This window comes from Serinus canaria, chromosome 4 (genome assembly GCF_022539315.1).
Source record: "Serinus canaria isolate serCan28SL12 chromosome 4, serCan2020, whole genome shotgun sequence".
NCBI lineage: Eukaryota > Metazoa > Chordata > Aves > Passeriformes > Fringillidae > Serinus > Serinus canaria.
Genome location: NC_066317.1, coordinates 23,412,391 through 23,484,479, shown reverse-complemented (window position 1 = coordinate 23,484,479; position 72,089 = coordinate 23,412,391). Strand labels below are relative to the sequence as shown.

The following is a 72,089-nucleotide window of genomic DNA, read 5'->3' as shown; positions in this document are numbered from 1 at the left end:
AAAGCAGAAGTTGAGCCCCTCTCCAGCCTGAGCACAGTTGTGTTTGCACACTTATTGTCAATTGTGTGTTTCACAAGATCATTAGCAGGCTGTAGTATTCCCATACTCTTTGAACAGACAGAAACATAATTCTCTCTCCCAGGATTTTTCCTGGGGAAGGCAGTGAGAAAGCTAAGAGAGAGAAGAGAAAACAATTCTTATCTCTACTTGCTGCTCCTGTTGTGTGGCACATGTGGAATGTGTTATGGAGATTGTTTACCAAAGAGCGATTTTTTAATTGGACTCTGGTGCTCGTGGTTTGGACTGATTCACCAGTTAGGTCAAAGCTGTGTCCTGACTGTCTGGTAAGGGTCACAGGTTTTTCTTTAATAGTATAGTTTAGTATTAGTATATAATATAATATAGTATAGCTTACTAAAGCAATTGTTCAGCCTTCTGAATCATGGGTCAGAGCACATTATTCCCTGGCTGGGTATCATCCTTCATCAGATAATAGGCAAAGCACAGAAACAACTAATAAAGTTATTCTGAAATTCAGTTTTAGTAAAAAAGTTCATAACAAAAATTTTACTTTTGTTTAGGAATTAGACATATATTATTTCTGTTTGAATAGGATAAAGGCAAGGCTGGAACTGGACAATCTTTGAGGTCTCTTCCAACCCAAACCATTCTGTGACTATGAAATGTTTAAACAGCAGAAATATTTCACAGCATTTTCATTTTTTCCTTTTAGGAAATTAAAATGCTATAAACATTTGAAAATAATTCCCCTCATTTGATGCAGAATACAGGACATCATGCTGAAAGTTTTAAAACAAAAGTCACTTTTGAGTAGATTGTAGCACAACTGTGCTCATTTCATTCTTTATTGAACAGTGGTTCATATAATAGTATACGTAACTAAGAGATTACTTCTTTTTAGTATCCAGTTGATCTAGAGATACTACAAATGGATTAAGTTGTTTTAGATTTACACCAAAATAATAAAGTACCTTTCATGAATTCAGTATTATAAAAGCTCCAGCCAAATCTTCTGGTGTTAATTAGACACAATCAGTTAAGTACATCTTTGTAATTACATCTAAAATTAGCTCAGACCCTGCAGGGAGTCTTGTAAACTTGTCACTGTGTCAAGCAGAAAATATTTATAGCATTCAGAATTTCACTCAAGTCTCCTGTGATTATTTTAGGAATGTGAGATTTGAACACAAAAGCAGAATGGAATCAATCTGAACACCTGCCAAACTTCAGTTCTCAAGATGTTCATCGATAAAAAAATTATTTTAGAAAAATAGTTCAGAATATCAAGCAGACCAGATGTTTGCTCCTTCTAATAACTCTGCAGTGGACGCAATTTTAAACTGAGATACCTACTGGAGACCATTATACTGAAAAAATATTACAATTCAATTTATTTGTTATGTTTGGAAGGTATACAGGCATTGTTAGAAATCACTGCAAACTACTCCTGTAAGCTGGCAAGAAAAGAGAGCACAATTTTGATTAGACCGTGCAAAACCTTGTTCAAGTCACCCTTAAACTTTGATTTTTTGAAGTGCAGGTGCTAGAGACTGCCAGCACAGTAGGGAAAAACATTTAAAAGGAGTTCTCTTAGCAATAACTGCACAGTTATTCATACATGAGTTTACATGAGCAGGTAAAAAGACTGTATTTGCAACAGCAGCTTCAACCTTAAGAAACAAATAAAAGGTGTGTGCAGAAGAACTGCTAAGTGGTTTTATTACTACTTATTCATATTACAGTATGTTCTTCTTCATGCCTAGTACCAAGGCTAACTGTATTATTAAAATGTGTGCACCATTTTAATAACTGTTTACATCTGTAGGTCCAAGATAGCCAGAACATTCTCCTGGGACAGAATATAAATATGATTTTAGTTAGACAACTTTCTCTCCCTTTCTCTCCTAGAAAATTAAGAGAGCACTCTTTCATTTTTCTAATGGAAAATAATAGTGGTGAATAACTGAAATGTTCTTAACAACACTGTAGTATATTGAAGGAAAAAAAATTGAAATAATTGAATCTGAATTTTAATACTGATTTCTTGAGGAAATTACAAAATTTGTATTTACAATATAAATGAAAAAGAGAGGGGTTACATATATCTGAAAAATGTTTTCATGAAGTGCTCTGTACCTGCAAAGCACAAATGGCCTCTGGCATTAGTGGAAATCAAATGCAGAGATCTCAGTTTCTCTTCCCTTTTTCACTGTACCATCTACTTTTGTCACAAGCCAGCCCTGCAGATGGGTTCCATACTGCAGGCATGACTGCACAGAACTGTCAGACATGGACTGTGACATACATTTTACAGAAGGTAACAGAAAAGGAGAGGGGTAAGATAAGCTATTTAGAGATCATAGGCATGACCAAAATTTGTGTGACAAATGTTCATCTGAGTTCTCTAACTCATTCCACCATGCTGGTTCAAGAAGTGTATCTTTACTTGATATGAACATATGCAAGGCAGTTTGAAATCAAACAATTTCATGTGCCTTTGCATAGAAATGAAAACAGGAGGGAAAACTTCCTAATTCAAAGCTAGCAAGTGCTCTCAGCATTGCAACATAGCCAAGTTTAGAAGAAATGTAACACCTGCAGTATCAACAGAACTGCTAAGGCACAGGTGGTAAGCAATTTTTCTAATAGGAAGAAAAGTAGCAATCAATACAGCAGAAATTAAAATCAAATTTCTCCAATAATTAGCTGGAAAGCTGATAGGTGTCTGTATGTGGTTTATTACTTTGTAACATGGGACACTGCATGTCTAATAAATGTACTGAATTAAAAGTTCATCACAATATTTGTCTATCTTAAAACAGAACATGCCAGCCGTGGAGGCTTTAGACAGAAATTTTACTGGCAGCTTTCTAGAATCTTGACACAAGTGAATGAAATCAAACCAGAGGAAAAAGCAACAGCTGAGCTTTCTGTTTAAGCAGCAGCAAGCTTACTGACCTTGCAAAATGTCAGTAAGTGCAGAGATTACTTCATGCACTAGTAGTCCCATAATTTTGTTTTCACTCCCTCCCTGCTAAAGTTCACATCTCCTCTTCATGCCCCACCAAGATCCCATGGGTATGATCTGCAGTCACAGACGTGCCAGGACAGAACCACAGCTACAGCCATGTCAAAGATCACGGAAACCCCAGTGAAACCAATCTCATTGCCTTTGTTACTGTTTAGAGATCTGAGTTCACCATAAGAAATCTGTATCAGAGAAGGGCTTAGCTTGCACAGTGACAGCCCCATCCAACTGTTCTGACAGAAGGCAACAGCAAATGCCTGAGAAAGACTGTAAGAAAACAAAGGTGTTTATCCTTCCCCATACAGTCATCCTGTCACACAAATCACTTGTGGTGCAAGAAATTCATACAGTCACAGAAAGACCTGGGTTGGAAGGGACCTGAAAGATCATCTAGTGAATTTCATTCATAAATTCTGGGGTTTGAGGTAATATCTCTATCATTGATCAGCTCAACAGGTCAACAGCTCTTTTTCATCTATGAAGCTTTCTAGTTGCTTTTCTGCATCCATGCAAACACTGGTTGTCACAACACATTGCAGCAGAGCTCCCCAGTTTCACTATATAAGGCACAAAGACATTTCTCTACTTTTTAAAATCTATCGCTTTGTAGTTTCATTTCATAACCCTGATTTCTTGGAAAAAACCTAATACTTGAATGACAAATCCTGAAGGAATTAATCTTCTTCATCTTTTCCATGCATTCTTATCACCTTTTCCTTCCGTCTTCCCTTTTCCAGACAGAAAATTCCTGGCCTTTTGCTCTTCCTTTCATTCCCATGGTACTTAAATGGTCTTTGTATCCCAGACACATGGAGTGAGGAGGTCCTATCTGTATTGTAGCACAGGATTCTTAGTTAAGATGGTAAGTTCAGAGGAAATCAGGCACAATTTCACTAGCACCCCATGTCCTTTTGTTGGAAGTATCCCTAGGGCGTAACCATTGATGGTTTGCTCAAATAAAAGTTTTCTGATTAAGCAAACACTGGGCCTGCAGCACCTTCAGGGCTGGACAGTGTCTTTACCTGCTATGCAGAGTAAATTTTAACTTCTCAGCACAGACAGAACAAACATGAGCAGCAGGTGACCATCCAATAACAATGCTGCTTGTTAATTTTCCATGACTGTTCATTTCATGAAGCCATCACCCTGAGACCAGTGGTGAAGAAAATGCTTGGGATGATGCTTGTTCCTAAGCACAAAGGAACTAGGCAGTCTTCATTTTCCCTCTTACACATTCAGCTCTGTCCTTTGGCAAATCAGTGCACAGTTGACTCCACATGGAGGAACGCACTCCTCTGTGCTCAGCAGGACCTACCTCTGGGGTCACTCACAGCAGGCATCCATAAGCAGTTACCTTGGCAAGGCACAGAGGAAAGATTCTGACAACAAACAGAAAGAATCATTTCCTCTAACAGCTCAGCTTTTGACTGCCTGTGTTTTCTTATCACTATCAAATTTCCACTAAATATACAACTCACAGTGCATATTCTGTACTGACTGCAGCTACTGACTAGATTGAAAAGCTACAGACAGAATGTACCCACCACATTCAGGTGGATCTCTTGGTTGTCTGACTGGAGCACACTGTCCTTGAAAAATCAATTGGGTCTTTAGGGATTTTATTCCAATTTCCACGTGGATCTTTAATGGACACTTGAGATATCTTTAGGGATTCAGACTCCATTAGAGAAACATTTCTTCCCTCTTTCCCTACACCCAATCTTTGTTTGAAACACCTGACTGTAGAGACTTATTTTTGCAGTGTTTCAAAGGATTGGATTGTCACAAACCCTGCTCCATGTACACAGCAATAAGGAGGTGGGAGTGTGGAATGCCAGATCAGAATATTGATCCCTCTAAACCTCTGCCCTTTCTCTGATTAACATCAGATTTCTGTTTGTCTATGTGAAAACTTCCCTCCCTGGATTTCTACGGGTTTTTTAATCCACTAACCGGAAAGTGAGGTATATCCTAATCAATGGCTGCCTACAGCAAACAAAAAATATTTTCACCCTCAACTCTTTCAACCCTCTCATTACTGGACTGATTTTTAAATACATATTCTTTTATATTTGACACTAGTATTCATTAATTTTCTGAACACATACCTCATTCTAGATTTCATTTACATTTAATTGCAGAATATCATATAAAAGGAGAATACTATTTTTTCCTGATGATTCTGGAAGTAATCCTACCACTAAGCTATTAAAAATTAGTGAATCTCCTATTATAAATAAAAGATAAAAGTTAGCCTCATAACAGAAAATAGTAAAATTTGTCTCTTAAACCAGATGTATACTGAGGCAATCACTGTTTCAGCAACATATTTCTTTTCAGGAAATTCAATCTGATTATCAATGAAAATATAGGAGATCAGAGCCCTTTTTATCCACTCCCATAAAGCCTTTTCATTCTTTCTATTTTAGAAAGAAAAAGAAGTTTTGCAAATACACAACAGTTTAGACTAAGAAATTTGAGAAAACACACACACAAAAGGACATGAAAACTTAACACAGAATTTACACTATATCATTTGCACCACTGGTGTGCCATTTCTATCAGATGAGTCACCACTAAGTGTTCAGTTCAGTTCACTTTGGTATTGTTAATTTTTTGTAAATGAAGATCATATTATATTAATAAATCAGGAAGGCAGGTCACTGGTAAGATCATATACAATAATAATTCACATCATTTCAGGAAGGACTACCAGAGTTAACCCGAAGTTTACAAGCTTTTTTTTTTTTTTTTGAAAATCCTGGGGACATACTGCCACAAGCTTTTCTCACTGTAGCAATACAGATGGAATTAGTGAAAAATAAGCTTATGAACTGCAACAAAGTAAGTACTGTCTATGTAATAATTCTGCCAGAGATCAAAGGATACTTGTGCTGTACCACAGGACTAAAAAGAAATTAGTTTTCCTGGGAAATTGTCTACATCAGATGCTTTTAAATTCATCCAGAAAAGCAGAATATTCTTTGCATGACAAGAATTCATAGGCACTCATCACAGCTATGCTATTTTATTCAAAATAAAGCATACTATTCCTCAAGGAATATTAAGGGCCAATAAACCTGGAGCTTTTTTCTAAGTTTTATAATTCGTAGAATCGCAGAACACACAGAATCACAGAATCTCTAGGTTGGAAGAGACCTTCAAGATCATAGAGTCCAACCCATGCCCTAAAACCTCAACTAAACCCTGGCACTGAGTGCCACATCCAGTCTCTTGTTAAACACATCCAGGAATGGTGACTCCACCACTTCTCCAGGCAGACCATTCCAGAACTTTACCACTCTTTCTGTAAGAACTTTTTCCTAATATCCAACCTGTATTTCCCTTCATGCAGCTTAAGGCTGTGTCCTCTCATTCTGTCAGTGCTGCCTGGACAAAGAGACCAACCCCCACCTGACTACAGCCACCTCTCAGGGAGTTGCAGAGTGATAAGGTCACCTCTGAGTCTCCTTCTCTCCAGGCTAAACACCCCCAGCTCCCTCACAGGGTTTGTGCTCCAAGCCCTTCTCCAGTCTCGGTGCCTCCTCTGGACACGCTTCAGCATCTCAATGTCCTTCCCAAACTGAGGGGCCAGAACTGGACACAGCACTCAGGGTATGGCCTCACCAGTGCTGAGTGCAGGGGAAGAATGACCTCCCTGCTCCTGCTGGCCACACTATTCCTGACACAGGCCAGGATGCCATTGGCCTTCTTGGCCACCAGGACTCTCTGCTGGCCCATGTTCAGCTGGCTGTCAGCCAGCACCCCCAGGTCCCTTTCTGCCTGGGCACTGTCCAGCCACACCATCCCAAGCCTGTAATGCTGCAGGGGTTATTCTGGCCAAAATGCACGACTCGGCACTTGGACCTATTAAACTTCATCCTACTGGATTCCACCCATCCATCCAACCATTCCAGGTCTCTCTGCAGAGCCCTCCTACCTTCCAACAGATCGACACAGGATCCCAGCTCAGTGTCAGCCCCAAATTTACTAATGAAAGACTCAATCCCTCATCCATGTCATCAATGAAGATATGGAACAGAGCAGGTCCCAGCACAGACCCCTGAGGACACCACTGCTGACTGGCCCCAGCTGGATGCAGCACTGTTCACCACCACTCTCTGGGCCTGGCCACCAGCCAGCTCTGAACCCAGCAAAGTCACTTCTGTCCAAGCCAGAGGCTGCCAGCTTTTCCAGGAGTGTGCCGTGGGAGACAGTGCCAAAAGCCCTGCTGAAGTCCAAACAGACAACATCCACAGCCTTTCTGCATCCACCAGGAGGGTCACTTGGTCATAGAAGGAGACCAGGTTGGTCAAACAGAACCTGCCCCTCCTAAACCCCTGCTGGCTGGGTCTGACACCCTGGCCATCCTCTAAGTGCTCTGTGACAGCACTCAGTATAAACTGCTCCATCACCTTACCAGGTACTGAGGTCAGGCTGACTGGTCTGTGATTACCAGGATCCTCCTTCCCACCCTTTTTGTGAACAGGCATCACATTGGCCAGCTTCCAGTCCTCTGGAACCTCCCCAGTGAGCCAGGACTGCTGGTAAATTATGTGGAGCAGCTTTGCAAGCTCATCTGCCACTTCTCATCACCCTGGGATGGATCCCATCTGGTTGCATGGATTTATGAACATCCAAGTGACTCAGCAGTTCTCTGACTGCCTCCTCCTGGATAACGGGGGGACCATTCTGCTCCCTGACACCATCTGCCAGCCCAGGAGGACAGTTGTCCTGAGGACAAGCCATCTTGTCACTAAAGACTGAGGCAAAGAAGGTGTTAAGTATTTCAGCCTTCACCTCATCTGCAGTTCCCAGAGCTAGGTCCAGTACATCCCTTTATGTCAATTTTTAAAAGATAAGGAGCATAGGAAAACAGAAACTTGCAAGAAAGGGATGTGTGACATATAAGAATAATAATTTTTTTCCCAATTGTTGCCAAATAAAAAGCATATTAATTAAGGCTATTTTTTATTATTTACAGTCTCATTCTTCCTAGAAAATGTCTTCCTTTTAAATGAGACCATTTAGTGAAAAACTGGTGTCGCATTGTTTTATGGACCACATGGACTCAGTAACCCCTTCTATGAGCCCTGGGAGGTAAAATGCAATGGTGAGGACCATTACTGAGTTTAGATAAAGTACAGCTTTAGGTTTAAGAAGATTTTGTGAGAAAATGGAACCAACCACAAAATGTCAGATGAACAGTCTGTCTAGGTCAGTATATTGTATTCAGGAACACCAGTAGAGGATTCTTAAGAAAAAGTAGAAAGAAAATGAGAAATATATTTCCCAAGAATTGACACCTAGCTTTTAGGTTTTTATTCTAAAATTTCCTGACCACAGTTGACATCTTTCTTTCAATAGCCTAGATCATTTTTTCTGCTATTAATGTATCCAATCAGTCCTGAACACTAGAAAACTTTTAATATCTGCAATAGCCTGTAGCAAGGAATTACATAGCTTAACTCCGTGGATGGCTTTTTTTCTTTGTTTATTTTCAACCTGCCATAAGCAATTTTATCACATATACATCAGTATTAGAGTAGCTATGGGGGACAGTCCTGAAGAATTAATTTTTTTTTTGCTTTTTTTTGCCAAAATTCACCTCTATTTTATGCACTCTTGAATTTACCAGCACAGAATGGAGTAGCACAGGATGGTTTCCAGAGTCATTGAAATGCCTATTTTTTGTTATTTTGTCTGATAATAAATTGTTCTGAATTGTCACATCAGTGCCATACAAAGAGTTCCCTATCTTGGATGCTGTTGGTTGGCAAGTCAGCTTTGAGTGGTTTATCTTTGCAGCACCAGTACAAGCCATCATTTCCTACCATGCTTTTGTCACCTGAGATCTCCTTTGCTGAACTGCTTTTCATGTGAGTCTCTTCTGACTTGTGTATGTGAGTTTTTGTAAGGCATTGTTGAGATCCTCCTCAGCTATATAAATTACCTTCTCTTTTGTTTGTTTTTTTGCCAACATTCACCTTTTTTATTTTCTTATATTATAAATTTGTATTTTCCAAAAATTAACATTTTATTATCTGCTTCAACTACTGTGAGCACCTCTTCCATCACTTCAGTACTACCTTCAGATTTCATTAAACTATTATCAATGCCCTCTCTGAGTGCTTACCTAGAGACATTTAATAAAACTGTTTCTAATACTAATTTCCAGACAGACTGATGTTACTTGTTGCCTGTTATATTAACTGTTCTGGCTAGCTTATAACTGTAGCCCTATTCAAGCTAGTTCACACTCAGATTCAGCTAGAATTTTGTAGGAATTTCAATAAAATATGTAGCAGTGCTTTTCTTTTATCCCTACCTTCTCACCATCTTTTATATTTTTAATCAAGAAATAATAGAATTTCTATTGGCAAGGTACAATCCTATTTATGAAAAGATACAAAACAATGGTTATTTCTAGTTTACAGAAGAACTCTTGGATCAGACACAGACCAGCTGCCTGATGTCCATTCATCTGAATTCTCTTCTTTCCTGGCAGATTGATTTCCCTTCCTGTTTAGTGGAAGGGAACCCACTACCACTCATAAATCAATTAATTTTCTTGTCAGTTTTGATCCCATATACAAGATTCCACTGTCTTCCAATACCTGATTTCTCATTTGTACACAGTTATAGAAAACCTCTTTCTACCTTCAGAGTGGATGTTCACAAAAAGGAGAATTATCTACAGGGAAACTTGTGTAAAAAGTTCACTCACTGTTGATAGCTCAGAAGTTCTCAGGTCCCTTCAGAGCATCAAATTGGTGATTCAGTATATGAAAAAAAAAATCATGGGGATTTGAGTCATCAAGGCAGTAAAGTGAGATGGTGATTGTAGACCACTTCAGTTAGGTGTCAACCCGTATCTCTAACCCAACCCTCTACACTAGTCCCTCAATCCAATTCTTTTCACTAATCCCTGAAGCAAGCCCCCTACATCTTGGAACTCCTAAACCATATTGCCATGCACTAACCTCCTAGCTCTGACCCAGTAGCTCTAACTCCAGCCTGTTTGACCACTGGGAGGCAGAGGATGTACAGGGATTTCGAGGTCATGGGGAAATTCCTGCTGCCCAATTATTTTTACAGAAAGTGGCCTAATTCTCTTTGGATGTGTGATGCAGGGTTCAGGTCACTTTTCTTACAATGCAGAAGAAGTGGGATCCCAGCACATAATTTCTCAAACTGAAGTGAATGTTTCCAGATGCCTTAGCTTTCAGTCTGTCACACAGGACTATACTATCTCTGCTCACTCACTGTTGATGGAAAACAAGGAATGACTGAGCTCAGTGTTACAGAAAAAGCAATATGTTTGGGAAAGAGCTGCTAATCCCTCTATAATACACTCAGCTTGCAGTCAGTGATTAACACAGATGTGGATGAAGTGATCTCTAATGTTATCTATTAAATTCATACAGCTTATTTTTAATTTTTTTTATACCCATATATGGGTATATACACACACAGCTTCAAACAGCTTCTTTTAAAATTTTTTTATACTCATATATGGTCTGACTTGTGATGTGAAATTATTAGAAAGAAATACTTGTTCTTTCCACACCCCTGCATCTACTTCAATGCCAAAAAATATTCTTTTCCCCTTCTAAGGGATTTGAACTTCAAAGCATAATTTCAAAATATAACTAAGTTAATGGACAATGGTCTTAACATAGTGAGCTACCTAAGTCAAGAAATAGCTCAGTCATGGGAGATCTGTCAAGAGAGTAGGTCAAGGGTCCTCATAGAAAGTTGACATTCTTGTTATTAAAAGTAATAAGCAAACTTTTCTTTTCTTTTTTTTTTTTTTCAATCCACTGGATCATTAATCCAAACATAATTTCTAATACTGGTCCTGTAACTCTATGGTCTTTCAGTGGCTACAGCTTTAAAAGACAAGAAAAATCTGAAGGGGCATATAGGAGATATGGTGCTTAGGGACATGGTTTAGTGGTGAAACTGGAAGGTCTGGTTAAAGGGTTAGATTCAATGATCTTAAAGGATTTTCCAACCTAAACAATTCTATGTTCCCACCACCAAAGTTAGATTATTTTCACAGTAACTTTCACACTGATTTTTAGAGTTGCAGGGCTCGCAGGGGAAATTTTCAGATGCTCTGCAGAAGATGGCTTTGGAAAATATGTCATTTTGTCTAAGCTGTTTACTAAAAATCTCTAGCATGTCATGATGCAGAACAATGCTGTGAAATTCAGCAGCATTTGTGGCTTGCTCCTTCTCCTCAGGGTCACAGGTCCCACACGCTCCTTAAACACTTGACTGAATTTGACCACAAATGTATCCAAATACTGTCCCAGAACTTTTCAGGTGTTACTCCTGGCTGCATCAAATTCTTGAGAGTAATGATACAACAAATGAGAAGAAAGCTCTCCTTTCTCATAGAGGAAACAACATAATGCAAATGTAAATGAGCCATACACTTAGAAGAGGCAACCAGACAGATGGAAATCAGGCTACAAGTCAGAGAAGATCAAAGATTTCAGTCTCAAAGGACTAAAGTCACTAAAATGTTTGAAAAACTGTGCATAGGCTTTGAGAATGATAATGAAAGAGGGAACAGTTTGATCAGGCAGGGAACATACTAAGGACAAAATGAGGGTCATGAAGAGGGATCTTGTGGATTTAGCAATGTCACAGATGACTGTTGGTAGAGGATACTGCAAGTTGCAATCCTGAGTGGAAGAGAGGAACAGACTTTTTTGAGAGGGTATACCTAGGTAATGGGATCACCAAAAGGAGTGGTCAAGGAAACAAATATTTGTAATAGGTTACCTGAGAATGCAGTTGGACTTGTAGTTATTGGAGTGAAACTGAGTATTTTTCAAAAACATGTGGTCCTGTTTTGGAGGGAGCTCGTCTCCTTTCTTGAGTGAATTCATGGGTAGAACCCAGTCATTTGAGATATTCTGAAAAAAACAGACAAGTTAATCACAACTCTTCCATCTGACCTACTGTTATTAGGAAGAAAAAAAAAATGAGTGAGTAGTGCCAGTATGAATTTAAGCAACTTTTTCAAAGCATTACAAGGAACAGCAAAAGGCTGAAACATACTTAGAAAGCAAAAAAATCTTCTAAATGGCTCATTGGGAACACCACTTAACAGCATGCTTTGAACATGCTTTTGGCTTTATTCATAAAAGCACCACCAATTAGATTTTAATAGCCACATGGAGTACTACCAAAATATTACCATCTAATAAATACTGATCACAGCAGGAATTTTCTATTGCCATAATTACTCAAGTAAAGACTATTAGCACTGCTTCCTTTCAGCTAAAACATCAAACATCTTTTACTTAATTTCATTTGCTTCAGACAGTAGTAAGTGTCAGCATCTTAATTAATTTATCCTTTTCTTTGTCCAATTTCAAATTGTTCTTTCTTCCCACAAATTAATGCCGTATCATCCTAACTACACTTGTTGTGAAATCTCAGAACAGCAATGCATGCAGCTATGGAGTGCTAAAGACAGAAAGTGTGGGAGAACACTCAAAAAAGTACAAACACCAAAATTTCATTATTTCACAGTCTCTCTGGGCCACCTGTCAGCCACTGTCAATTTTCCCCCTTATATCAGGTCAGTTTTATATCCAAAGATTGTTTTGGTTCTTGAGGTCTTAAAGGCACAAATATGTAGTTAGTATCATGGACTGATGATGAAATTGAAATTGTAGTTTATCTGAATTCCAGGTGAGGCCAAAAATTATTTTGTTAAAAACATTTTTTTCACTCTGTTGAAGGTGGTGGTGTTATTTTACTTCAGGAACAACCATTTAAATGTGTTTGAGCTTTTCAGCAAGTGACATCTTTGGAGGAATTATTCTGTGTATGAAATGCTTCAGTCTTGACACTTGCAAGGGTTCAGTTGTATGCTTACTTAAAAGAAAGAAAAATCCCTAGTGCTGCTACAGACCAGGCCTGAAGCAGGGGGAAAAATGGATTACTGAGTAATGGCACTCATTTTTTCCTTCCTATTCTAACACAAACTCATTTCTTTAAAAAAAAAAAATGTTTAAAATCTGTTATCAAACCTAAATACCTGGAAATGCATGAAACATCAGAAATTGCTGCTAGTCTTTCAGTGATTGTCAAGGGTGGTAAAGACTTGCTCCTCTCAATGGTCACATACAAAGAATTACTGTCTGCAGTTGGGATTGCACAGAGTAAAACAAGACAACTAACTAAGCTAACTTTCTTGATTTGAAAGAAAGTTCTAACAACAAACTAGTTCTCATGTGTAAGCAGCATGGCAAATAGAAGGTGAGCAGTGTCATTTATGAATGGGAATATACAAATTCTTCAAAATCCTTTTTGTCTTCAAGGTAGTGATCATGCACAGTAATTTGTTGAGAACACACATAAGGCACAAGAACAAAAAGTGTCAAAAAAACGAGGTGCATCTTTCATAAATTTTGCATAGCTTTCTGTGCATCCACATCACTTTCTAGAACACCAGTCCTCAATTTTGCATAGAAGTATGTATGTAACTAGGTGTTTTATCAAATCTTATCACACGTTTTCCTTCCTGCTCAGGTATCACCGACATGTTCTATGAAAAATCCTTTCCTCATGATTTTTCCCTCCTGAGAAGCTGAGAGGCCTCAAGAACAAAATGCAAACAATTCTTATCTGCTGCTGTGGAATGTAACAGGTGGAATCTGTGATTGGTCTCATCTGGTTGTTTCTAATTAATAGCCAATAACAGTCCAGACGGTCTCAGGCAGAGACAAGCCTTTGTTATTCGTTCCTTTTCTATTCTTAGCTAAGCCTTCTGATGAAATCCTTTCTTCTATTCTTTTAGTATAGTTTTTAACATAATATATATCATAAAATAATAAACCAAGCCTTCTGAACTTAGAGTCAACTTTCTCTTCTCTTCCCATCCTAAGACCCCTGTGAACAGTGTCATCACTCAGTCACGTTCAAGTCCTAGGGAGCAAACACTTCCAAAGGTGTATTCCCCAACCCCAAAATATATTCTCGATACATCCAGGGCTGACCATTCTCTTCCATGACCTCAGTGTATACTGAGACACTAACCTGTTGCATTGCAATCTCTTCCATCCCCAGCAACACTTGTTTCTGAGATACATATTAAATTGAGCATTTAATGAAATACAGAGATGAACACTGAGGTGTCTGACACAGATCATTCAAACAAGTGCTCTTATCTCTGGGCCACAAGCCCACCCTGTTCCAGCTTGGCTTTTTCTTCAGTCCTTTACTGGACACTGGCCCAGTTTCAGCAGAAGAGTGGAAGTCCAGAGCAGCATCGTGATCCAGACCTTTAGGAAGCTGGAGACAGGCTCAATTCACTACAGCTCCCAGCAAGATACTGGATTTCACAGCAATTGCACACTGTGTAGATTAGGACTCAGCTGGCTGGCTAGTACCTGATCAGCATTAACAGCAATGAGAATGACTGAAAAGCATAAATTCTGTTACAGAATTAGCAATTAGAAACAGTTTATCATACACTAGCTCTTAGGATAGTATTTTAGGTTGCAAATCCAAGTAGAAAAGGTTATTTCTCTGATGCCTTAAAGCACTTGTATAATTCCTACAGAGACACAGTTCCACACACTCCCTACTTACAGCTCTTAGAATTACTTTTATGCCCTCCCTGCTCTTATTACCAATTTTCTAGACCTACTTGTATTTTTAACCACAAATCACATTTGCATTTGATGCAAATGATATTTGCATCATGTGGCTTCTTTCGTTGACCCTTGTAATAGTGTCATTGAAATGCACAAGAAATCTTTAAAATCACACTGGCAGTAATTTTGGATTAGTCACAGTAGGAGTCTCCTACTATGGATAAGGTGGTTATTTCTGCTACTTCTCAACTGGAGAAGTAGAAGAAATACCCACCTTATCCTTACTAGTATAAAGAGCATTACAAACACAGTACCTTTTGTTACTGAAACTACTTCTAAATCTAATCAATCCAATACTGAAGCATTGTAGAAATTACCAGAAACACTCACTTTAAAAAGCTCATCATCTATTGCCTTTGACCCTTCAAAAATGAGCAAATAAAACTGAGACACAGATGCAGATATAAATTAAGAGACCAATTAAATTTTTACAGCACCCAAAAGGTGAGAAGGGATAAATTGAATTCAGATACCCTCTGAATGGAAAATAAAAATGTTCCCATTCAGGGAATATCTACATTCAATATTTTTTAAGAATAAAACCCATAACTAATCATCATAAATAGAATAACAAGACATTATAAAGTAAACTGAACAGAAAGGTCTCAGCATCAGAAAGGTGACACTTCTGGTGCAATTTTTTCAGAAAAATCTGTAGAATAAGAAAGGATTCAGTTAATAAATTATATTTAAATTTCACTTCGTTTTTCCCTTTAAGAGATAAAAATGCAAGCACTATGTAGCCATTAGACAAAACCAGCTAGTGCAGGTGAGCATTCAGTTCATGCAGAGACTGACTTTTATCTGCAGCAGGCATGGCAGTACAGTGCACATCACACTCTATTCTAGGAACTGCTACAATAGAGCTCCACCCTCTCCCTCAAAAGGAAACCAAGACACAAAAAGAGATGGTGCTGATGCAACTCTTTTAACAGAACACATCAGGAATAGTGGATTTTTTGTTGGGTTTTGGTAGTCCAGCTTTGATACTGAGCATAGACAAAGAAAGTGTCAAAGAGAATAGTAAATGGAAGTTTTCAGTGCTACACGCAGCTCCCAGCTCTGCCTAGTCAACAAATTTGGGGCCACTCTATTTCTATTCTTACATACTTGCTTAATGTGGATTGTTCATACTCTTGCCCCTCTTCTCGAGCACTGAGTTGCTCAGCTGATGCTCATTTATTTCCCGGGCAGCTCTTACACTGCTCACCCTTTTCCGTGGGCGTCATTACTATTGCTTACCTCCAGAGCAGAGCTAAGGACCTATCGAGACTTCTGCTAACAAAAGCAGCAAAACTCATCCTGATCTTTGTGAGAATCAGAGCTGGATGCAAATTACAGACAGTTATTCTGCTGTAGCTCATTCCAAAGGAACTACATGAAAAAGGGTACTGAACAGAAAAGAAACTAGGTCCTATAATAATGGTGTACTCTCAAGAGCTTAGGGCACTCAGGAATCAGAAGACCACTGATTGCAGCTATTTTTCTTTTCACTTATCCTTCACAACCATCTTCTATCCATCCTTATAGCTGTTCAGAAGGCTGTGGTGTAGAGTGTGGATTGGTACCAAGGGTTAAGCAGGACACATAAAGTAGCACCTCTGAATTATCTCCAGGCTGTGATTCTTTAACTCCTTGGTAGCACTGACAGCTGTCTTGTGCTGTGCTTCAAGTTCCCCTGTTCCTTTTTCAAGTTCTTATTTACTGGGAACTTCTCAGCCAATCAAGGAATGAAAGCTGTGAAAAGCCCATCACTTCAGCCCACTGTGTTGTTTCCATTGTCCAACAATGAGAGGGATGGAAATCAATTTAAATTCTTAAATTATAAAGAGGTATTTTATTGTCAGTTCCACTTTCGTTCCAAGTTTCCAAATCCTGCCTTGGTATTTGTTGTTAGCTGTCTTACAAGAAGTAAGACAGTTCATGTCTTACAAGAATTTCTGCAAGTAGTTGTGTAAGCTGTGTTTGCAGAGATCCCCACCCAACAAACTAAACACAAGCAATCATCTTTGGTACTGCAATAAGGGCCAATGCTAACAATGCATTTGATAACTTATAACCATAGCATGGCAGAAGCGAGGTGAACAGCTACCATTATTTTATCCCCCTTGAAGAAAAAGAGCTTCATACATTATTCTTCAACTCCTATCTTCAAATCAGGAAATTTTATTAATAATTTATACAGCTATGTATGGTTGCCATAATTGGCAGTTCAGCATGACTTTATTTACATTATTTACCAAATATTAAATATTATTTTTTTCTGTCCAATAGTTTAATTCATTGCTTTTCTGCAGTGCCCTCTATTCCTCCATAATTGTGTATCTGTGGAGACAGAAATGCAGCTCCCATTTGATCCTGTGATATCCTGCATTTGGTCTGTAATAAGTGGCTCCAAATGCAAGACACAAGCTTTTGTTTTTAAATACAAATATATCTTCTGAAATTTTTTATCTTGAACATGAAAGGGAGCAAAACCACTGCCCAAGCAATCAATGACTGCTAAAAGACTACGGTCCTGTTATTTTGACTGGACACATACATGGATAGGTGCTATTCCAGAACAGATACTTCTTTCCAAAAATGTTGAAAGATTCTGTATTCTAAACAATTGTAAAAATTCTTTACATGCAAATATTTTTAGTCTATAAGAAAATATTATAACTTTAAAAAAATCCGCATTTAAAAGAGGTTTTACTTTAATTTCCTGCCATTTTCATTTAAGAAAATGTAAAGCCCTACATATTCAGTGTCAAGCTTTTTATGGTCCAGAAATTAAGGGGGTTTAGTGTTCTTCCATGATCTTTGTTTAGAGCAAACTAAAGTAAAAACTAGGCTACACAAACCATAGAAATAGAAGTAGATTCAGATACCGTACGGATCTAATAATTGGAATCTTATGCCTTTCATGTCATGCACAGAGATGTGAAGAGAGGCCTGAGGAGAGATAAATGAATTGTACAATAAAAATTAAAATAAAATTTCTATCACCGTTGCCACCAGCCTAGGTCTCAGTTTTCCAAGCCAATGTTTCTGTATGGTCTCCCCATTGTTTTCTAACATGGGACTGTTCCAGGCAACAATGGTACAAGAAATGTGAGGAAGGGACAGACTTCAACACTCTACATGACAGAACATGTCAGATAAGTAACTTCAGAGAAGCAAGGCAAATGTTCCCATGTGCACACAAAGATTCTCTGCTCAGCCCACAGCTCTCTGTGCCACACTCCCGAATCTCCTGTTCAGTCCCACAAGTTTCACAGAAAGGCTCCAGGTGCTCATTGATATTGCTGTGCTTGAGTAAAACAGGCAGCTGAATATTCTTAATACTTTTGTAAGGCAACACCATGAGGGCAAAAGACACCTCATGCTCTTGAAGCACATATCTAGGTCACAACCCTTTTGCATGGCTTTGACATCGGGCTGAATTAACGCTACTAAACTTTCCTGTAGATGAATAATAAAAATGCTGGAACTAAGAGACAGTTCACTGCTGGCATATCTGTACAGGAAAAATAATATCTGCCAAGAAAATTACAGAGGATACACAGCACATCACATAGCACAGTGATATCTAGCCTCAATAAAAAGCTGCTCCACATAACAGACTGGTAAAGTCAGAGAGGCACTCTGCTGGCTTTGGTAGAACAAACACAACGAATGTCAGTGCGGCCAGAATGCAACACCTCAAAAGGCTTGTTTAAAGCAGTGGTTTTTAAATCAAACCTCAAATATGGGATGATAAAAATTCTGAAACAAAGTGACTAAAATGAAATGGATTGGGATGAAATGAGGAGCAGTGGAATGGACTGAACCTTGCCAAATTGATCCTCATTGAAATCTTAAAATGCATCCTATCAAACCCAGCATGTGAGGGATTGGCTCCATGCCTGAGACAAGTCATTACTTTTGTTAATGCAATGATTCATGTGTAATAATAACAGTGAGCACTTGCACACTGTTTATATTCATATTTTCCAAAAAGCTTTATAACCATTAGTCATTTATGTTGCAAAACAAGCATCCAAAGGAAGTGATTATTAGATAAATGCCAGAAGAACACAACATAGAGGTATTTTCTTTAACCTTTCCTCATGCTTTGACTTCCACATATTTCTAACATAAATCTCTGCTGGAAAACCATTCAGATAATTACTGTGAATCACTGTTTACAAGTTTATTTTTCTACTTCAGCTGCAGAAGTGTACCATTTAAAAGACAGTCTGTCTTATCCCTGTTCAAAAAATCTTCCTATGAACCTGAGTCATTGCATTTAAACAGCGTCAAAGGACAAACAATGGGTGACTTTGTGAAAGGTGGCTTCATTCAGAATGCTGTTGCTGTCCTAAATGGCCTATATATGTTCAAGCACAGCCATTAGGACACCATGGTAAACTTCATTAACAACAAAACAGGATGTGTCTGCTCTATGTTTCTCACTGCTCTCAGGCAGCTATTTTCAAAATTCTTATATTTAGAGAAAAAAAAAACCTGCCAGTTTTACAAAAGAAAATAAGTAGCTTGACTAACATTTAATAAAAGTTTGACTAATATTAATAAGAGCTTGGTGGTGGAAAGTCCTTCTTTGAAATGATTTCTGCTACTTTTCTAGGGACAGCAGCTACACAGTGAGCTCTGTCCTTTGTGCTTCTACATATCCATCAGCTGCTTCTTCCTCAAGCCTAGCACCTTTGCATTTCCTCAGCTCTCCTTCTCTCTCATTAGCACCAATCTTAGAGGTGTCTGGCAGGAGCTGGAAGTGCTGCCTTCAGCAAGGAGGTGCCACACACAAGTCACTGAGAGCAATGGGGAACCCTCCCAGGCTGCACAATTTACTCACAGATGTCCATACCAGAGACTTGGAATGGAATTACTAGGGTGGGTTTTCCCAAGGTGTAAAAACACACTAACAAAACCATTTCATCAACTGCCAAAAATGCAGCACTCTCTTCCAAGAAGACCCTGTACCTCAATTTAGACGCTTTTGAGATTATCTGAATAACTGCTAATGATTTTGTTAATTCCAGGCTCATATACGAACAAGAACTCCTGAGCAGTTTCTTACAGAGTTTTGTTAGCTTCCACTGGACTAGCTGGACTGATAAAGAGATCACTTCAGCTGCTCTAAATCAAAATTCAGATGCAAAGGTCTGAAATGAATGCCATTACTGAACTGCAAATACTGTCACTCTCCTGAAAATATCACTAACTCTTATTAATGTTTGAAAATACATAATTTCTCCCTCTTCAGTGTTTTCCAGTGACTCCCCCAACATCTCTTGCCAAATGTCAGCATTCTTCTTCAATGACAGCATATATTTTTTACAGTGTTTGATGTCTTATTGCTGTATTACTTAATTGTTTTCTTAAAAAGAAACTGTATTGACCTTTAAGAATTAGGTATGACAGACATAAATGTAAACAGCCTCCTGCCCTTCTGAAGCAAATGCTATTTTTTCCCCTTGTCATTTAGTCTCTCTTCTATTTTTTCTTGTCAGTGTAATTCCTAGATTCTTATTCCAAGAGAATAACAGTTATGCAGTCAAGGTGTTTCTGGCACAGACTTTGTTTTTCAGATACAAGGCAGATTAAAAGACAAAATTAATCAACCAGCCTGATTATCATAGAATCATTAAGTTGGAAAATACCTCCAATATCAAGTCCAACTGTTAACTGAGCATCAATAAGGTGCTATATTTTCCTTATAGAGGAATTTAGCATTTTACTCATGATGATCGTTCTCCAGAAAGTTTAAACTACCAACAAAAGGCTGAGAGTTGGGATTGTTCATCCTGGAGAAGGCTCCAAGTGTTCAAGTACTTAAAAGGGGTTTACAGGAAAGCTCGAGAGAGACTTCTTACAAGAGCATGCAGCGATAGGATAAGAGAGAATGCCTTCAAACTAAGAGGGTAGGTTTAGATTGGCTATTAGGAAGAAACCTTTCAATGTGAGGGTGATGAACTGGAGCAGGTTGCCCAAAAGAGCTGCAGATTCCCCACCCCTGGCTGTGTTCAAGGCCAGGCTGGATGGGGCTTTGAGCAACCTGGTCAAGTAGAAGGTGTCTCTGCCCATGGTGGGAGGTTAGTACTGGATGACCTTTAAGATCCCTTCCAACCCAAGCCATTCTGTGATTATTCAGCAGTTTTCTTCTACATTCTGTGCTTTCTATAATTCTGAAAGGCACTGGTAAATTCACTAGCTAAAGCCTACTAAGAATTGAATTTAAAAATTTATCCCAACTAGAAAAATCTTACAGGATTTAGAATAAATCATCTTATTTTTACACATTGTAAAAAACTGGGAGCCCGTGTTAGGAAGTGATATTTTACAGGTTTTGGCAATCTATTGATGTTCCCTTTTTTTTAAGTCTTACAGGAATGCCTATATCTTCTCTTAATAATCCAAGAAAATACAGACAGGTGAAGTCATGTTACTGCCTCAGTTATAAATGACCAGCTCCTCATACAACAAAAACTTGCCCTTTCCTATCTCATTAGCTAATACTCAGGGTAATTCTAAAAGGAATTCATTGACAGGCGCCCCAGCCTTCTTCTACAATGGCACTTCCTGTCTCTCATTTATCCTAATCTATGAATTCTCCCAAGGAATGGCTGCTTCAAAGATTTCTACAGCCAGACTCCTGGGCTCTCTCTCTCCTTCTATGGCCACTCATCCTTTGCAATTCCCTAACACAAGAACAATCATACCAAGAATCCAGAAGTTAGGATTCTGATCTCGGAAGGCAAAGGCGGTCCAAAGAAAATCCTTCTTGGCTTCTGGTTTCTCAGGGTATGTTTGCAGTTCTTCAAACTGCCTTCTGCAAGACTTTTTTCAATATTATTTTAATGGAAGAAATTTTAAATCCTGTAAATAACAACACAGCATGTATGGAGCGAGCCTTTACTACCAAAAGAGTCAATAAAAACTTTCAGGGAATAAAGAGTTTTTCCCTGTGGCTACGGGCCCACCATGTAGGCTTTAAATGGCTGCTTGACTCTTAGAAAGCATTGGCTTGTAGCAGCCAAAATTCACACATTAACTCTTCATATTAACTACCAGGAAGGGTATAAAGAACAAAACACAATTATGCTGTTCTATTAATAAATAATGCAAATAAAAACATTCAGAAGAAAAGATACAGGTAGTGACAAGATTTGCAGAGAAAGACAACAATATTTAACAGGAATGAGACTTATGGTGTAGTTTACAATTGGGAAGGTTTAAAAACATTATAAATCCTCTGCTTGCAAGAGAAACACATCTAATACATCTTAACAGGGTTTGGAGAATATAAATAATGCTTATTTCTTGAGTTTTATAAACAACAGCATTAGAAAGAATCCAAAGAAATTATCAGGCCACACATTTAAGAGACAAGATGCAATATGTTTTTGGGACTGGATATTATTTACTTTTGGATCTACCAAAAGTATAAATAGACTTCTGCTAGATCTCATCGTGACTATTAAGAATGGTACCCCAAATCTGACTTCCTCAGTAAGTTCCCAGGACACCACAGAACAAAATCAGACTGGCACACTGGGGGAAAGACCATAATACACTTCTTCAGTTCTTTATACCTCTGACAGAGAAAGCTACAGCTGATCATTGTCATGTAGAGGGTTCAGCTTTATCCATCTTTGTACTGGAAAAGACCTGGTGGCCAGCTCTTCACCCAGAAGCCCACCTTTCAAGAGTCTTATCTGTACTTATGTGGAACTACTGAGGCCTCTTTTATTGGATAAAAAAACAGCAGCAGCATCACTCTATTTGAAACCCTCTGTGGCTATTGAATAGCATTTTCATTGCAGCAGAAATTCAGGAGAGTAATTTACTTCACTGAGCTTCCTTTCTTTTAAAAATTGAAGGTTTTTATCTCTAAATCTAGTATCATACATTCTGTGCCAAGCAGGAAATACTATGTATAGATTTTAGAATTATCTAAACATGTGCTTTTCAAGACTTAACATCATAGAATTGAAGGAGAGATTTCCACTGGACCAATTGCTTAGTGAAGCCAATGGTAAAGACAGAAAAGCTTATATACATACATACATACATATTATATATATATATATATATATATATATATATATATATATATATATATATATAAATGTACTTCATAAAAAACATATATATAGTAGCACCTTTGCATGGGATTTGGAGCCAGGGCTGGTAACAATTTATAATGATAAAATACATTGTAGATGTATCTAAGATTCCACCATAGACAAAAGATGCAGAATGTATACAGCAGAAAAGATGATGTCAGTTTTCCGTGCCAGGAGACGATTTCCTGGATTAGATGATTTATTGCATTAGCAAAGCATCTTGCAAAAAAAACCCCAAAGCCTGTGGGACAAAGAGCCATTGTGACAGGAAAGAGCTTGGCACAAAGGTGACAACACACATTGATTAGCATATCAATATGAATTTGTCAGTCATATAAACCTGCACTGCCAGGTTGCACTTTGCTTTACAAAAAGAACAGTTTGTTCTTTTCAAACAAGAGGTGACAGCAGTGAAAAACACAGTTGATTGCTGCACATCAATGGCAGTTGTGGTGAGGGAGTTGCAACTGGATAAAGAAAATCCTTTTTTAATGCCCATATTATCAAAACATAATTTCCTGACATTTTGACTTTGGGCTGCTGGTAAAGAGATGCCACAAATTGGATAGTATGCAAAAAAAACCAGCCTCCAGTGTACAGCCATGAGAAATTCCCATATGTACTTTGGCCTGAATCACAACAAAAATATCAACACAGAACTGGAGATTTTTTTTTTCCCCAAGTGGAAAGTCTCAAAATTTTAGATTTAAATAAAAAATAAAAACCAAACAATAAAAAACCCACCCCCACGCAGAATGCTTTGCAGTATTTCACAAAAGAAACAATTTCCACTGTCTGCAAGTCAAATGCTTTCATTTCAAGTCTGGAGACATGAGAAGCATCTGGACTCTGTGTTACTGGAGGATGAATAAAATTCTGCTGCTGAAAGACAGGGGCCTAAACAAGGCTGCTCTGTGTTTACAGATAAAACTGCATCCATTACTGTGGATGCCTGTCAAAATTCATGATTATACAAGCCTTAATATAACCACAGACTAAAGCAGTGTTTCAGTCTTTCCTCCTCTCCCTCATCCCCCAAACAATTTGGTTCAGTTTCCAATTATCTTCAATGCTTTCTTTGCAATCACCTATTCCAATCTGCTATTCAGTGATTTTTCTTTTACCCTTTGGTCCTTTTTTTGGATTCCCTCTCTCCAGTTTTCTCTCTTTTCGTGGTGAATGTAAATTGGTTTTAGTAGCTGTCATTGTCTGCTTCCACAGGTTCACACTCCAATTGCCCCTTGCTTTTTCTTCTTGGGTATCCCACACACTCACTCAGTAAGGAAAAAGAACATGCAGGGAAAACACTGCTTTGCAGCAGGGAACATTAGTTCATCTTTCTAAGACGGCAGTATTTCATTAGGGCAATGCTGGAATTTTTCTGTCAGCCCAAGATTTCCCTATCTTTATCATCCATAAACGAAAATGTGTGCTCTACAGCACGAGAGATGGAGGGCCCTTTCTCCACCAGATAAATCTGGAAATAAATCCATTAGATAAAACCCTGAATACATGAAGTCAGACACAAGAAATTTGTTTCTCCACCCTACAAATGCTACGTCTACACATAATTCCTACCACTACAAATTCTACCCGATAAAATTAGATTATATGAACAATTTAGGGAGACAACAAACATTTTATCAACCCCCACCATCTGGTTTTAAAAGAGCAAGATTTATAAAATAGCTTCAATCCCCAGAGCTTGCTACATGAGAACAAATTATTTTCAGACAATAGCCTGAAGGGAATATAAGGGATTTAATCAAAAGACTTTTTTTTTCTGTCTGCCTCAGGAAAGGTAAGGAAGACTTACATTTTAATTTTTACAATTCCAGTTCCCTGACCTCCTTCTATAGTCTTTTTATCAGCGATTCTCTTGTGAGAGCCATTGCATCAGGCAAGGGTAGTTGCATGGGTTTTTCTACAGTGAGGCTTAGTTTATAAGTTTATAATTACATAGAACTAATTTTCATTTGTCACTTGTTGGAGTCAAACATCTTATTCAACCATAAAACACAGAAATTATCTTCAAAACATCCTTGTCTGTATTTGTTTATGTGAACAGTGTGAAAAATTCAGGCTGTGAGCCGCCTCCTTTGCAGTTTACCTAGACAGGAAAGGCTGTCCATCTTTATTTTAAAAGAAATCCAGTAAAGCCAGAAAGCATTTTTAGCAAGATATTGCTACCTGTTGCCAACCCTAAAAGAATTTTTATAATTTCCACTTAAAAGTTGTGGTTTTGTTCTAAAACCAGGAATGAGGATCAGAAGTGGCCTGTTACTTGAAAATTAATTAAAATAATCTCAAAAAACATGATGACAAAAATCTGAGTACCTTTTATGATGTTCAAAAGTTATTAGTCACCAAATCTGAATGCTAATTCTTGGAGCCAAAATAATAAGATGCATTCTTTACAAATTGTATTTAGTTACTACATTTTGCTTTCATGCCTGTCCCTCCCTCTCTGCTGCTGCTTCTTCAAAACTCATCTAGTGATATATGTCATCCACAAAAAATAAATTAGCCCAAGTCATTTCACCTCAGAAAATTAATTGCCTTCCTTTCTGTTGCCTTACAATACCTCTGGAACTTGCTGAATTATTGAGAAAGGTTAGGTCACTTGAACTCTTGTTCTCACTTAAATAATCTCTTTCAACTTGAATACAGAAAATCAAATTAATAGGAACTCCTTTGTAAATATAGGTCATAGCAGAAATAAGATAGTGCAGTGGTTTGCAGAAAAGGTGCAAGAGACTGACTTCTTGAAGCCACAAATTGAATTTCACTGATATGGAAGTAGTTGCTTTTCCTTTCATTCCGATTCCAAAGGAAGAAGAAAGGTCACACAACAGAGAAACAACCTTCATATTAGGGAGAAGGAAAAAAAATACATTTGGCAACAAATAAACTTCCAGTAACAAATACTAGTTCTTAAGACACAATAATTTCAGTAATAGGCTCCATAAAATTTTACATAGGCAACTCATATGGGATTTTGAAAAAATAAATGAAACATTTCACTGAACACCAACTAACTAGCAGAACTTTTGGCTTAAGAAACTCTAAGTTTAGAAATAGAAGGTGTGTGATAAATTGTCATAACAATAACATAATCCTTGTGCATCAGTTTAGACAGTAATTTCTTTTCCACTGACAGTCACACAGGCAAATGCACAAGACATGACAAGACATTGTCACCATTTAGGCCACAACAGTGGTTTAAAATGTGGAAAAACCAAGTCCAGATCTCCTTTCCACTTTCATCTCACATGAAAAACCTGGATTCTAAAAAAGGCAGGGCACAAATCAGATTAGAACACAAGTGGTATTGCACATTTGAGAGAATAGCTGAGAATATTTTCATTTTATCCTTTACTTCCCATGCAAAATAGATATATTTCAAGACAAGGGTTCCCTCCTGTATTTATTACACATTGGCAGACACAGCTTTTCTAAATTATCATATGCCTACTACACAAGCAATTAAGAATTCCCTTAACTCTGATTCTGCTCTAGCACTTAGAATGTAAAATAATTTTGGGTCAAAAGTCATAAAAACATAGTAAGACCATGTGTAATTTTGTGCATTTTTTTTTCCTTTTTTTTTCTTGTACAACAAAGAGCAACCAAATATTTCTATGATGACAGAACACAGTTTCATACAAACATTCCAATTAGTTTTCTAAAGTAGATGAGTTGATATTTTATTTTTCAGAAATACTGTCTACATAGTATTTTAAATCTGTGGATTTCCTGCAGTGCTTTATATAAAGATCAATCCATAAAATATTTATTTTAGTTAAGGAAAAAAAATATAGAATATTCTCTTGGTACCACAACAATAAGATGATATCTCCTGTTATTAAAAAAACAAGTCAAAAAGCCTATCCATTTTAATTTTCAGGTAACAGTGAAACACACATGTGTCACTGATGCTCTATAAATAACACGGGTAAAGCTATCAGAAAATCTTATTTCCTATTTTACTCAGCACTGAATTACTGCAGTTCCATTTCTGCCTTTTCAATTTGCTCCAGACCTTAAAATATTTATTTTATTGTGTAAGGGTCTGTGTGTAAATTATATGCAATATGTGTGTTTATTATATGCACTGTATTTATTTAACTGAGTAAGCAGCTTCAAGAGTCAGAAAAGTCACCAGTAAAATCCCCCTAATTTGGATGTTTGTAAGGAAACAAATTGCTGGAAAGAGCCCTGTAGGAGACAGAGGAAATGGGGTTTTTTTGCCAGTAGGTGTCTTTTCAACTGACTTCAGTGGACTTGCAATTTCAGGTGGCTACAGCAGCTACCCATTAATTTCAAGGCTGTAGGTTCTGAACCTACAGGATCCAATCCAACATGTTCTGACTTATGTATAATTCTGTCATTAAATGTAACTTTTAAAAAAGTTATTAAAGCAATTTAAAAGAAGAGAAGAATATGGCAAAGATGTATTCAGGGCACACACAGAAGTCAGTTCATCTCACCTACGACATTAGACAGGCACTTGAGAGATTGCAGAAAGAAGAGGAAGAGGTGCCTGGATTTACAATTGCAAATAAATTGTCTCCCACTAGAGAAAATAGAGAATGTACAGCAGCTAGGAGGGGAAAAAGTATCAGTGAAGGCTCCCCACTAATTTGTGTCAAGGACTGTCACAAAGAATGTAAAGAGGGAAACATTAATAGCAGGAAAGACTAATCCAAATAACCTAAGAAAATGTTAATTACACCATGGTCCATTTCACTTTGCCTTTACCTCCTCTCCAGATATACTGCTGTCAGGTAGAAGAACCACTTGAACCAATCCTCTTCATTTCTTCCAAAAAACTGCTAGTATCACACTCTGTAAAATGTATTTTCATCTCAAAGCCCTAGCTGACCAGGAAAGCAAATGAGTAAGAATTACTTTTCACAGAACAATTGTGCCATACAAATTACATTTTGGCACAGGCAAAGCCAGCAATTTAGCACCTTCAGTCATGTCCTATGTGTAGCAGCTAAAGAACAGAGAGACAAGCTATGCTGATGACAATGGAAAACACATATATTTAGCCTTTCAGGAGAAACAGATCTAACTCTCAATGGCTGAAGAAATCTTTCATTGAGGAAAAAAAAAGTTTTCTCATACAAAACAATTTGTGAATATTATCTGAAATTCAAAATAGCCTTCATTTCTATTTACTGTTTCTCATAACTCATCTGTAGACCTATTGAGTTTTACTTTATTCTAAAAATAGTCAGCAAAGTTGCATCTCAGCATCATATTCCAGAAGAAAACTTGTCTCTAATCAGTTCTTTGGCTCTGATTTTCCTTGCCCTTTGGCCCCCTCTAGCCATGATGAAGAGACACACACTATATTTCTGGTTTTGGCATTTCTCCTTTGCTCCAACATCCTTACTTGCATGCTTATGAAGCTGCTAAATATCTTACTGAGTCACTTGTAGTTGGTGACAGGAATAACACTTTTGCATTCATAAACAATTATCAGAAGTTCTCAAGTTTTATCACAGAATTATGTTTTCCAGATGTGTTTTAAGCTTCACAAATAAAAGCAAATGGTTCAAAATCGAGGTGGTTTGTCACTGTTGTGACAGCAGCACAATGCAAATATATAACCATGATAAATAGGACAGTGCTGAGCATCCTGAAATTGCATAAATTCTGCTGCCCTTTTCATGACTGACTGATGAACAGGAGCTATCAAATCTGAAGAATAAAAAAAAAGCTCCTGCTGAAGGATCATTTCTTCCAGCAGAGCACTGGAGGAAGGAGGCAGGGAAAGAGGTTATTAGGCTAAGCCTAATCAAGCAAGCAAACCCAAAACCAAAAGCAAACTTCACAATGCCCTCTGTTCTACATACAAAAGAAGGGACAGAGGACAGGCCGTGTGAAACATTTTAATGATGCAGTAATTGCTTATGCTAAATAGACATACTATGCAGGCTGCTGTTTTACCACAAACCCCTACTTGTGCAATAATGATGATATTCTCTGTCACTCATTCTCATAGCACACAGAAAAATTTAGTGGAAGAACAATTTCCAACAAAAACTTCAAGCATATCAGAAGACCTGTAGAAAATTAAATCATAAACATCTAAGAATAACTTCTAAATCTACCTTCTAGTCAAGATGCTAAGTCAGGAGCTTAGCTTCTGCTCTGGCTAAGTTAGAGCCAGCAAAGCTGGAACTGTGAAAAAACAGCTTCAAACCATGTTAGACAAAGGAAGAAGTAGAGACAATCACAGCTACTTTTCTGTTCTCACTTTGGATACTTCTTACAGATTTCCTAGTATTGCTGTGAAGCTGGAAATGGGGAGCTGCTAATAGTGACAAGTTTAACCACAGTTTAAAAGTACAACATGCTTTGACACAGGCACAAAGTAGCAGTCAGTGGAAAAGCAAAGGAGCAAATGACCATCAGGAAATAGCAGATAGCAGATGGCCAGAAGAAAGTCACTCTAAAATTGAGTAGTCTTCCAGAGTGAAAAATTAAACATTCCAACTGCAAATATGCATAAACTGGAATGGCCAAAAGTTAACATAAGATATCACATACCTGTAACAGTTCTGGAAGAAAACACCAGAACAGTTACCCTCTATTGTCTATGAGAGACTGAGAAAAAACACAGATCCTTGTCTTTTGTACTACTCCTTTGCATAAGGTGCATCCCAGTCAAGTAGATTATGCTACTCAGAAGTTATTAACACAAATGTTTTCACCAAAGTTGCTGTGGAACTTTTTTGAGAAACTCAATGCTGATGGCCTCCAGCTGACTAAACTTCAATCAGTTCATGTGTAACCAATACAAATTCTGATGGAGAAGCACAGCTGACATCATAATATATGTGAATTTCCTCTATAGATAAGACCCAATTAATGACTGGCTACCTAACATCTTGTCTTATTTAGTTAAGTAAAATGTTACCAAGGCAGATCACCCTATTTTTTTTGCTGTGGCTCTTCGGATGTAGGAAAATCTGGTTTTGCTCCAATTACTTTTCTGTGGTTTCAGTAAGAATGAAAACCAGAACACAGAGAATTTATTCTAGCAAATATTTAGTCATCTCCAAAAGGAATCATAAATATTCCCCACGGGAGACTGATCCAGCTGCTCAACATTTGTCCTGTGCTGTTCAGTTTTCCAGTTCTCAAAACAAGTCCAGATATTCAGCCACCTCTTCTGCCAGTTTCAGATACATGCTGATCACATCCATCTCCCTGAGCAAATGACTAATTAAAAAATCTAGGTTGTGCTTTTATGCCAATGGTACCCCACAGGTTTTTCTTCTCATATATGGGGGAGAGGGGATGGGGAAGAGCATAGCATATGAAAATTTCCCTACAGGGAAGGCTTATTTTCTCAGCATACCTCTGAAGAGGAAGACAGAATCAATGACACTTTGATTTCTACACTGCAAAGCTGACACTCCTGTGTTGGTGGCCTGGCTGACATTTCACAAACACAGACTACAGAAAGCTTCCTGATTTGTGTTTAAAGTCTCAAGGACTCAGTTTACCTATACTTCTGCTAGAAAAAGTAGATGTTGCCTTGTACTGTCTTCTCACATTGTGACTAGGAATGCATTGAGAAAAAAATTCCCTTGGGGACGCTGTACATGATTAGGCAAAGGCATGGGCATGGTCTCTCCCAAACACCTGGAGTGCAGTGGCAAGCAATTTTTCCCAGCAAAGCTAGAACAAGCTTTATTTCAGAACAAGAAATTAGACTGCTGCTTTGAAAGTCAAAATCCTGTCCCTAGTTTGCAGCACCACTGGATATTGCACATTTTTCACAGAAACCTGAGATAGAATTTACACACACTTGCTATAGTTCATGGGATTCCATGAACTATAGCAAGAGGTTCAAACACAGATCCTTTATCTTCCCATACAGAGGAAATCACTACAGTGCTCTACAGGACTCTGCTCCTGTATGTTTACACTCTACTGCACATGGGTCAGTACTGTGTGCCAGAAATAAGATGGCTGTGTCTCTGCTGAAATGAAGCAAAAGGAATAATAAAGCTGAGGTTGGGAGAGATGGATGGAAGCAATAGGAGCACGTGGGGCACTTGTGTAACTGGTGTGTCAATGTGAAAAACACATTAGCTTAGTAAAAGGATAAAGTCTGGAGTACCTAGCTCGGGCACAAAGGTGGAATGGTACCAGGCACAGGGCTGGGTTTGTACTCTCTGGCTTACAGCCATGTGAAAATCTTGAGGGAAGCTGCTGGAATTAAGAGCTGAGTGTCCAACTCTCTTCTATAACTAGTCAGTCCATTGTTCCTAACTCTTTGGAACCACCATTTGAATTTTTTAATCTCTCAAACTCACAGAGATTGTCTACCATGCCTTTCTTCAGGCTCGCCTCCAGTGAGAGGAAGAAAGAAGAGGCAGCTGGAAGATTCAGAATTCAAAATGAAACTTTGGGATTAACTGCAGTGACTTTCCTGTTACAAGCATCTGCAGTGCACGGGTGGGTTCTAGACATGCTGTGGCACCAGGTGATTTACAGCAGAGCTTCTGTGGTTTTCTGCAAAGCTTCGAAGCCTGACGTGTGCAGCTGCTTGGGCTGGGCTAAGTTGGAAAAAACTCAAATAGAAACAGCCACAATTTCACTCATTCAAATTAAAACTGCAGTGAAAACCTGACAATTAAAATGCAGGCACTGCTTCCACTGGGTAAATACATCAGGGAGGAAGTGGTACACAGGAGTATTTGATTTTTGTTTGAAGCTTTTGTTTAAAAAAGTACTGAATGTGTCACTGCTGATAGGGATATTGAATAGCTCCCACTGCTGTGATACAATTGAAACCTCTGCTGATGACAAGTAGTCGCTCTAAATTGTTGAAACATGAAAGATTGGCACTAAAACACATTTCCTCCCTTACGACTGCAGCCTATTGAATAACAAAGGTTTATTAGTTGAAGTCCCTTGCAATCAATCCTTGCATAAAACATGCATTACTAATGCCAGCTGTTGGTAACATGTTAACAAGAAAACTGATTTTGGATTTGAAAACATTGGGTGTTAAATTTCCTCTTTTACCCTTTTATACCATTGTAGAAATCACTGCATATTAAAATATTGGTTGCTCAATATATTAATAGTACTAAGCATGAAATAAATGCAAATTATGAAAAATAACTAATTTTTTTTCAAAGACACAAATAAAGCAAGCCAGTAATATTTTGCCCATTACTAGGGACACCTATGTTTAGGACTGTATACTGTTTCAGTAAAAATCAGTAACTTCTGAACATGCAAATAGCTTATAAATATTTCTAGATATCAATTACATATTACAGAATGAAAAGTGAAATTAGAGAGCGGCAGAATGTATTTGTATGTCCAAAAGAGTCACTATTCTAAATCTGTAGGTAACAGAAAGGCTTCAAGGAAAGTGTGTGCTAAATAAAAAGACAGCAGCAAAAAAGCAGCTCTGAATTGATCTGGAATAAATTCATCTGAAAAGAGCTTTAATAAAAAAGGCAGCCTCAGTCCTGGGAATTTCAACTAAGCCAGCTGATTAGCCCTGCAAACACAAGGCAAAAAGACTATTTAAAAAAGGATACACAATAATGAAACTTTAAGAAAGACAATATAAAACAAATCTCTCAACATAAATGAGAAGAGAATTCATTTTCCCTGTGATGCTTTCCACAGCTCCTGAAAGTGCCTGCTGCTGGCAATGAATGACATGCAAGGGGAGGGAGAGCAGAGGGAAAGAGCTGTCAGCCTACCAGCCGATGGAGCTTATCGCTCCACTCCCTTCGTGACGCTGGGGACTCACAAGCCTATAAAATGTGCCTTGGCTCCCACTCCCCTTCTTCTTAAGCAAAATCAAAAGCAAGAGGCTGTAGAGAGGAGAAACAGGATACTGTTTTACTCCAAGGTACCTCTCCTGACTCGTCTGTTAGAGCATTTCTAACAGTTTGAACAGCATAGCTAAAGATTTTTTTTCTGACAGAGCTCTCCTTTCCAGTACCAGTACCTGCTGTGCTGCCTTACTTCCCCTTCTCTTCCTTCCCTCTTCTTATCTTTTGGTGGGGATTTTGGAGGACTGGGAGAGGGAGGTAGGAGAGGTACATCATTCCTGGAAGAGAAGAGAGAAACACCCAAGATGACTTTGGTCCCCACAGCCAAGTGGAACATGAGCACAAGCAGCAGGTGGAATGTGAGCCTTGCTGAAGGCAATCCCTGGGGACAGGCTCTGGAAGCACCACCTGCAAATGCTTCTGCCCCTGTAGCCTCCTCAGCAGGCAACTTCTCCAATCAGTTCGTGCAGCCTTCTTGGCGCATTGCCCTGTGGTCTCTGGCTTACGGCAGCGTGGTGGCAGTGGCTGTTTTTGGGAATCTTATTGTCATCTGGATTATCCTGGCTCACAAGCGTATGAGGACAGTGACAAATTACTTCCTGGTGAATCTGGCCTTCTCTGATGCCTCCATGGCTGCTTTCAATACTCTCATCAACTTCATCTACGCGCTGCACAGCGAGTGGTACTTTGGAGAGGCTTACTGCCGCTTCCACAACTTCTTCCCAATCACAGCTGTCTTTGCCAGCATCTACTCCATGACAGCCATCGCTGTGGACAGGTGAGAAAAGAGAAAATTTTAGGGGTGAGAGACTGAGATCAGATTCTCTGCCAAAATAAAAATGCAGAGATAACAATCATAGTCATGAGAGGCAAAGACCTCAATAGTTCATTCATTGTGCTTCTCTGTGCTTCTTTAGGATCTCTCCCTAACACACTTTTTCTCCTGGTCTTTGGTCTTTTTCCTTCAGTCTTCCATTGTTTTTATCCTTCTGCTATCTTTCATAACAAACATTTCCTCTCTCTGTTTGACTTCAGCTGCTTTCTGTGCTCCATCTTTCAATACTCATTCTGTAACAGCAACTCAGGGTTTTGCTTCCCACTGTGAAAACAGTCTGCCTCTCAGCCAGGCATCTAATATATACTGATTTGGAGTTGCAGAGTTTGTGTGTGTAAAGGGAGAGGATTTCAAATTTCCCTCTTCTCTGTATTTCTGCAGATGGCAGAGGCATTTGCCTCCTCTTCAGAAATCACTTCAGATCCTGGTTTTAATAGCTTTTCTCACAGTCAGCTCTGAGATGCTTTGTTCCTGCTGATTTTAACTAATGAGACTATTTACATTGCCATCTGTGCATATCTAGAGGTCTGGTAAGAAGAGTTTCAAAGTGCTCAGGTTTTTTTCTGATTTCTTGAAGCAAAATAAAGCTTTGTGACTGTCAAAGAAAAAAGGTCTGGGAAAAACTTTACCTTTGTACTCCTGACAATAATGGAATAAGACAGTTGTAGTGTCCATACAGCAAAGGGGAGATGTAGTTGCCAGGTTTCCTATGCAGATGGATTGATGGCTCTGTTTCTCACAGAGTTCTCTTAGTCTCCCCTGGAAAATGTTTCTTTCTTTATTATTGTTTTCACATTTGCTGTGCTGAAGAGATAACTTAGTGGGTTTTTTGGTTTTGTTTTTTAGAAAAACAGATTGATTTGTATCTCAGGTCTTTTATTCCTCTTAGCAAAACACTGAGATTACTCACTAAACTCCTTCTACATATTCAAATCACATTATACATATTTTCTGAATTGACTTGTCAGAACTGTAGTATTCCCAAGTGATCATAGTTAAGATTTTATAAGGTTCAATCCACCTTCTGAAATGTTATTTCTCATTTCCAGGTACAAAGATTGGGAAACATTGCTGTGTCTTTTGTACTTGTGGACAAGTTCATAATAAAACTCCTCAGTTTGCCCTACCAATTGAAAATTTTCAGTGGTATTCTCAGCTAGATGCATTTCTGTTCTGTAAAGCTAGAAATGAAAAGCGAATTAGATTCTTGGCAACTCTTGTACTTTCCTGCTCTGAGGATGGGAGAAATAAGGAAATCAGTACACTTTCCTCCTGCCAGTGATGTATGTTCTCAAATGTTAATCCCCATTAAAAACTGATGAGATAGTGTAACACCAGTGCTACTACCTTTGACCAGGAAAATATTTCTTTCATTGTCTTTTTGAGTTTTGCTTAAGATTCTCATCTAGCTTGAGGTTTTTAGAAACATAAAAGAGCTTTAGTTGAAGTATTTAACAGTTAGAGCTGCATATTTAATAGTGACTGCTGCAGCTCATCAAGCCATTAGTTGAGCAGTTACAGAGATGCTCTGAGTAATGTTTTATTTCATTTTTCCTGACAAAATTATCCACAGAGATGTAGTATTTACTACTTCGGCAGTTCCTAAATTTATGCTAGGAAATTTGGAACAAAAGTGAATACAGTTCCACAGGAAACCAAATGCATTTCCAGAGTGAGAGAAAATAGCTCTGGCTCCTTACTGACTAAAGTGCAATGGACAGAGACATCTACTGGAAACGTTTTCCTTTGTGTAGCAGTGCAAAACGCTGGTGCTCAGAGGTGAGTAAACAGCTACTCTTATTCACACTGATCTAGTTCTTGTCAGAAAATCCCCTGAAGAAATCACTATTTGCACCCCATCACATCCTCCAAGCTCACCTGCCTCCAAAGGCAAATGAAAATCTTCCCAATGAAAAATGGCACAGCTGTGCTCAGGTGAGCTCTCTGTAGTACCATGCAGCATCATGTAAAACAAACAGAAGAGCAGTCTAACCCCTCCTTCCCTATTCTCACTGCTATTCCTTTTCCTTTTATCCCAAATCACACCTGACACAATTCAGTACCTTTAAACATTCCCTGGCTACCTCTGCAAACCATTTCTGCCAAGTTGAGGAAACCTAAGGGTCAAAATGGATCCCAAGGAATGTCCTCGGATGTACAGACTGCCCTATTCCCAGGCAAAGATCTTTAAAAACTTTGGTTCCCATTTGCCTTTCATACAAGTTCAGCCATTTTAACCTAGTAAACTCATCCTGACACATTCTTTTAATTAAAAAAACAAAGACAACAAAAGCTACTAATCAGGATAAAGGTGCTAAGGGAACTGAAATTATGGGATCAGATTATTTTCCTTTGGAAATTGTTACCATCCCAAAATACTAAAGGCCGTGGGTGGGAGCTTACTAAAATGTATGGTGTGTTATGCTCTACTGGTTGCTTTAGAACATCCAAATGTTCACAGAGTACAAATGTGTGACTGTGAACCTGGACATCACCGAGCAGAGGTCATGGGCAGTACCTGCTTCCTTTCACATCTGATTCTGTAGGACATTCTAAGCTGTGCAAACTGTGAGATTATTGGACTGACACTGAGTTTTGTGAACTAGGCAGTTCCTGCAGTGGGGGTGAGCTGCAGCTGGAGCTGAGGATTCAAGTATCCAAGACTAAAGACCCTGGTCCCTGAACACAGACTCAAATTCATGTGGGTTTATTCACACTTCTGACCATCCCTTCCCTAGAGGCTTTTATTTTTTTCCTGCTTTCTCCTTCTTTCCCAGCAGGCTGTTTGCAGTCTACAGCAGAGATGGCACAGATAACTCACACCAAGTTGATTCAGGTAGCAGAAGCAGCAGAGATTTCTTGCTGTGCTGCTTCATGGGCATTCATTCCTGCATTCGTCTACAGCTCATACTGCACAGTTCACAGTTCCACTGCTTCCAGTGCAACAGTTCCTTTAGCTATGTTGTGGGGATAAACTGGTAAATAGTCTAAAATAAACTGAATGGGAGAGAATTCCAGAGCCAATATGCTCTTGTCACTGACCAGTGCATGATCCTAAAGGGTCCATCCATGATCCTAAACTCCATCTGTGATCATGGCAATACAGTGTGTGACTGCAGTACAGTTCTTGGACATACTAATGACTACTAAATTATGCAGAATTTAGACCACCTGGCCATTCAAGACCTGCTGTCCTTTCCTACAAGACTTCAGCATGCAAAGAAGGTGCTTCAGGTATGCCAGCAATTACTTTTGAGTCCCAAGATTGCTTTGTTATACAACCAGTTTTGTGTGCGAGCCTAAAAATTCTCTGCAGATACATGATGATTATAGTAGAGTTTGGGGATGTAGCAATATAGCACAAAATAACATGCCTTCCATAGAGCACTTAGTTCTATGCATTTTCCCCTGGTTTTAGCAAATTTACTGTATTACTTTCTCAGTTACTTTTCTCTCTGCAATTCCATAATGATTTTCACATATCACTGAATTTAAGTCTTTGTAAAAGCAACTCCTCTGGACTTAAAAGTATTCTAATAGCAATGGTGAGTAGTTGTTGATCCCATTCGGATCTTACCATTTATTTTCTTTCTAGTATGCCTGCAAGTTTTTGGTCTTTGAAGGCAAAAAGCATTTGTTTCATTTTCTGTGACTTCATATTTAATATTCAGTTTTATTTCTCCTCTTGCACAGTCTTCTCTCTTTTTTATGAACCTTAGTATTACCTAGTTTCTAGCATGGATATGTATATCCTTATTCAATATCTAGAATTGTAGTTTCCCACCTAATTTTCTCACTTTTAATATATATACAGAAGCACACATATACTGTGTCAGTTTTCTTTTTTTCTGTGAGATTGTTCAGGTACTGATGGCTGTTAAAAATCCCTGTATACACTCAGATTCCAGCAAAAGTAATGATACAAGCTTGTAACAGAAGATAGATATGAGACATAAAGACAGGATTCACCTTATAAAATAAAACCCAAACTCATCATATATACACACTCACATCCTCAAAATATCACTTCAATCTCTCCAGGTGAGAGACTGAAGTAAAAACAGTTGTTATTGTCACAAAATGGTACCACATGCCCTATAAATTAATGTTACTGAAATTCTGACGTAGGTAGTTGGCAGAAAAATGTCTTATCTTTCCAGCAGAACACATTTTGGTATCACTCTCTGTCCGATTTCCCATTCCTGGGACAAATTGCTCAAGGCCTTCATGCACCATAAGCATTTTAAACTGATATTCCTTCCAAACCATCTATTATCTGACTGTTATTAAGTATCTGATACCTGCCTTGTGTGCTCAGAAATAATAAAGTACAGAGAAATGTGTTCATGTAAAAATGCTCTCAAACATTTCTGGCAGGTTAAGACACAGAGTGCACAGGGCATGACCCTGTGTTGTGATCATATGGCAGCAGTGTCAGCAGGAGATGCACAGCAAGAAGATCTGTTGGTATTTGCATCCTTGAACATGAGCTTGGCAGCAAGTGTTTTGTGCTTGGCTCACTGGAGGAGGCTGAGGCAGTGACAGAAGGAAACCTGCACTGCCCAGCCAGCTGCCACATCGGGCAGAGAGCTCTGCTCAAAGAGAACTGCAGCCTTTGGTCCCTCTCTCATTCCTTCTCCCTCAGATTTAGATGTCTCAAAGTAATGTTTTTTATTTAAAAAGAAGTGAGAATTTGCACTGAAGACTTGTGAGAGAGAGATGAGCATCAGAACAAGAAAAACAAAAAAGGAGATGGAGGTTTTTTCAGGCTTCTTGTGCTTCACAGGCTAGAGACCTCCCACTCATACCTGAGAATATTTTCACCTTAAGCAATTGATAGTGCTTCTGTCTTTTTCCATGAGATGCCACTCTACTGTTAGCTGGCTTTTCCTAAAGCCTCTGGTGCCACATAGCTACAGAAAACACAACCAGCCATATCCCTACTACCACACTGAAGTGCAAGACAATGGTTTTTCAAACTGATGGATGACTTCAATATCACAACTTCAGGAATCAGTCTTGGTCCCTGCATATCACGAAGAGAAAAAAATGCAAGATATGCTTTAGAAATGATCACTATTATTTCTATTCTTACTTTACCAGTCAAACTATAGAATTCAAAGAGGAAATCCCGTCCCGATTTCTCTGTCTTCCTCAAAAAGTATTTGAAGATGAAGCACATCTTGTTTGTGGGTTCCAGTATCTGGGCTGCCCTCTGAAAACTACTAATTCTCAGAACTGGAGAGACAGTTCAATAGGAGGGCATTAAGGGTTTCAAATATCAAGAGCTGAAACACAAAGGACCCTCTATCATCTGGGGGTCTAAAAATATTTTTCTGGACTTGACAAGTCTCTTTTTCTCTTGGTAAAGAGGCGAAATAGTTTCTGCAGAACACTTTACTGCAATGACTACAGGATTCAGCACTCAAAGACCTAGGAAAAATAAACCTTTTCTTTCAATGGTACAATTTCATAGTGATTGAGCTAAAAGACAGGATTTTTTTGCAGTTTTGGTCAAAATTCATGTCAGAGTTATGTTATTAATAACATACTGGGGCAGTCCAGGGAAAAAAAATAAAGGCATAACAGTTATTTTTTCCTTTTTTTTTTCTTTTTGTACTGAGTAAATATTCTATTTAATAAGCTCCTTTCAAAAGGTGCTGTAAAAAAAGAGGTTGATACACCAGTATCTTCAGAAATATAAGCAACATTTAAAACAGCAACAAGCCCCCAGAACTGTTGTTCCAGAGGAGAAATATCCACTAAGTTTAAACCTTATATTCAAACAAGAAGTTCATTCTAAACAGAGTCTCAGCCTAAAATGCATACTCCTATTTATAATTTAATGAAAACTACTAAAATATGTTCTGTGTGTGGTTTACTATGCAATGCAGCCTGTGGTACTTTAAAAAGTTAGTCAAGGGTTGGGGTGATGAGTTTTTTGGGGAGAGAGGTTTGTTTTATTTGTTTGTTTTCTTAAATATTACCTAAACACATGTTTTTCTGACTAATTTACCAACCAGGAGAGAAAGTTGTATCCTACACATATTAGTGTTTCCCTAAAATAAAATTATTTCAAGATAACTGCAGAAGCAAGAAGGAAGCCATCTAGATGACAGTGGCAGAAATGTAGACACTAACAGTGGTTTAATGCAGCTGGAGCTGTATCTACAGACTTTGCACTGATATTGGTCCTCAACAGCCTAGATAGATGATATTAAAAGCAAAGGAGAAACAGAAACCTTTCTCTCAGGGCAAGTCAGTCTATTATTTTATGAGACAGACCTTTTCTATCAATATTCATAGATATAGAATATATTGCAAAAAATCAATTGCATACTCATAAAAATCTAGCCCATTGTCAATTGCTAGATCCTCCTCAAGTAGAAAGCACTATTTATGAGAGCTCAGCCACCCTGGAAGCTTTCAATACTTCTGGTTTTAGGTTTTATTTAAGAGGTGCTTGTAAGCAAGGCATTAGAAGCTACTCCTGATTTCAGAAAAACTTCAGTGTTTCCCCCTGCTCAAAGCACAAATAGTCACTCACTCAGAGCAACACACATTCCTCTGGGTAAATCAAGGCCAAATTATACTCCTGGGGTATTGCCCACTGACATGTCAAATGTACCATGTGTTTATCTGTCATGCTGTCACACACCTCCTTTATGGCATTAGCTTTAAGGTGAACACTGTACAAAAGACCCTTCAGGGCACCAAAACCAGTCAGTTATAGTCCTAGAGAAATGCCCACAGCCACTCTTCCTGCAGAGAAAGTCACACTAAATAAATGAATACAAACCAGTCCCACAAAAAAAGGAGCCTTGCTCTGGTAGGTAGCAGATACAGATTAAAGAATACAAAAGTTAAAGATTTGGTTTTCATCATACAAAAAAAGTCTATAAAATCTCAGCTCATTCCATCACCCTAAGTCTACTCTATACAGCTTACATTTTGGAGGATTTTCCACAGCAATGTTCTAAACAAGGGCAGGGAATCACAACAATTTCCTTCATTTTTTAAATACCAATTGATTTTAAATACAAAGTCTCAAGATCAGCTTCTGTCTTGAGGGAGTAACAGCCTTTGTGCATTCATGAAAGAAGCATGCTTGCTGTCTCCTGTTGACAAGTCACTTACATGCAAGCATTATGATTTTTCTCTCGGTCTCTTCCTTTGTCAAGTTCAAATTTCCTGTTACAATCTGGGATGATCACATTTTGCCCCATGTGAATTTACAAACACATTGTAGACAGGTGAAACAAATCAGTTAGGATGATTAAAGGCTTCCAACTGGGTCTCCAAACAGGCATCTGTAGGATCCAATTTTGAACATCATTTTGTTTTAGTAACATCTTGTGTACTTTTGCCACAATTTTCTAAATGATGTGTTAAAGATTAAAGGTCTTCCTGGCTGTATCAGCCAGTGTATGCTATTTTACAAAAAGACAAATTAGGTTTATTTTTTTAATCTTTTGTATTGTTGGGACCATAATACACAAACTTTGCAAGCTTTTATAGAATGTAACAGCTATTTGGCTCATGTTACTTGAAAAGTGTAAGAGATACATGATTATGTTGCCATTAAAACTACTGGCTAAAGAGTTTATCAATGTTATTCAAAAGAAGACTGTCTCTATTTTTGCTTCAGAGAAAACAGGTTTTCTTGATGTGTGGTGAGCCCAAGACACAAGAAGAGAAGAATTTGTCTAAATTGTAGATTGTAGACAAACAGACCAGTTCAGAAGGGAACTGGATCTGTTCTGACCCCAGCAGCTACAAAAAGAGTGCAGCAGCAAGTACACCATGATGCAGCAGCCATTGTATCATGCAGCCTGACTGATTTCTCATTGAGCTCAGTGGAAAGACTCTTGCAGACTTCACTGCTAATCAATTAGGGACAAAGATTAACACAAGATAAAGCTGTAAGAGAAGTGATGACAGTGGGATGTCATATGGCCACAACAAAAATCCTCATGTGCTAATGATGTGCATATGAAAATGAAGTGCTACCTAAAATACTTTGGAGTCATACACAGAAGAACATGGTGCAGTTATTGATCATTCCACATTCTTGGAAGTGCTGGCTTGAACTCTACCTGCACCTGTTTCCATCCCTGCATTTCTAAATATGCATACTCCATCTTATAATTATTTTCCAAGTATAAATGTTTTGTGGGTGGGGTAATAATAATTTTTGCCTGTTGTGATATATGAGTATAAAGACTTCACTCCTTTCAACAATCTATATTTTACATTCCTGCTTTGTTGTGTAGAATAAGCTCTCTGTGGCACTATCAGCAGCTCCACTGGAGTGAGAAACCATTACAAGTCCTGTCTTTAAATCAAACCACCTCAGTGGGAGTTCAGAGTCCTTTATTCAGCAGAGAATCACACTGCTCAAGCCTGGTGACAGACTGAACAGTAACTGCCCAAAGACTGCAAAGCAAATTGGCACTGCACCCTGCTGAAAAAATGTCTGTGTGGCTCTAGGATGCTTTTCAGTGGTGTAACAAGGCTTCAGTAGCTTGTAACCATTAGAAATCCTTCTTCAGCTCAAATGCCTACCATCTTTTACTGTCCCTGGAGAGGAGGTGTGGAGACGTGCAAAGTCTGTGTATAAATATCACAGAACATGGTGAACACCTATGAGGGCTTCTGCATGTGTCACTGGCTTCAGAACAACTGCATAAATGTTGGGCACTATAACAAAAAAGGCATTAATCTATCTAGAGACCATCTAAAGGAGGACCACAAGGCTGGTGAAGGGTCTGGAGGGGAAGCCTTCTGAGGAGTGGCTGAGGTCACTTGGCTTCCTCAGCCTAGAGAGGAGTAAACTGAAGGGAGACCTCACTGCAGTCTTTAACATCCTCACAAGGGAAAACAGAAGGACAGGCAGTGATTTCTTCATCCTCCTGACCAGGGACAGAACCCAGCATGAAGCTGAGTCAGGGGAGGTTTAGGTCAGGTATCAGAAAAAGGTTTTCCGCCACGAGAGTGGTTGGGCACTGGAAGAGGCTGCCCAGGGAAGTGGGCACAACACAGCCCATCTCAGCTGGATAATGCTCTCAGGCACACGGTGTGATTCTTGGGGATGGTCCTGTGCAGGGTCAGGAGCTGGATTCAATGACCTTCATTAATTGCTTCCAACTCAGCTGATTGTATGATTCTATGATGAAGCTCAGACTATTTGAAAGAACTGTAGAGTAGCAGAACAGTCTGTAAGACAGATGACTTCAGAGCACCCAAGAAGTCCTGCTGTTCCCCTTGCACGTTGTTTATGTTTGGCTGATTACAGAGAGAAAAACTCCCTGGGAGTTCTCTCCCATACACCTGCAGAGGCAGAAGGGCTTGCCACCACATAGCCACACTGCCAAAATGTTCTGGTTTTATACCACTTCTACTTAACTTGGAATCTCCTATACGCTAGGGCTGATTTCTGTCACAACTTTTGCTCTTACATGACCCCCAGTTTCCTTTCTCACTCTCTCTTCTCTCAACACAATTTCTGTATGCTGTTATTCTACAATTCCCCTTACTTTGCTTTTACTACTTGTTTCTTATTTTTCTCTTTTCACTTCTATTTTTTTCATTCAAACTGCTCCCTAGTCCCAGTTCTTTTGCTAGATCCTATATATCTCCTCATTCTCCCTTTCACTCCTGGCCTATTCAATTTCTTTTATTTCTATACCACGTTCAGCACCATTCACTGCACAATTCAGACAGCATGTCTACTCTTCCCCCTTGTAACTGGCATTTTCCCATCCTTAATATATGTATGTGTATATCATACAGAGCAAAAAAATTAGCCATAATGACAGAACTACACCATTAAATAGGACAGTTGTCAGCCATGGGGAATCGTAATATACAGGGGCACACACACCCATTATCCTGTCCTTAGTCTCCTTACCTCACTGATTTTCAGAGCAACACCTAAGCATGGAACCTCTAGCCTGTGCTAGCAAGAGCTTTCATTCCTGCTGGAAGCAGCCTTGCTAAATGGAGAGAGATCAAAAGTGAGAGCAAACTGAAAATTTAGCTACTGCTCTACTGCTACTTCAGATTGAGCCTAAAGAGACAGAAACTACCCTTAGATACCTGTAATGGCAAGATAACATTTACAGCAAACAAAATCACAAGCAGGAGCACGTGTGCCTCCTTTGCAAATTACAGCTAACAGTACAGGAAGAACTCCGTTCTTTACAAGGCTTCTTTTGGCTACAGAGATAACATCCAGATTCTGTTCAAACATGGAGGTAGTTTTTGACCTTCAACAAAGGCTCATTCCACCTTTTCTACTTTACTTACTTGTGGCAAGGATGGTTTCTCTAATAAAATGCTACCAAACATGTATGACAAATCTGAGCGAATGTTATAATTGCAGTTATAAAGCAATATCTCACTATGTTAATTAAGCATTTTTGTTTCACAGAAAAGCCACTTAGAGAACTTACACTTACAGAACACACTGTAATTGTTAGTATACCAGCAAAGTAGAATAATTTAGATTTGTTATTAAACGCTCTGCAACAGAGCTGTCAATACTCTCCACTGAATCTATCCAGCACAAAGATATTATTGAGGGAACAGTCAAAGTTCCCCTACTTCCTTTCCATTTTGCTTGTTAGAATGACTGCGTGCAACATACTTGTAAACAATCTTGTGCAATAGCTAGGCTGTTGGCTTATCACTCAAATTTGAACTCTAAAGATAAATAGCATGCTTTTCATCTGATCCTTGGCCTTTGACTTATTTTACTCAGACAGCCAGTTGGTAAAATTTCCATCAGCACAGCTGTATGAGTCATTTCACCCAAACAATCCATGCCTTTAAAGGGCAGACGGAGAGATAAAACAACCAAATTTTATCTTAGGCAACAAGAACTACTGTTGGTATCTATTGGGAGTAAGATTAATCTAACTGGGAATAAGAATAATGTGAATGTAATAGAAATCTGACAATAGCACATAAAATAATAGCAATCTAAAGAAAAGTAGCAATTTGAAGGAATGATTCCGGGCTAGAAGGAGATACCTTAAGTCTCACAAGAATGGGAAAATTATTATTTGCTTACAGCTTATCACTTACTACAAGTAAAGATCTTCAAATATTTAGACAGTACTTGGCAGTCCACACAAAAGCCAGCTCAATTTGAAAGACAGGGCTCATGACTACAAACTTGACTTCTTTACCAAGTGGTACTTACTCTTTGGAGGAGAAAGGAGCTAGGTGGTAGAGGGCAATAATCCAATTGCTGTTCTCAAGAAACACAAGACACCCAGCACTCAAAACTATTTCATACTATATAATACCAAATGCACCAGTTTAGCTGAAATAAAAAGCCAAAAGGCACGTGAAAGAGAGGGGAACTGTTACCCTACAGAGAAAAAATACCAAAGTGCTGTAAAACCAAAAAATAAACAAGCTTGAAATTCCAGATATGGAAATTGATGATTCAGAACTGAAACTGTTTCAGATCACTCCCTGTTTCTGACAGCACTTAGATGTTTTAAGATATATGGGCAGTTATATCTACGAGAAAAGGCATACGACTATTAATGACCAATGTCGGATTTATCACATATTTTATATTTTAACATTAACTATAAACAGAGTTAGCTTTGCTAAAACAAATATCTGTTCTGTAATTACTCATCTGTCAAAGATTAAATTTCAAAAAAAGATAAGACTATCTTGAGTGAATTTTGTGTACCACAGCACGTAAATATGGATGCAAAAGATTCTTGCACAAATGCTTATCAGGAACACTATCTTAAAAATATTATTGTTATCGTCTCATGGCTAATGTCTATACATAAAAATCTTGGACAAGTCTGCCAAGAACCTAGATGTGTACTGTAACAATTAAAATTTATCACTCCTTAATTTATTTGAATTGAGTACTTATTGAATTGAGTCTCTCTTGCAGCAAATACAATATATCCATCAAAAAATTATTGATACAAATTTTGTCTCCCTTGTTTCTTGCATCTCCAACAGATCAAAACACAGAAAACAAGACTTATTTTTCTATTACTGTCTGTCTAGATGCTTTTTCTCATTGCTTTTTTACATTGTAATTGCTTAAACATTTTGGGGTTTTTTTGCATGATCTTCTAAGGTTACCAGCATACCTGAATTGCCAATACAATTATGGGGCAGGACAAAGAATGCTATCCTTCCTGGGAGCATGGGAACTGAGAAGGCAAATGAGATGTTTTCCTGCTTTATGCATCTCTTTCCCTCAGTGCTTTTAGCAGTTCTAAACTGGCTCTTCTCTCAGTCTCTGTATGAGTCAGTTGCTCTGGTGTTCTTTGGCAGACAATCTGAAGTCAATCTATCTCTAATGAAATAAATGCATGTGGACTTAGCAGGTTCCCGTAGCTTTGGGACAGATGACTAATAATCCTGACAGTTTGGCTGTAAATTTTTATATAAGAAATCAATGTTGTATGACCTAGCAGAGTAACAGAGGATCCACCTGCATTGTTGCTTTTCAATCAGGCTGTACACCAACAGAATAGTCAAACGTTTTGCAAAATAGTTTCTCTACTGATATACATATGATTAACTGGGTGTCCCATGGCTGCAAAATAATATCCAATGAACCTGCTTCTCCTTCCAGCATTGCCTTCATTGGAGCTGAACCACACAAAGAGCACAGCGACATCAGAACTGCAGGAAGACAAATATCCCCACTTTTATCCTAAACTTTGGCTGATTCTAGATACATGTGAATCTCTGAAGAGTTCTTATACAGAGGTTTTTGCTTTCTTTTACAGATATATGGCCATTATTGATCCCTTGAAACCTAGGCTCTCTGCAACTGCTACCAAGGTGGTCATTGGGAGCATATGGATTTTGGCATTCCTGTTGGCCTTTCCCCAGTGCCTATACTCCATAACCAAGGTGATGCCTGGGAGAACTCTTTGCTATGTAGCATGGCCAGGTGGTCCAAAACAGCATTTTACGTAAGCTTTTGTTCTTTTAAACTTGTTCATGGTGGTGTTGAGACTTGCAATGGACTTGGCAAAATCTCTGGCAGCGTGCAGATACTCTACCTGCAGAATAACTAACAGCTTTGATCACTGAGAAATGCAGAGCCAGTTTTCTAAGTAAGGATGATAAAGCATTATGTGTGATAAACAGAACAAATTTATTCTCTTCCACATCTGAGTGTGCTCCCTCCTGTGCTGCACTGTTACCATCACTGCTGCAGGTAGGATCACTACTTCTACAGAGACAGAGATGGTCAGAACTGGGAACATAACATGCAATTGAAGCAAGCTTCCTCTTTACCCTAACCAGGAAAACAAGGCTTTCTAGTCTCTCCTGAGAATCATTTAGGTTGGAAAAGACTTCTAAGGTCATCAAGTCCAACCACTAACCCTACACTACCAAGCCCACCACTAGACCATGTCCCTAAGTGCCACATCTACATGTTTTAAACACACCCAGGGATGGTGAACCAACTGATTCTCTGGGCAGCCTGTACCTATGCTCAACAACCCTTCTCAAGAATAAAATCTTCTTAATGTTCAGTCTAAACCTTCCCTGACACAGCCTGAAGCTATTTCTTCTCTTGTGACTAGGGAGAAGAGACAAACATCCACCTCACTACAATCTCCTTCCAGGTAACTGTAGAGAATGAGAAAGCCCTAACCAGGTTTTTTTCTCTAGATCTCTTCATGGGGGGGGGGCTGGATTTTGCTACCTCATTCTGTTACACTATCACAATTACTTATGTCAGATATTGGTCCAAAAGAGAAAACTGGATAACCTGAAACTGGTTTCACTCTCTGAAAATGAGAATATCAGTCAATTAAATTAAATATATCCTATTTGTCCCTCTGGTAGAATTAGGACTAAGTGGCTACTTAGGCATATGTCCTTTCATGTCACCACTGACATTTAAGAAAAACTTTGTGTTCAAGGCTGAAAGTCTGTGTAACTATCTAGAATCAAATTTGACCTTTTGCTCTTTTTGAGGCAGGTAAAAGACATCCTAGTCACATACAATTTTTATCTCTTTAAGAGCCATTCACAGATATTTCTCTTTAGGGCAGGAAGGTCACACTCAGTGACAGCTGGGGATCCTTCACTTATCATTCACTAGGATTTCATTCACAGCTGACATTTAACCAGGAGCTAACAGGGGGCAAAAGAAATGATCTTTGTTTTACCAGTACTGACATCAGTAATGGTGACTATTTTGCACACAGGCTGCAGATCTGTGCTGTCTCTGTGCAACAGATCTGCCGTCTGAAGAACGGTGGGTGACTCTTATCAGGGTTTTTGCATCAATGTATCACTAAAATATTTATTTTTCTCTTCCATTTATGGCCTGGAGTAGAGCTCCAAATGCCTAGCTTGCTCTCATGATACTTGGCTGTGCAATTAAATCAACTCAGCTGGTCATGGACAAATTCTGCAGTCATTAATCATGGTAACGATAGAGTCACTCATAATATACTAGTGCAGGCTCAGCATTAGACACCCCACAAAGCACATGCATTAAAATGTACATAAATTCGCAGTGCAATTTGAGACTTTCAAAAAGACAGTGAAAACACCAAGGACTAGCCAGTTAATATAAAACATGCTTTGTGCTAAAATAGAAGTCTTGACTTGTAGCAGCCCATCCCACTGGTATAGCTCCTCTGAAGGCACTTACCACCTTAATATCTTTTCATTGCAGGTATCATGTTATTGTGATTGTGCTGGTCTACTGCTTCCCGCTGCTTGTCATGGGCATCACTTATTCCATGGTGGGAATTACCCTCTGGGGAGGAGAAATACCAGGCGACACATCCAACAAATATCATGAGCAGCTCAAAGCTAAGAGAAAGGTACTGTCCCAGTAAATCCCACTAAGTGAATACTTATAAGATAATCTGCAATTGTGTTGCAACATATCACAGTAAATTCTTTCAGAAACACCAAATCACTTGAAATTGCAGTGATGAGAAATCAGCTTCAATACAAAATTTGTTTAAGTTTGACAAGTTGTCTTCTCTGCTCACTGGCTGTTCTTTTCATAACTCTAATGTTTGTCATTAAATAAAGGAAACATTTGGGTTTTAACTTCTTACTCTACATGTAGCAGCACACACTGTGTCTGCTATGTGGAAGCTAAGGCAAAAGGTTTAGCCTTCACAGAGTTAAGATACTAACTTTTGACCAATGGGCTAGCAAACCATTTGCTCTTGTTAAGTAAGATTCTCATCCTACTGAAACAAAAGTGAATCTTGCTGTAACTCTCAGGTGATTACGGTCCATACATATTTGAGATAAGCACTGATCAGCCTGCTTGTAATATATAAATTAGATTTTTAAACAGTAACTTTTTTTGTGAGAAATGCAAACAAGTTTTCCCAGATATTTTCTTTCAATCCCTTTCACTGTAGGTATTGCTTAAAATAACTAGACTTGGGATTGCTTATGAACTATTTGATATCTCTAGTTCAGTTTTCTTAATGTTGCAGTGCAATGAAGGTTTCTTTCCTAACACATTATTTTTCTTAACATTTCTTATTTAGTAAGGCGGCCTTCTGCTTTTTTATTTCTGACACAATTTTTTATACTAAAATGTATTTAACCTTTCAGACTTGAAAAAATGCAAGCTAATGCAAAACCCTAATGCAAACTTCCAGTTCACAATGATGAGCACATTTTCAGTTGCTCAGTTTGCTTCCTGTTGCTGTAAGTAAGTTTGAACAGTGGAATATGCTACTGGGCTGCTGTAACAGCAGAGTGGGGCATATTGGGTCCTGAGACAACATGAGATCTCCTGCAAATTCTGGAGAACACTAACATTTTCATTTCTTTCAGGACACTGCAGAAACTTTATCTTATCTCAGTAACAGACACAACTTGCAAAAGCAAATGTGGAAGGGAAATTGTTAAGATATTGCAGAACCAGGACATGGCAGAACTTCAGGACTTGTTATCATAAGGGCTAAGTAAAATAATCATCTTGTGACAGAGAAACTAGAGGTCTCTGAAGACCAAATTTGGCTTTTACTACACGGAACAGAGAGCCCAATTAAATCCCTTGAATACTTGAAAAACAGCACCTGTTTAGAATGCTAAATATATACAAGAGACAAGGAAGAGCATCCCTAATTAAAGGATTTTAATGTGAGAGTACAGGGATGCATATCTTCAAGACATGCAACAAGGGAATTAAATGAGGTGCAGATATATTATAACTGCATCAGTGACTTTATGGGTAGAGCTCCATGACAGCACTTCAGCCACACTGCTGTGCTCTCCAGCAGGATTTATGAAATAACTGGTATTTGGAAAGATGAATCATAATTGGTTATTCATGGAGAGGAACTAACAGACTGGAATCCAAATAAAGCCATAACTCAGCCTGCCTCTGATAACAGAGCTAGTGCTTTGCACTTTTCAGGCAAAGAAATAATGTTTTTCTTGCTATTTAGTATATAGGTATCAAGACATATGGAAAATCTGTGCACTTAAAATGAAGGAGAAATATAAAATAGCTGACTATGTTTCATATCAGGCAACATTACAGTACAAAGGTGCTGAGTTGTTTGGATTTGGGTTGTTTGAAATAGTATTTAATATTAAGAAGGTAGTGAACAGTTCATGTAAAACCTTTAAAAGAAAATGTTTGGCAGCAAAAGACCTGAAACTTGAGAAAGCTGTTAGTAGTTCAACAGAAAGTCTCATAATTTCATATATATGATTGGGCAATACAGTCCTCCTCCTGAAAGCAACATCAAGGGATGAAAGATTAAAAGAAAAGAATTTCACACTGCGCACTGTAGGTTGGACAGCATAAAGTCATGCTTAGTATCTATAAGGTCAAAGATAAAATATTTAGAAATTCCGGGCTGGATAGAACTACAAAACTACTTCTGCCTTTTTTTTTTTTTTTTTTTGATACACAGCTCAAATATCTCAGGGACTGACCCATTTAAATCTGCCTGGTTTTTTGAACTTCTGAACTTTCCTACATGTGGGGGCTTGGCAGCCATTACCCCTTCTTCTTAAAGCTCCTGGCATGAGACTGACTGATGTTCCACTGATCATCATTTATTCTCCTGCAATTCCTATTTTCATAATATGGAATTATAGTCTCAATGGTGTCACACATAACAAGTTTACACAAGTGTCTCACAATATTACTGTGAGATTAGCTAGGTCAAAATGTTCTTCATATCCACTGCAAATCCTTGCTCTCAGATGTTGTCTCCACACCCTGCTTTTGCTACCTCACAAGTTCCAACCATTCTTTCAGCTTTACTTAAACCATAAGAGGGAATAATTGTGTACTGCAAGTAAAATTAGTTAGTATTGTTTTTACCAAGAGATACAGTTCTGATACAACGGTTTCCTGAAAAAAATAACATTTATCTTATCCGAAGATGCTATTGCCTGGCCACAATGGGAAGAATAAAGAGAAGCAAAAAATGTTCTCCTTAACTTCTCTATTTCCTTTACTGTTCCTTTTACTTATGATTGTTACTTTGTGATAACATGTCACCAGGCATCTTTTCCAGTAATTTTCATTCCTCCACACTTAACGCTTCTGCCTGTATTTTCTGCGTCTCCGAACACAGCTTGAGGTGTCATCTCAATTTATTTTAGCAATGAAGACTGATTAAAAGCCACATTGTTTCAATATATTTCTTTTTCTCAAATTTGAGTATAAAATGAGAAAAAAAGCCCCATATGTTTGCTTCTCACAGCCTTGGTAAGAACTCCTGTATGAACACTTCACACATATTTCTCTGGTTTGTTCCCTTTTTCTTTGCCCTCCTTTTGGTAGATTTAGAGAAAGTCCAAGGAAGGGCACCTAAAAATTAGCTCTTGTTAGGTAAGATTCTCATCCTACTGAAACAAAAATGATCAAAGGATTTATGAAGTGATTAAAATGGCCTGCACTTTTTAGTTTGGAGACAAGGAGGCCAAGGGACAAGATGTGAGTGTTCAGGGAAACACAAAGGTAGTGGATAAAGTGACTGAAGAACTGTTGGTCACCAAATCCTGAAATGCAAGAACTAATGAAATGCAACAGCATCCTGAAATGCAAGAGCAGCACAAGGCTGGTACAAGAGAGAGCACTTTGAGAAAGGGTAATTAAAAAGTCAGTAAAAGGCATCTGAGATGTTCTCCTGCCAGATACTTACGATCTCAGAGGAGAGATCTTCAGAAAGGTTTTAGAAAAATTAACAAACAAATTCATAAATCATGGAGTTGGAAAAGGTTGGGAAAACCTCCAAGTCCAACCTCTGCCCGGTCTCCACTGTCAACCAGACCACAACACTAAGTGCCATATCCATTCATTTCTTGAACACTTTCAGATGTAGTGACTCCACCACTTCCCTGGGCAGCCTTTTCCCATGGCTGACAACCCTTTCAATGAAGAAATTCTCACTAATGTCCAAGTAAATACTGAATGATGAATGAGAGATGCACTCCTCTTTAATACAATCCTGGGTGCTGGGACAGTATCAGGGAAATAGAAGATGGAAAATGGCCAGGTTCATGGGATAGATAGCACCTTCTACTGCCTCTGAGACAGAACAGGAGGATGGATGGGCAGCTGTCTGATTCAGAAGAAACTGTCCTACATCTTCATGCTTCTGTTTTTACATAGCAGTGCAGCTATAAAAATACTCCTGACTTGTCACTGGCTTTCAGTGCCACTAAAAATGCAGGTTTTTCTTTTTTTATTTCTTAATCACATATGAACAAATGATAAGAAAATACATTTATATTTATTTTATACCACACCTCACAAAGAGAAGCAATAGTTATAAATAATGATACTTTTGCTGGCATTAAAAGGTAACCAACCAGGTCAGACCAAAAAAAATAGAAGATTAATTCTTTCTCTATGGAGTAATTTATTGTGGAGAAGAGGCAGGAAAAAAGAGAAAAGGAAAAAGAAAGAAAAGCAAAAGAGTCAAAGCCTAAAACATTGCAGTACAGCATCAAAACTCTTGAAATACTGAATTAATTATGGGCTGACAGATTTGAAAAAACAACACTCTACTGATAATATAAAGCTTATTCAAAATAAATAGATGATGAAAATATTACACCATGAACTCACAGATCACATGATAGCCAATAATTAACTCTGAAATCAGAGATCCTTCTAGTTAACAAGCAACCACTAGGGGTTAGATATTGCTCCATTCATAAAACCTTTGGTGAAAGTTTGCATCCAGCCATGTGAAACAGTGTTTTGACACTCTGGGTCCAAGGGTTTGTCTTGCATGTGACTTCCCACACCATCTTAAAACTTCACTTTTATCCTACATATTTGTTCAGACTTCTTCAAGGTTGGAAAGTAATTGCTTCCTCATGGGACTACATAAACACATGGTAAGTTTAAAATCTTCAGTCAGTTATTTAAAACCAGTTATTTAAGCAATCCATCTTCTGGCTTATCCCAGCAAGGGAATCAGCACTGCCATCTCCACTAACTTGTGTTTGTATGCCATTTTCAAAATGACATAGGAAATAGAAATTTAATGCAGCAGAAAGCAAATACATCTCCATTATCCTAAATTCAATTGACAACCCCCCTCCCCCCGTCAACTACTCTACACAAATTTGTACTACAGATTTCAAGGGAAAGCCCAATCTTGACAGCTGATGATGCCCTTATATACACTGAATCATCACCTGTGACTAGTTTTTAAAAGTCAGACAGTAAGAAACACAATTTTATGGTCTTTTTTCAGGTAATGGTTTGCCAAGGCTGCACATACATCAAAATATTCCCTACATGTTTAGGTGTGCAAAGAGAATCAAATCTTAGAACACCCTGTATGTACAGTGAAAGCATCTTCACCCTACATACAGTGTAGGACTACAGATCATCCAAACCTGCCACGCAACAGCAGCCTGCTGAGGAGAACTTACATTGCCATTGTGCCTTCCTCATCATTTATTTATCCATGGGGCATGAGTGTTTCCACCTTGAAGATTCATTTGTGCTTGTGCACCTGAACAGAAATGACTGCCATAGTGGTGTCAGAGCACTTTGCTCACACACCTGTTCCCTCTGGCTAATCTTACAATTCTGGGAGTGTTATGTGAAACAACCTACCCACTGTGTTGTGGGGTAATGAGGTGCAGAAGCTCAGTTTGCTAGAACTACTGTGCATCTCCTGCCAAAAATAGGGGCCTGTGTAATTTTTTGGTCCATCGATACACATCTTCTGTAAATGGGTCTTCTCTTAGACTTTGCAGAGAGTGGCAATGAAAACAAAGTGCAAAACAGACTAAATAAATGCTAAAAGAGAACTAATATAGAAGATTAAAGAGAAATAAACACTATTTTAAGAAGAGGCGATCTCACTGATCTAACAGTCATAGCACTATGGCTTATATGTGTGGGTGGCTGTATTGCCAGACTAGCTGAAATTTCATACAGTTACAGTTAAATTATCATTTCTCCAAAATACTGATGCACTGTGAGCACCTTGCTGGCCAAAGCTCTATCATGACTGAAATCCACAGGTGTACTTGAGTGCAGCCACATGCACAAATTTAGCAATCATTGTTCAGCACATTCAAAAAAAAAAAAGGCTTAGTAATATGAGGTTGAAGAACAACTTAAGTCAGCTAGCACCACTTCTGTGCACTCCACTGCTCTGTTATCAGCCAACAATCAATAGAAACAGAGATGCTTTTTAAAGACTGCAGTCCTTACATAGAAATGTCCCTGATTAATTCCTCAGGCAACTGAAGGTGTAACAAAAATACCAAAGTGGCAGCTTCTGCTCATACACTGTTTCCCCTAAGTAAAATACCAAGTGGCCAAAAAGTTTCTGAAGTGATTAGTCTGACTTAATGATTTCATACTTTTAAGTCAGTCTCCTCTGAGGTTATAATCACACAGCCATATATCTCAGATTTTGTGAAGTACTTTCAAAATTAAATATTTTTGAAGATTTTCATATTAATGAGTCATGCAAAGTATTGTGTTCAACAGTGTTACATTTCTTACTTAACGTAAAGAAAAGAAAACCTTAAGAAGGAATTCTCAGATGCTTTTAAAGGCTCTTCAGAAAACAAACTCATCCCTTGTTTGCCAGACAGTGGAAGATGTCAAATTTTTCTGTCCAGTACTTTCTCCACATATTTACTGAGTGTCAGTTTGTGTCTTTCAATAGTAAAACATTAAATGAAAACAGAACAGGAACCAGCCTTCAGGCTTGTGACCACAAACAACTCTTAGAGAATTCCTTTGATATCATCTTAAACCTCCATCTTGTAAAAATCTCACCAATCCTAGAGTTCAGTTTTCCAGGCTAAATTTCTTTATAGACAGCTCTAAGCCATTATTTTCAGTTAGCTTAATTAATTATTTAAAATCCCTCACTGGTGTCACCTCTATAGATGTTTTTAGGTCTATTTCTTCTCTCAGTCTTTGTTTACATTTGTTACACAAATGAAAGAGTGCTTCTCATCATCTTTTATATAACATCTTTATGCAACAAGTGACCAAAACCAGACAAGGAATGCCACCAATGTAGCACAGGGATAACTCCCTGTTCTCCACTGAGAATACCTCATCTGGAACATCCTAATAGCTCATTTTCTTCCTTTGATGAAACAGATGACCTGGTCTTGTTAAAATGAGTCAATAACATCTGTCTCCTCTATTGTTCACAACAGGCAAACAAATTCACAGCAGATAATTTTATTAGTCCTTAATTGAGCAAATCCCAGAATTTTGCTGAGTATGATCATAGCTATGGAAGTACAATGTAAACCAACCCATCACAACTAGCACAGTACCAGTCCAGCAGTTCCTATCTGCTCTGTGGTATCTGTCACTGCCACCACCCCACCTAGGGACACAATCACTACTGGTACCATACAAAGTATACCACCAGCACTGTGACTTCTGCTCCCACAGCTCTTCCACATCCCAGTTCCTTCTTACTTCTGCAGCAGCAAAATTGCTCAGAAGTGTCTTGTCATCAAACTCTGCGGGAACTCAGAACATCACTCCTGATGTCCAGAGCTACCGAGAGACCCTTGGGGGTCTCGGGGGTCTTGGAATGTTGCCAAAAGCACTTGGTGGCTTGATTTTGATCCATCTAGGGATGTGCCACCGATGTATGAGAAGATGGAACCTGTGGGAATTACCCCGGTGTGAATGGTGAAGAGAAAATGTAGTTATAGGGTAAATTACAGATTTTGGGGTTTCTGTACAGGGGGGTTATGGAAACAAGATGGAGGAAACAAGGCAGGTCACAAGACTCTTCCTCCTTCTTCTTGTCATCCATCTTCTGCTGTGGTATTGGCATTTGGGGATTAGTCCGGGGTAAGAATGTATCCAGTGACGAGGGTGATAGGTATTGGGGATGAAAAGTAATATGACATACGTAGTTTTTGTTATAAAAGATGTGCCCGCCTTGGGGGTGGCCAGAGTGCCTTTGGCTGCCGTGCTGGTCAGATCCCAGTCGGGCAGAGAAGGGACTTTACAGATAAGACATAATAAACAATTCTGAAGACCGAAAAATCCTGGAGTCCAGACCCATCTTTTGAGACACAGCCTGCCAGAACCATCCTAAGCATGTGTGGAGACAGAGACAAACAGCCGAACTCCACAAAACTCATCTGGCACACCTTTATTTTGCTGTACAAAACTCCTAAGTAAATACATTAAATTAGGTAGATCTCAAGACTGATGCTTAGACAATAAACCCCAGATTGGAAAGGGATTCGTATTAAATACTTTAAATATTTTTTTTTTCTCCCAACTACCTTTCCAGTGGAAAGCGTTTCCCAAATCATGCTCAGTAGTGAAAAGTAACAGGTAAAATTACTTACAAACATTAATAACTGAAGGTAGGTTTCCTCTCATTCTGCTTCAGGGCACCTCTCACTATGATATCCTTAACTCTGACTATTCATGGGAAGTATGAAATAGCCTTTTTAATATGGTAGATGCAAACCAATCCTAATGAAGCTAAGCCTGACTTCACAAAGCGCTACACATGCCTGAAATTTGGTTTGTAACCATGTGGATGGAGCTAGTCACACAAGGAGATGTGACATGATGCTGTGTATGCTTCCCACAGAGCACAGATGCTTACCCTGCCTGCTGCTCTTCTCCATGGCTCTGCATGTGTGAGCCAGGACTGGCCATTAAGAAGGTTACTGGACCCCACTGCACATATTAGTGCTCCACTAACATTTTGAGCAGTTGTTCCATAAGCATAAAGAGAAATACCCTGCCAGACTCACCAGATTGCTATTAACACTAGAGTCAGAGTCTCTGCTTGCAAGTAATTGCTATTATGGTCAAAAGTTTGCAGAATTGGATTTTTTTTTTAAACTTATTTCATCTAAGTTTAAGAAAAGCTTGAAAAGGGTAATTGAGGGTCAGAATATCATATGAGTATCTTTCTGGTGAAAATACTAGCAGAATATCTGTTACTATTTTGATTAGTAATCCATTCCCATAATTATCAAAAATTTCTACAAGAACACAGAATACTGACAGCAAAGCCTAATTTGGGCTTTTTCATTTATTATTAAGTTCCTGCACAATTACCACTTGAATTATAATGTATGACTCTCTCCCTGAACACATACACACAAAGAGGCACCTTTTTTTTCCAGAAGGATGAGGCAGAATAACCAATAATCTTTGGTTTTAAGTTTCAAAAAGTTCTGTTAAACTCGGGAATGGGCAAAGTAACTATTAATGTTGTGAATCATGATTTCTATTTCCCAGTCTCACTCTTCACATGCTTAGAAATTGACTAGGGAAAAACTGGGGCATAAGGTACAGGGGAATTACTGTTGTTGCACGTCAAACACAAAATATTTTTTACAGAGTTGTTTTATGGTCTTAGAACTTCAGGGGAAAAAAAAAAGGTTCATCTGTTCTCCTTTTCAAGATTATGTTTTTCCTAGCAATTTGTTATCTTTTTAAATGATCTGCCCATAACTTAGAACGAGATTTCCTGTTGAGGTAAAAACAAAGTCAGACGTCCTCCTGATCATTCTCTGAACATGACTGACACAGTGAAACACAACAAAATTATTGGAAGCTACTCTTCTCTGCTCTATATCTCCAAATAGCTACTGAACACTGAGCAGCAGTACCAGCTTCCATTCATTGCCTCAAGATCCTAAAACTCAGCTATGATCCGTGAACAAACACATCTTTCCACACCCATCGTCCATGCTTCAAGCAGCAATCACAGAGAAATAAAAGCAAAGTAAACACTAAAAATGGCTTTATACTGTGCATAAGCCTTGCCAGTTTACATATTTACTGACAAAGTTTTCTGGTCAATACTTTTTATAGAACAGCTGGCAACACTTCCAGGTCAGGGGCAGATTTAAGACACTGGCTCTGCATGGTCAGTGATTAGGCTCAGAACTGTGCACTTAGAGTTGCTGTGATGTTTCTCCTTGTTATTTTTATATTTTCCATCACTACTGGCAGAAAATTTATGTGAACTATAAAGTCTAGGCACAGTCCTTGGGCAAAAATTTTTGCTTACTAGTGCTTCGTATATTTAAGAATGGAAGTAACACTAGGTTAACAGACAAAAATTTCAACAGTGCTTCACTCCAATGTCAGTGAGCTCAGCATGTTTTCAAATGCATTGCTGAATTCAACTACACGTTTGTTAATAATAAAACCAAGATACCTATGAGAAAGACAAATGAAAGCCAAGTGTCTCTTTTTCAACATTCAGATTTTCAACATTGAGATTATAATCCTTACCTTTCAAACTGTGGAGTTGGGGTTTTTAAGACAGACTTAACTTCCTCTGTGCAGTTCCCCCAAGTTCAAGTTTGGGACCTGACCCCCCCAGACCGATAACCTTAAAATCCCACATTCAGGACAAAGTGTGTTCTTTAGGTTGTATGTAAATTTTTGTTCACCAGCATATAAACAAACCTTGGAAACTTCAAAAGGTCTTCTGTTGTATCATCTAATCTGCAGTAAAAGTTATCCATTACATATGCTAAATTATGACCACATGAATAGTCCTGTGTGTGCATGGGTGCATAAAAACACATATGTGTGTACATATATATATATATATATATATATATATACACACACACACACACACAGAAAGAGGAGAGAAGGATTAAGAAGCTCCTTCCTCATTGAGTCCCTGTAGGGAAGTTACGAACAAATTCATTTTCACATGAGTTTTCAGTCTGCTGAGCTTTCCAGAATACTGCCAAACATCTGTGTGGTAAAAAAGCCCAGGCAATCTGATGCAGATCACTCATTTTGGAGGACTGCAGAGCCAAGCCCTGTATACTCAGCAGAACAGACCTGCAGTTCCAATACTACACCCACACACTTTTGCATTCATTACCGAATACTCTCCATGTCAAAACAAAACATAACTTCAGCACAGGTTTTTTTCTGAGTTAAAGTAGAAATCTACACACCTCCACATGGAGGGGTCTCTATGTTATGTCTATTAATGCCTTTTCCTAACAAATCTAATCCTTGAACTCAATAATTTAATTCTTTAGACGTTTCTGTACTACAACCTATTCAGAGCACCTTTATTTCATTACTCATTTTCTGGGGTGGACAGAAGTAATTTATTTCCCCAGGTTTTAAAGCAGGTTTCCTAGGAAACAGTTTGAGGCACCCTGGCATGGGTCAGCTTATACTTTATTGCACAAATTGGGATACCACAGGAGTATCAAACCAATGACCAATGGGTTGACCATTATGGCCAAGTCATGTGAATACTTTAATTCTTGAAGCGAGGCTTGTCTGTACAAAAGCAGATGCTGTCAGGATAATGACAGTCCTGATACTTTTTATCAATAATTTACCAGAGCATGGAGCACTTTTTATTGACCCAATATTTCCAAAATATTCTGTATGAGAGTTACAAGTCTACTTCTCCTAGTAAAATCACAACCTTGTACAGTCATTTGAAGAATGACAAAAATAAACTAGGTGCGTGAAATTCAAAATATAAACCTCAACATCACTGACATTAACAGTTTCATTTGAAGTCAATTTAAAAATCAGACTGAAAATAGACTGGGGAACAATATTGAAACTTTTTGCCTTTTTGTTTCTTCGGTGGTAATAAAAGTTTTTTTTTCAGACTTTGAAAGGGAAGATGCTATTACCCCTGGAAATGCATGGTAATTATGATGGCAACTAAAAAATAGCTTTAACTGTGATTTTCTCTAACAGAATTTTGCCATGCAATTTAAACAAGTACAGCCCAGGAATAATTCATAGTTATTTTCTTATCAACAAAAAAGAGAAGAAAGAGGTTTTTCAAACTACATAGTAAACAATTTGCATTACTTATCATTATTTTCTTGTGCCAAAATTCTAGAGAAATACGGAAAACATTCAAAATTCTAATTCTATAAATCACTTATTTAATTCCCCTAGGTAAATAAGGTGGAAATAAAACAATTCAAAAAGTAGTCTATCTGAAATAAGAGTCTGTGCTCCTATTCTGAAGATAACAAAAGGTACCCATCTCATTTTAGGTTCAGGAGGACAGATTTCATTATAAGGAGCCCACACAAAGTAAAACACAGGTAGGATGGAATGCAACTTGTGCATAATTCATTGGCATGATTCATCATAGCATTAGTTGGTCATTGCAGTGTCCAATATTTAAGATTAATTTTCAAAAGAGAACATTCACTAGTGTCATTCCTTCAGAAGTCTTATATGGAAAATTAATTTAAACATCGAGCCTACAATGAGGATTAAAGGTTTCAGAACACTTTCAGAATAGTGTCAAAGTGGACTTCAGAATTAACTACCCTATTAGTAAAAAAATATAAATAAAAGAAGATATGATTATTTTATTTCCCCCTACAACAAATCTCACATTTGATTGGAGGCATGGAAATTAATTATGCTCCATCATTCATTCCTGGTAAAGAAGGAAAGTATTGTAAATTAAGTGGTGGTATGAATCTTAAGCACAAAAGCACTAGATCAGCTTTTCCACTTTTTTTCCAGAACTAGAGCTCTGTGGATAATCATGCCCAATAATGCCCATCCCACAACAACCACTCAGAGTCATTTTCTAAAGAACATAAACTCTTATGACACTCAATGCTTAAGAGCAAGAGAAGGATAGGAGGCCACCTACCTCTACTTGTCTATCTTACAGAAAAAACCTCTCAGGTTGAGCAGCAGATATCAGCATATTGCCAAATATCCAGCAATCTCTTGTGAGAAATTGAGAAAATCCCTGTCCCCAATCAGATGCTTGTAAAAAACACACATCCTAAAGGAAAATAAATCTCTGAATATTTCTTTGCTACCCTTTCTTTGCTGTGGAACAGATATTTCTTGACATGTTGACAGAAACTCAAAATCCCTGTCAAACCTGTGTTCTATGAAACTTTGGGGAAACATAATTTAAAAACAGCAGTAGCTAAGACCATTCATAAAAAAGGCCAGAGTTGCTTTGGTTTGAGGGGAGTCCCACATTGGGGAACTTGGAAGAAAGCAAACTAATTAAAAACCACTTCACTCTAGACAAGAATGTATTTTTGAACTTAGGTGCTTAACTAAAAAGTAAATGATTGCGAATTCTGTTTGCAACAAGGGATTATGCAAACTGAAATTAAAACCAGTTTCTTTATTTCAAGTAACTTAGAAAAACAGATGGAAAACATAAGTCAGAAGACTAAAAGTACCTAGAGCACTGGAATTGGCAAATACCTTACCTGGCTGAAAGGCTTCCAAGTGCTCTCATACTTTCTCCTCCTAAATGTGCATCTCCTTCAGCTGTTGATAATCCAGCCTTTCCTATGGGCTGAAAGAATACAGAAAATCCTTGAGTGAGTCACAGCACTTGGTACCTCAGAAGTCAGTTCTGCCTCTGTACTATTGCCAGAATTACCTTTGACTCCTAATTTTCTTGTAGAAGAGAGATAGTTTACTCCAAATAAGCACCATGGAAAAGCAAAGGCATTTTAGTGTTCTTTTTTCTCTGGTGTTTCATGCATAAAAGTGCCATGTATGTCCCCAGGACTGGGAAGTGGATTTACTGGCTGCATCCTAACATGCTGGGAGAAACACTTTGTGAAATGTTAGTGTGGCATTTTACTTCTCCCAAAAGAGCACAGGGCCAAAGTTATGATTACAGGGATTATCTGTGAACTGTGTTTAAGCTGTGTTCATGAATAAATAACATCCAGGAAAGGGTAAACAAAGACATTCTTACACTCCATGGGTGCTTAAATCATTAGCTTCTCGTTCATATCTGCATAACACCCAGGAGTAAAAGTTCTGAAAGTAACTGTTCTGTGTGATATAAGTGGAAATGAAATCAAAAGCCAAATTCCTGTACGTGTAGAAGCAGCAGTATCAAAGATGACTTAGAAAGGCAATAAGGAGCTGCAGAGAAGATTGAAAAGGAAATGATTGCCAGGTCCAAGTCCTAAGTATTGCTGGCAAATCATTGCCCTGCAATGTGAATTGCTATATTCCTCCAGCACCAACTGAGTCTCTCAGAACAGTACATGTTATTCCCAGTCTTTCAAGAGCTGCTCTCAATGCTACATCATAAACCAGACTACTCTTCTAGCTATTCTTCATGCAAAATGAAAACAGGGTGGAAAAATAAATGTACTTGCTGGTTTTTCTAAGTGCAGCAGAATCTGTTTGTTCCTTTTCACTTACTCTGTTCCAAATGTATCACAGCAAAGGCAAACTTGCAAATGCCAATTCCAATGAACTTACATCGATTTTCCTCTTTTATATACATTTTTTTTTCATTACATCCATTAACGAACGAATGCTTCTTACTCAGACAGAAAGGATTTAAAGGAATGGATAAGACCAGAAAGCACATAAATTAGGTTTTTCTAGACTGAGTTTTTCTGAGACATAGCAGTGCATCAGTATCAGCAGAACTGGTTGATGAAAACCAATGTATAAAAATAAATACTTTGATTTTACATTTACACATCTAGCCTCAACACATTCATGAAGGTTGCACAACTGGGAGACTCAGTTCAACTCATTTAACAAAAGCATTGCCTAGAACAGAAAAAATCCTCTTTCCTCCCGTCATGCTGCCCACAACACACACAGAGGGAGATGGAACAGAATACCAGGAGAAAATGGTGCCACTGGGATAAAAAATTTTAACTGCAATTAACATTTTGGAAATTTCCATGGTGAAACAGTGGCAGGAACAGAGCTAGATTTTAAACTAAGCAACTGAATTCAGTCATTTTCTTGCTTTAGAAATGCAAGAAAATGCACAAGAGAAAACCCTTCTCATGAATTCTATGCAACTCAGAAGGAAAAGCAACTGAAAAGCAGTAATATCTCAAAGTGAAACAGAACAGGCCTATTAAAAAGAATTTTTTTTTTCTTATTTCTTAGTCACAGGTTTAAGTAGTCAAAAAACAACCCCAACACTGAAGCTGTCTTTTTTATATTCTGCAGTTGGACCTGTAAAGTATCACTGGGGTTTCTTAATGAAACGTCATTGTACTGGAAAAAGACAAACAAGTTTTTGGGATAAATTCATACTAGGCCTGTTTAATTTACTTTGTTGGTGTAGAGGCACTGGTTCATCAGAATTTATTCCGAGTAAATTCAAGGTGCCCTGGGTTTATAGATCTTGAAGTCACTTTCTGTTCATAGTTATTGATACAATTAAGTAATGAAACTTTATACTGGAAAGATCGACATTACAGACAAGAACTGCAGCTATAAACTGCAAGGTGTAGCCTTGCACGGTGTGCCTCTCTCTGAAAGGGAAAAGGGAAAGGACATTGGGAATAATCTCCCTCCTTCTCCTGATTCTTTTTTTCCCTTCCATTTCTGCCAACACATAGTCATTCTTAGATGATGAAATGAGAACAGACTAGCTCTTTTTGATTCCTCTCACAATTTCCGCATTTGACTTCAAATTTAACCTTAATTGCCTTCTGTTTCAAACAATTTTACACCACACAGACTTACAACATCTCACTTATCTTCTCCTAGGAATAGGTCAATAAGTGCACTGTGCTATATAAATACTTTAAGTGACATGCAAACCTGAATGATTAAGAATGTAATGTGCTTCTCTGTCTACCATTCAAGCGACCCGTTACCTCACAAATTAAATCAACCACTAATGTCCATCTAAAATCATCTGTAGCTTGTTGTCTAGTTTGACTATTTGCTTCAGAAAATTCTGCTTTCAGGAGGATGACTTAATATTTAATCATGGATTTCCAGACAAAAACAGCAACAAGAAAACCTTACACGAATCTCAGTCTTTTAAACGATGAGCATTTTGTTTTAAACAAAAGAGTAACCTTGCAGGCAAAGACACAATTCTCTGGGGGTGATTTGGCATTTTTCATTTCAAAACTTTAAAAAAAATTAAAACATTCAAAATTAGAATTGAATTGCCTGAAATTGAGACAAGAAAAATTGTGGATTTTCTCTGCAGGGTAAAAGGTAGTTTGGGATTTCTGGTCCCTTGAAGAAAACCTGAAATGTTGCATTTAATAGCAATTTAAACTGAAACTTCATTCCTTCAAGACTAATTTTTGCAGCAGCTGCAATCTATAAGTTTTGTTTTTTTGTTTTTTTTTTTTTTTTTTGTACAGCTTGAGAAGGTTTGTTAGCTTTAGGAGACCTTTAAGTAGACTCAGGAAGCACTGCTCGCCTTGCCCTTCAATATATCAAATGAGCAATTGGATGTCAGAAAAAAGTCAAACAACTTTATTTTGGAAAAAAATTAACACAATTACACAATTGAGCATGCCAAACAGGCAACCTGGACTCTGTGATTTCCTAGCATCTCTGGGGCATGAGTGACACTGCTCAACCAGATTGAGCTGCATTTATTGCTGGGAAGCTCTACTGTTTTGGATCTCAAGCACTGCAAAGATGAAATGTAAACTGTATATATAGATTTACCTGTTTACACTCTGAAAATCTGGACACAAAAATCCTTTCATTCAGTACCCACGATATTCCAGTGATGACTAATTCTAGGAACAATTTCACATACACAACTGGAACTGCAAGGCCTGCTAATTAAATATCAAGGTAAATAATTAAGACTCAACTGTTCTGAAACTACAAAAGTCCTGAAAGGTGCTTGAGGTAACACTTATCATTCCTGACAGATCTATGAAAACACAACAAGAAGCAACGGGCACCTGTAAATCAATGACAGGGAGCTTAAGTACAATGGTAAAACTACAGAATTAAAGTTTCTATCTGTACAATGTGTGCAAGGCAGAGGTGTAAGTCCCCAGCAGAAGAGTGGAAGTTATGTCAAAAGCAGTAAAATAGCAATGCCATTTAATGATAGACTGATTCAACAACATATCTTTATGCATCACTTCACATACATAGTTTAGTTCCGAAATTTCTGTCCACATAAAATCAAAACCTCTTCCCCCCAACCCCCAAAATCACATATATAGTCCCATAAACTTCTATATATGCCTAGCTGTAGACACACAGATGTACATGTGAAAGGTAAAAGTGATACTCTGTTTTGGTGTGTTGCCTTCCCTTATAACAATGATCTTCCTTATCATAGGATGATTTATAGGGAACTGATGAAAAGTGCTTCAGAAGAACCAACTATTATAAATACTTTATATTTGGCCACATGCCTCTTTTTTGCCTTTAAGTGATGATCAGTGCATACATATAACAATAAGTTTTCTTAAAAGCAAAACCTTGGACATTACAGTCTCATCTGGCAAGAAAGATTGTTAATTGGCTATTAAATGAAAAATTGCCAGCTATTAAATGAAAAATTGCTTTATGTTTCCCATAGGAAGATGTAATGCAAGTTAAGGAGGATACCGTAACATTTATATGTAAAATGATTTAATTACGTAAGTTTGAATTTTATAAAAATATTAACCCAAGACATATAAGTATGGCAAATTTCAGTTCTTTGGATATTTCCCCAGGTAAAACTAGAACAAGTATGAAATGGCACTTTGTACAGAGAAAATATAGGAACTGTTCGTAGAGATCCCTGTTATTCCTCAGTATTCATAAGTACAAATGAAGAAGAGACTTCCCAGCATGGATCTATCATGTCTAGTTCCATTTCAGCTACAAAAAGAAAACCTGTGGTGTAAACATGTGACATATTGTGCTGAAAATGGTAGCCGGATTAGTATTTGACATAGCTGAAAAGAGAAAGATGGGAGTGAAAAGTTTACATGAGTTGCAAGGTTTCTTCACATGTTTGGAGCACAAAGCAGAGCTCCTCTTCATTTATGCTTACTGGAAACCATGGTAGCTAACAGATGTTGTGATGCCTGCAGAAAACAAATAAGAATCACCAGCCAAGGGAATTGTTAGGCTCTGAAATTACACAGGATGCTGCAGTTGCTCATTTCCTACAACCCAGTGTTATTCAAATCACATCTACAAACTGGTGACAAGAAATGGACTTGCAGACCACAATAAATAGACACCAAGGTCAGTAAAGGCCAAAATGAGGTGTTCAAATAAAACACTGTGTAACCTTATGCCATGGTTAGATGTACAGAAAAGAAGTGAAATTTTAGATAGCCAAATACATTACTTGCAGAAATCAATATAAATAAAGTCAGGAAACATTTTCTTGTTATTTTTCTTAGGAAAAAGAGGATCTCCAGTCAAGCAGAAAATAGAGTCAGATGAAAAGGAAAAACTATATAAAAGTATATTCAGCTTTCCTTTGACTAACTTTAAAAATTAATTATAAGAAAATTATTAATGGATGTTGAAATGCTAGTCCAAAATAAAAAGGCTAAATACCATTATTACTTCTTTCAGGTGGTAAAAATGATGATTGTGGTTGTGCTGACATTTGCTGTCTGCTGGCTGCCTTACCACATTTACTTCATAGTCACTGGGATCTATCAACAATTAAACCGGTGGAAATACATTCAGCAAATCTATTTAGCCAGCTTTTGGCTTGCCATGAGCTCTACAATGTACAATCCCATTATCTACTGCTGTCTTAATAAGAGGTAAGAGCTGATTATCAAATGAGGTGCATTACTTCACCAAGAACAAGCTGATTAAATGGAAAAAAAACCACAGAATTTTCACTTACATAGCTTCCAGCTGGTGGGAAAAACAAAATGCAAAAAAAACCCAAAACCCTTTCTTAAGGTTTGTACTTGAAAAGAACCCCCAAAAACCCAAAGGCAGACTTCCAGAAAAGATTCTGGTCTACTTAAAATTTGAGAGTTAAATTCAGTTTTCAGAAACCAGTCCTTCCCATATGCAAGAGCAAAATTTTAAAAAAAACCCAGTATCAGTTGAATGGTTTTGGTTTGCAAATTACAAAGAAGATAGTAATTAGTGATATAGAGTGCAAGCTGCATGTTCACTAACTGTAGCCCCAATTTTGTTTTACTGTAAGAATGCAATACAAAATGTGATTTACTGGGTTCTGTAAATCTCAGCATTAGATTTCTACTGTGCCCCAAGAACTGCAACAGGCTGATAGATATTATACAAATGTTTATACTCTCATTACTTAATACTAAATTACAGTATTGTTTGATAGGAGCCCATTATGCTCTGAATTTCAAAGGCACTGCACCTGTGGAGTCTGGTGACTTTTTACAGAAACTTGCTAGTCAGACTACTGCATTGCAGAATGGATTCAAGTCTTTCATTTCAACTTACAGGACCAGGATCCACACAAACATCATCCTGGCCATCCTATTCATCAGTATTTCTTCTGTTTCTTACTGGATAAAGACAACCAAGAACAATTAATTACTTCACAAACTCAGTCAGTATGAATCAATATTGAATACGTACTCTTAGATATTATTTTCTCTTTTGACTTAGTAGCCAGTACAAAGTTTAATTAGTCTCAAACTTTATAGCAATATTGCAAGGTATTTCTAAACCCCCGTTTAAGATCATGCAGTACCTGTCAAAAGGAATCTTATCAAAAATTAACAAATCCTAACAAGTTTTTTATTGGTGTAGAAACAGTGGCATCATCCTCCTTGATGAAGATAACTTATGACAGTTAACATTAATGATCTTTTTAAAAGATAAGGTAATGATTAAATTCATAGAGCCTTCTGCCTTCTGATGAGCTTTTCAGCATTTTGCAACTGTTTAGAGATGAGGTAAAGTTTTAGCATGCCAGAACAACACTAACTCAAATGTCATATTTACCATTAATTTCCACAGAAACCAGATTTCACTAAGTGTCCAGTGTCCGGAAATCCAAGTCAAGGAAGAATGAGGCTTTATTTTTTCCAATCACTACCATAAAACTTCTAAACCAATCCCATTTTCTTGAAAAACTTTTTATGGCACAGTTACAAAAGTATTTATAAAAGAATAATATCTCTGATGTAGCTTACATTGACACTTGCATACTGCAAAATTGAATGTCTGGATTAAAGAATATGGCCAAAGAAAAATTAATATTTTGAGACATACTAAAGGTCACCTTATTCAGAATTTGATGCAAGAATGAAGTCCTGGTGACAGTGCTCTTATAATTAAGTTCCACATTGAAATAAAGATACCAGAATGTCTGCTTCCTCTTCATTAAGTAAGAAAATAGAGCTCGTTGCTGGGAGTCAGAGCAATTCGTGCCTCTGCTGGATCTAGTATCAGAGTTAGAACATCTATCCCCAGCATCATCTTCCAGGCTAATGAGGATATTATGTATCTAGATAAAGAGATCATTATTTCAAGATGAATTAAAAACACACCTTGAATTAGAAAGAGGATGGAAAGTGCCAAGAAAAGTAATACACTTCAAAGATGTTTTGGTTTTACAACTCCTGTCCCTAAATCCATTTTCACCAGAGGTGCTTTCGGTATTTTTCCAAAATATGGACTGCATCTAAACAGAGAAGGCTGAACAGCAACCTACCTGCTCAGGTGTCATCATTTGAGAACTCCATGGCAAACTTAAGAATTTGAGGAAGGAAAAGTCACTTCTGTGAGATCTGTTAACTTTAACTGAACACTTGACCTGAATTTTTACCTGCAGTCATCACTGTGGTAGGTTTAGCCACTGCTCCAAAAAACTTACAGACAGGATAAACAATGGAGCTGATTGTTAAAACAAGAGAAGCAAGGCAAGTTAGAAAGTCTGATAAGTTTTAGGTCTAGGTGAAAATGTGTTCTTTTTGCAGTTATACAGAAAAAGTTACACAGATACATAGGGAATTGCTTTTCCAATACATTAAACTATTATTCTGGACATGCATACACACAAAATGTAACAATGGTCTTTATGGTGAACCCCTGCCTCTGTATGAGTATTGCAAACAATGAGGCTCTAAAGCCTCAAAATGCCTGTTTGTATATTGCTCACATTCAGATTTCAACTTTCTAAGATCCTTTTAATTATTGAAAATTATTTTCCAAATATTTTCTGTGAACAATTATTAGTTGTTACATCATTCCCATATAAGCATCTCTGGTAGAGGGAAACACAGAGGGGATATTGAAATTTGGAAATTGGGATGGCATTTCAGAGAAAAGAAAGTTATGAAGTTTCTTGCTGAAAGAAGATGAAAATACAGGCGCAGACCTCATTAGAGGTCAAATCAAAACAATTTCTGTGAAGACAGTTCTGTGAAAGTTGGTGTTTGCTTACCTTGTACAGGCAAAAGACAGGAAATTCATTATAAGGAAAATATCACTGTTAAAATGCAGGGACAGCATATACAAAATCAAACCAAAATGAGCTGTTACCACTATCTTTTTTGCCCCACTCTGACTTCAGTCAAGGAAACTCCCACTGACTTCAGCACAGGCTATTGACCTGGCCAGTCCAGGTCACTATCCTGGCTGCACTGTGTGTTTTCAGATGAAGGGCTGGGGCTGGCTCTCTCAGGCACAGACACTCACCAGGCTTCTTTCCTCCTAGGTTCCGAGCTGGCTTCAAGCGAGCTTTCCGCTGGTGCCCCTTCATTGAGGTGTCCAGCTATGATGAGCTGGAGCTCAAGGCAGCCAGGTTCCACCCCACGCGGCAGAGCAGCCTCTATGCTGTGTCCAGGATGGACTCCAGCATGACCGTGGTGTTTGACACCAACGATGGAGACAGCATGCACGCCAACCATAAGAAAAGAGCAGCTCCAAGGGACCTGAACGTCAATGGTTGCTCACAGAGGAATTCCAAGACTGTCTCCACGGCCTCAAGCCTCATCAGCTCACTGCACACATCAGCAGATGTTTATTCCTAAACATCTCACGTTGCTAGAAGGGCAACACTGGACAATGTTCCCCAACTTCGGAACTCTGTATCCATACCACAGGAAAGCAAACCAGATTCCACTAATAAACCCTAGCTATAAATATTGTGAGAATATTTTGGGAAATCTCTTCCTTTTTTTTGTTTTGGAGAAGAGGAATTTGAAGACATATGTATGTCTCAGTCCAAAAGCATACTTGCACCTTAGCCGCAACAATGTTAGTAGGGATTATCCAGAATAAACCAATGGCATTAAAAACTTCATTTCAGTTGTCTCTGACCTGTGGCATTTATGTTTACTTACCAAAACCTAACAGGCTCCTTTACTTATTGAAGCAGAAATGTACTGTTTTCCATTATGAGTGTATTAATTCTACAGTAACAAAATTACATTATATTTGATTATAAAGATGTATTTATAATGAACACCTAATGAGTCCCAAGTCTATTAAGCTGTTTCACAATTTAGCTCTATTCCCAGACAAATAGATAAAATTAAGTTCACGTGAATGTAGTTCAGCTCTGTCTGCAACAGTACAATTTTGCAAATATATACAAGAACAGGAGAACGTCACTAAGAGACTAAGTTAATTCTACAAAGTTTGCATATTAGTAAACATTAGACTCTAATGGGATCTGTACTTCCAGGGGAATATATGGCTTTGATGAACCTCTCACAGCTTTGCATCTTAATTCTAAGGGTAAGGTCTGTCTCCAGTGATCTTAACAGAACCTTTCTGATTGACTTTAGAAAGGCCAAAAGATTTATACTAGAGATTCACATATGAAAAAAATACCACTGTGGCAATGGACTCTTTTCTCCAGAAGATAAAGTAACCAGATTCATGATGAAAAACTTCCACTGGGGAAAAAAAACTATTTGGGCTCTTTTCACAAATTTTCCATAGCTTGATGCATGTAAAAATACTCCTGTGCCTGCCTCTGAAAATCTGCTAGGCATTCTAACACAGACATGTTACCACTGAATTCAGACAAAATCTACTTACCATCACTGTTGCGAGAAAGCTGAATGTAACAAAAAAAAGGGACCAGAGAGCAGCCTTTGTTTTAGTTAAATGACTCTGTCAGGTCCATGGATAGAATGTTTGTTGTCAAACAGTTAATAAAAACAAAAGCAAGAGAGTCAATGTCTTCCTGAGTTAGCCAAACCAGCATAAGACAGAGTATATCTGGCTGAACCCAACACAGTACTAAAGCTGAGCAATTAATAGAGACATTTGAAGAGAGAAAGGCTGGAGCTGGCTTTAGTCCCTATTCCTTTCCAGCGACTGGGCATGATCAGCATTGTGACAGTGAGCATATCAAACACCACCAGTAAAACAAGAATCATATTCGTATTGTGATTCATGTATATAGTCAATTGTTATGTTCTGCTAAGTGTTAACTTGTATAGTGATTGCAGTGCACTGTGGTATCACTTACTAAATCAAAATCCTGCATAAGGAAAAATATTCTCAAATACATAAACCTGAAACATTTAACTTTCCATGTATGGAATAACTGAAGAACCTGGTCATTGAATATTGTACTCTTAGACAGAAGTATCACAATTCCAGACTCACACTTTTTCTATCTACAGCCTGATCTTAAATCCACTGAAACAATCCATTCGTTGATGAATTCCCTTTTAAATGTCGGTCCATGCTTTTCAACAGTCTATTTCTCTAAAAATAACAGGTATTTTCCAACCTTGGAATTGTTATCCTCCCACTTCTCCTTGGGTTTTTTTTTGTGTGTAGTAATCGAGCAAGTATTATGCAAGGCCTATAAAATACTTGTGAATTTTTTTCCCCTGAAATACTCTTTTAAGAACTTTAAATCTTCACAGGTTTTTAACAACTCTGTTGAGAAGATCCACATCAAACACAAACAAACAAAAAATGATGCTAAGTATATTAACCTGATGGTGATGTACTACAAACACATGCTGTGAAGTCCTCTGTCTGCTCATGTATTACTTCTGAGAAACATACAAAGAGAAAATGTATGCTTGTTAAATAAACAGTCTTTTCTAACAACAGCTATTACGAATCAGTGTTGATAAATTTGCATTTAAATGTAGAGCATAAATTTTTAAAAGCTGTATATAAAAGTACAGCAGCATAAATGTATAAAACATCATCATCATGTAACATTTAGGATTTTTCATTGGCAAATATCAAGAAAGCAATGGTGGCTTCCTCACACTTGTACCTCTAGTGAAACAATTTCACTTTAAGTGTTTATGATATGACCTCCTGGACAACTAATCCACAGGTAATCTTGCTATATTTTGGTGGGCTAGAGGTATCAAAAACACCCTCACTATTCCTGTAGTTTCTCTGAAGTTACAGGATATTCCTGTATAGCA

General features: G+C 38.0%; 1 protein-coding gene across 1 annotated transcript; it reads left to right on the top strand.

Moving 5' to 3' along the window:
- Window positions 1-32,979: 32,979 nt before the first annotated feature.
- Window positions 32,980-69,710, top strand: TACR3 (tachykinin receptor 3). The gene is made up of 5 exons (XM_009101275.4): window positions 32,980-33,452; window positions 46,292-46,480; window positions 48,208-48,358; window positions 66,307-66,503; window positions 69,395-69,710. The coding sequence occupies exons 1-5, from the start codon at window positions 32,980-32,982 to the stop codon at window positions 69,708-69,710; spliced, it is 1,326 nt and encodes a 441-aa protein (XP_009099523.4).
- The last annotated feature ends 2,379 nt before the right edge of the window (window positions 69,711-72,089 follow it).

Excerpts from the sequence above, each read along its gene's own strand:
- TACR3 (XM_009101275.4), top strand. The coding sequence starts at position 32,980 with ATGACTTTGGTCCCCACAGCCAAGTGGAACATGAGCACAAGCAGCAGG. Across the intron at positions 33,453-46,291 it reads ACAGCCATCGCTGTGGACAG|ATATATGGCCATTATTGATC; the intron begins GTGAGAAAAGAG and ends TTTCTTTTACAG. Across the intron at positions 48,359-66,306 it reads AGCTCAAAGCTAAGAGAAAG|GTGGTAAAAATGATGATTGT; the intron begins GTACTGTCCCAG and ends TACTTCTTTCAG.